Here is a 72089-nt window from a genome sequence, read left to right on the forward strand (position 1 = left end):
GACCCCAGCAACCCCAGACCCTCTGGAAGAGAAGGCAAGTGGCATACTTCACCACATCAATTTTGGTTTTCTAAACAGCTGCTGGGGCCTCCCCATATCTGCTCCCTGCTGTTTCCAGATCTCATAATCCACCATCATGGCCGTCTTTGGGCAACACCAAATGATGACTTATGGTCCTCAACCACTTAAAATTATTTTCCAACTGGTCTGAAAGTGACTTCATATTCCAATGACTCATTTGCTATACCAATGCATTCATACATCCTGCTTCCCGATGTACGCTGTCACCTCCCTAAGGACAGATAGAAGGCATCTGCCTCTTTCAAAAGAGAAAGAGTGGGTAAAGGGTCCTGAGACAGCAATAAGTGACAACTGTTTGGCCAGCCCATCAGAACCTCAAGAATGAGCCCTACACTCCTCCACCCCAACACATCCCTGAACTGGAGGAGAGTGTGGTCTCCATTCTCTGCCTCCCCTCAGACATTCATTACATGGTGAGCACCAACCTGTCCATGAAGATCTTCTGATGAGGTATGTAATATAACATGACAGAACCCCCAGAGTCCCCTTCCTGAAGATGTCAGAGGTAATCATGGGGCCCACAGACAGGAAAGCCACCACTCATGTGTAAATCTCTACCTGCTCAGGAGATTTATGGAGACGGATGGCTACATGGATGTGGGAGGGGCAGGAACCAGGAGCAGAAGGGATGACTTATGACTGCTGTCGATACAGGTGGGCCCTTGTTGCTGGAAATGGCTTTCTTGTAGCCTCTGTTGGTTGAAGCCTCAACAAATGTAGAAAGATGAACTGGGGGACTCCATCAGGGGATGAGGTTTTCTGAGGTGGAGATCATTAGCAAGAATAATTCCTCTCCCTGCATAGCATTTATCATGTGTGCCCTAGGCGGGGGCTGGCAAATCTAGTAATTCCAGAGAAGAGCAATGGGCAGGGTTGAGTCAGGAAGGGAATGACATTGGGCAAATCCAGAGCTATTATCGCCTGCTCTGCTGCCCCCAGAGCCTTCTCAGAAAAGTTGGCCTGTTCAATTAGAGTAATGACATGGTGGGCGATGGTATTTCCAAACAGTGAAACCAGCTCGGCTGTGATCCCTCTGGTTGCTGGCGTGAAGCATGTCAGGCAGCCTCTGCACAGGGACCCTATCAGCATGACACACATTTCGGGAAGTGCTATAATTCAGCACTGACACTTCAATCATGGTGCCCATTTCTGAGTGGTCTTTCCCAAGGAGAGAGACAAGGTATTAGCCTCCAATGGTCCACCAAACTGCAGCTGCAATGAGTATCTCCCCCGCTCCCCACCACCCATCCTCCCTCCTGCTTCTGTGGGTTTCTGTGTGTGACTGTTCTAGCCAAGAAACACACCAGCTGAGAGCAGACCCTGAGGTCAGACAGCCCTGAATCCTGGCTCCACCACACAAGCTCTGCGTAATCCTGGGCAAGTTAGTCATTCCCTTTCCCACTTAAAAATTGTAATGACAATCCAAGTCTTGTGGGTATCAAACCTTAAAGAAACAATGTACCTAAAGAGATTGGGGTCATGCCCAGCACTCTGGAAACACCCCTAAGTGCTAGCTGTCAGAGCTGTGCAGTTTCTTCCCATCTCTCTCCTTTTCTATTACTCTGTTCTCTTTGGTTTGGGCCAATGTCCCCACATACCCATGACCTAACCTGTCTCTATCTGCCTCTGCTTCAGGCTGCCTCAACTTTTAGTTCCCTCTTTCTTCTCTGGGTTCTCTGGGCCCTCTTTGTCTGGGTTTTCCTTTCTTCCTCTTGGTCCTTGCCTAGCCAATATTTCCTGGCCACCTAACCCCTTTTTCTGTTCCTTCGACTTGGAGCATTATAGTATCGAAGGGCTTTCAAATCTAATGCAGAAAAAAATAAACTCTCCTGAATGGTGATCTCCCCAGCCTCAGTAAAGCTCAAGCTGTGAAATCTGGAATTTACTACTGTAATTATCCTGCCGGAAGCTGTGCCAACTTGGCTGGGCTGGCAAAGCGACGTGCCGGTGGGGAGCCAATCGCCACCTTCCCATTGAGCATGGAGAAGCTGCCCAGCCTCTACTGGATGCTAAAAATAGGCATCTGGAGGCCAGGGCAGCTCTGAGCAGGAGGTGAGCTAAAAATATCTTCTGAAAATACAGCCTTTCTATGCCTGAGGGACTGCAGGCTGTCAGGGGCAGGGGCTGGGGCGCAGAAACCCCCGGGGTCCACAGCTGCATGGCCCCAGCTGAGCAGGGGGAGGATGGGAGGAAGACACCCAGGCAGGCAGTTGCCGGCAGGGATGCCAGTAACTTGGGAGATACACCGCAGGCCACCAGGCCAATCACAGAAGCTGACCCCTTCACTCTTTGTTTAGCTCTCAGATTCACCCAACTCCCAGCAGGGATAAGTTTTCTGTGCCTTGATCCTGCCCTCATCGTCCAGCTATCCCAAACTCCTGTCCTCTCCAAGAGTCTTAGCTGAACACCAGCTCTGGGTCATCCCAGCACTCCTACAAAGTCCGCATGATTGCTTTCCTCAAATTACAGATGAGGAAATGAGGCTCACGGAAGCACAGTAACATGCCCAGGGGTGTTCAGCTAGTCAATGGCAGAGCCTGGCTTTGAATCTTTCTCCCTGACTACAGCGCCTCTGTTCTGTCATCTATATCTGTCCTCAACTTGGGGATTTTGCCCTGCAGGGGACACTTGACAATGTCTTGGAACAGTTTTGTTACAGTCGCTGGAAGAGTTGCTACTGGCATCTAGTGGGTAGAGGGATGCTGCCAGACATCCTACAATGTGCAGGGCTGCCTCCACAATAGAGCTATCCAGTCCAAAATGTCAAGCGGGCGGAGCTGGGGGACTGCTCCACTTCATGCTGCAGCAATGATTTGATCCAAGAGGGTGTCAACCTTGGTTGCACCAGAATAACTTGGGGGAGCTTGTTAAAATCAGATCCTTGAACCCCAGCCCTAGACATTCACATTCACCGGGTCCATGGGAGCTTCCTCTGCCTCCACTCCAGGAGATTCCCATTTAGGTAGACAGGCACCACACTGAGAAACACTTTCCAAGAGAAAAACTGCAAAGGGGCGGATGCCAGGTCCATGTCAGCTCTGAACAGACTGATGGTACAAGGTAAGAACTTGGAAAACATCTCCAAATAAGAGAACATACACAAATGCATGCACCTGTACACACACACACACACACACACACACACACACAGAAACTAAGGAGTCACGTAGCCTCAAAAGGTACAACTCTCGTGGTGCATAGCATCAATTTTGAGGTCTCCCTCACCTGCATATCAAAAACTGCTGACCCTGGTCAGTGGTCAGTGGAAGTGTGAATCAATGTGCCTTGCCCCCAAATCTTCTTTTGATAGAAGCCTATATGTTGCACAGATGGGATGGTTTGGATTAGAGGCGGAAATAAAAATGAGTAAAACCACAGGTGTATTGTCAAGATGAATATGCACGCAGCCTGGAATTGGAATGGGACCAGGTAGCATCACGCCTGGATGGGGAGGCAGAGTAATCCGAATTGACTCAAGACAAAGGGAAAACAAATGGAAAGTGACAGGCACAGAGGGGAGCGGCAAGAGCTAATGGGCCGAGTAACCAAGAATTCCATCCAGCCCGTCACCCAGCCTGCCCACTTGGCTCTTTCTTCCCCATCATCCAGGAAATACCCCCGGGACTAAGCTCCTGAGCATCTGGATAGATGATACACCCTGCACCATGTCAACAACAGCTCCCCTATTGTTATCAATTTGGTTCAACAGATGTTCACCGCAGACAGAGAAGACAAATGAGATATCACTGTAGAAGAGAAAACCACGAGTTCTGAGCACCTTCACTCCACGGCAAGGCTTATTATAGGAATCCCAATTAGAGCCAGGTCTGGACCAGGAATAAAGATGCTTCCTTGTCTCCTTCCCTCCTTTCCTTCCTGACTTCATCATCATTCCTTCCTGCCTGCCCCCTAAGAACATTCACAATTTGTGGCCCTAGTGGGAAGTGTCCACCATCTAGACTTCTAGGGAATTCCTGAACAATGGCTTATGAAGGGTTTTCAGGCTGAGATTCGAGCTGGTGCAACTTCTCTTTTTCTCTGCTGCTCAGAAGACAGGGGCTGAAGGTACAGCAGGACTGCATTTATTGCAAAGTGTTATTGGATAGAGGTAGGTCATCCTCAAAATCAAGAAGAAAATGAGTTTATACCCACAAGAAGATATTCTTAACTGTTAGGTTGACAAATCAGGAAATCTTGATGGACCCAGGATTGATGTGAGAGCAGGATGTCACCAAAGAACACTGTATGGATCTTGCTTGTTATAGATTCCCACTGCATGCCTGTCTAGAATAGGTGCTCAATAAATATTTGTTGAATAAGTGAACAGACCCTCCCTGTACTGATGGAGATAAAGAACAACAGATTCTTCTAGTATATTTATCATGTTCTCCTTATTCTCATATTGACTATTCTATGCATCTTGAATCTGTAGAGAGATACTCGGACTCAAACATAAGAACACCCAACCCCAGCCAGCAATATGCATGGAATTCTATTTATAGGGCAATATGCAACCCTCGTTAGTAACTGTTGCCTCCGGTGAATTGGTAGACTTAATATACCTTCCTTTAGTCTCCAATCTCCATGATTTCAGGTGATAAGGCCAGGCAGGGATCCAACCCAAGCTGGGTCATTCATGCATGTAACTAATTTTTATTGAACTCTGAGTTATACAGACCACTTTGCAATGAGTATATAGCAAAGAAGAAATAATGGATATGATCACTTTCCATCTAACTACATTCGACATTCAGAGAATGACATTAATTGAATTGTAATAAAATGATAAAATTCAACTGTGATAATTGAGTGCTCTGGAAGACAGTTATGGGGCAGGATGCTGAGAGTGCTTGAGGTAGTTGACCTAAGAAAGTTGGGGATTCCAGAAATTCTTCCCCTGAAGAAGTGGTATTCACCTGAGAGCAGAAGGATGAGTGGGATTTGAAAATGGTGGGGTTGGGAGGGTGTAGTCTTCTAGTTTTCTAGAGGCACAATTTTGCAGGGAGCTTGCTATTTTTCAGAAATTGAGAACAAGGCCAACGAGAGGTGAGGAGGGAGGAAAGCCACTCCAAGTCACCAGCACTCGAGGTTTGCAGCACACCTTCATGATCTCCAGCCCTGAGGTTTTTACCTGCTGATTTTTCTTTCTGGAATGACCTTGGCTAAAGCTATTGTGACAGAAATAGGAAGAGCAAAGAGAGACCAAAAGGTGGAGTTGGGTGGAAGGGCAGCCAGAAAAGGCAGAATGTCAAGGATTTAGGATTCTATTGTATATTCAAGGGGGGGAATCTATTTAGGGATTTTAGGCAATGGAGTGGCTTGATTAAGTTTGCAGTTTCTTTTTTAAAACTTCTTCTGGCCCAATATAGAGAACAGCCAGAATATTGAATAAAAGGTCAAAAGAGCTCTGAGGAGACTAGTTAAGAAGCTAGGATAAACTAGTCAGGAGATGATGGTTGCTTTAACTAGGAAGGTATTAGGGAAGATAGGCAAGGACTAATTCAAGAGATATTTAGGAAATTCTAAAAATGTATGAATTTGACGATGAAATAGACGCAGGGAACAAAGGAGGGAGGTGTCAAGGGCAATGACAGAGAGCTCACTCCTGGAGGACAGTGAGGCGTGGCTCAGGGAGGACCAGCTAGGGTGGGAGCAGGGGTGGAGGCCAACGGAAAGAACCTGAGCTCAGTTTTGCTCATATGAAGTTGGAAGTGTCTGTGAGACCAGAACTGGAGAAACCAAAGAGGCCACTGGATTTATGGATCTTGAGCTCCATAAATAGGGCTGGAATGGTTTGTAAATTTGGGAATCATCTGTGTGGTCCCTGAAGCCAGGGGAATGGATGAATTCACCCAGGGAGATAGGACATAACCAGGACAGAAGAGAGTGATGATGGTGGATGAATCTTCAAAGGACGGAAGGAGAGGTGACAGAGACCAGAGGGAGACCAGGAACCTAGTGTCAATCGGATTCCACCACAGGTTTGAAGCTGAGACCCAAGGATTAATGTTAGTTGGTTTTAGGCACCAGCACTGAAGGAGTGGCATACACACCGTGCTTAAAAGGGTGGTCTGCAGGTAGCAATGAGGGTGGCACAGCAGACGTAGAGAGAGGAGGCAACTCACCACACAGGTCAGACAGATGGAGACAGGGGTCTCCGAGGCTGGGCTTCCAGCTCCCCAATGTCTTACACTCCATGACCAGGGAGACACTTGTGTATCCTTCTTATAAGCATTATTTTCTCCTGAACTACTTTAAGAGGGTTCCTCGTGAAGCCAAAAGGGAGCAAGCCATGTGTTGGAGGCTGGCAGTTGACTGACTTGATCGGGGCTGGCACAGAAGAACAAAGCCCCAGGGGGTGAGAAGATAGACCTGGTAGTGGGCACCATGTGTATGGCACTTCACAAGCATTCTCTGAGTTAAACACCACAACCCACAAAGACAAGAATTATTGCCCACCTGACTTAGATGAGAATCCAGAGGCTTGGAGACTTGCCCAAAGTCTCAGTGCAAGTGCACAAGAGATGAGATTAGTGGATAATCCTCCCAATGTCACGGGCAGGAGAAGAGTTACACTGGGGAGAGAGGAGAGTGGATGCTTTATGATACATGGAGAAGGGTCTGAAGGAGAGAGCATGAGGATGAGCATGGATTATTTTCCTTAATAATTAGTGGAATAAAAATGGCATCTGGGAAGGATGATTTGAATTGATATGAGAAGCCTGGATTAGAGAGGGAAACTGAATCTCAGGAAGCTTATTTCAATATCTAGTCCTAATTAGGTAGTTAAAAAAAAAGTCTCCTGTGCCTACTCTAGTGGTCAGGGGTGGATAAGGCAGAGAATCTCTCCATAGACTCAGATTGAAATGAAACTTCAAAAGAGAACCAAAAAAAAAAAAAAAAAAAAACACCTCTGTGCGGCACAAGCTGATTTGCTTGAACATGTGTTAATTCTCAGGGGTCTTCCATCTCCTCATACCTAAATCTTGCAAACTTTTCTAAGTTTCTCACTCACCCATGGGTGGAGTATGATGGGAAAGGAAGGAGACTAGTTTGGGAGAGAGAAAGAGACTGAGGTGACCAGGAAACCCACAAAGGTCCCCTAAGACAGGACTGGGCTCAAGGAAGGTGGAAAATAGGGACAGTGACATGGGACACCTGTGCTAGTGTCCCTTGAACTAGGTATTAGATTCTGGGTTCACAACGGACACCTGAGTTAATAACAGGAAAATTGAGCCTGGACTATGGGATGATTTGGAAGTGCAAGAAGATTCAAGGGATGAGCACTGTCAAGTACTGAAGGTTCTCCAATGGAGGGGCTTGCTGGGAATGGAAGAATAAGGCGGGGCACGCAGGGCTGCTCTGAGAATGTGGAAACTGTGCAGGAAATAAGAACTGGAAAGAGGAGACGTCCTAGGACCAGACACAGTGTGAGGAGATAGGAAGCTCAGGTCCCCGGGGAGCCCTCCGGTTGATCCCCGACACACACTGCTTTTCTGAGCTGACTTTGGCAGGGGCATCTCCTTTCCAAAAAGATCATCTCCCCGGTGAGTGTGAGGAAGGGAGCTCAGAGAGGGTCTGCACCCGCTGCAGCGGGTGATGAATGGGCAACAATCAGGCCAATGGCTTTCAAACGGTTTCCGTCAGATAGAAAAACCCTGTCATCTCATTCCCAATTTTATTTCGTTCTGTTTCACCTCATCTTTCACTTAATGGGAGCTGTCAAGGAGATTCTTTGATATTTTTTTTCCCTTCCTTCCCTAGCAGCTTATGCAGTCTGACAGCCTGAGAGACATGGGTTTTTGGAAGAACCACAGAAAATAAATTGCGAAAGCCTTTGGTGTGGGGGTTTATGTTTCTGTGCGCGCTTCTGTGGGGGAAGCTTGTCTGTGCCTGCCTGTGATCTGAACGTGAGCACACATGCCTGGAGTGCATGTGTGTGTGTTGAACAAGAAGCTGCATGTATGGGTTGGAGTTCTGACTCTGATATTTAGTTAGTATCCTTGTGTGACCTGAGCCCCAATAGTGTCACCTATGAAGTGGATATAGCAATACTGTCCCTCTATACTCCGAGGGTCCTCACAAGCCTCATGACCCAAGGAACATGAATATACCCCCTTGTGATCAATGCACACTACTGATAGGTAAGTACAACTAGTGTCTGTGTCTGAGAGGGGCTCCTCCTGATACCGTCTGAGTGCCATGGGTCTATTTAGATGTTGCCACATTTTACATCCTAGACACTTGTTACCTCGCTAGACCCTTGATCCATTTGGTCTGCTCAGAACCACCATGCCAGCTCCTGATCTTGGCCTAGCTCCACTGACTGCCTCCTCTGCAGCTGCTCACAGGATGCTAATCATTGTCAGAGGAAATCAGCAACATACTTTCATGGACCATCCCTAGACTTAGCCATTCATTCAACAAATATTTATTAAGCATTTATCATGGATGAGTGTGTTAGTCAGCTTTTTTTTGTCACTGTGACAAATTACCTGAGAAAAACAACAGAAAGGAGAAAAGATTTATTTTGGCTCATGGTTTCAGAGGTTTCAATCCAAGGTCATCCAGCTCCATTGTTTGAGACTGAGGCAAGGAGGAAATTATGGCAGGGACAGTGTGGTGGAGAAAATCTGCACAGTTCATGGTGGTTGGGAGAGAGAGGAAGGGACTCAGGACAAGACATAGTTCTCAAGTTTTGGCCCTCATTGACCCATTCCCTTTTACTAGGCTCCACCTCCTACAATTTCCCACCATTTCCCAATAGTCCATGCAGCTATGAATCCACCAACAGATTGATCAACTGCTGAGATCAGAATCTTCATGATCCAATCACTTCCTAAAACCCCACCTCTGAACACTGCTGAATTGGGGACCATTCTTCAACACATAAGCCTTTTGGAAACACTCCATGTCCAAATCATAATAGTGAGACTGTGGTCATGTCTGCACAAGGAACTTTCAGATAAGTTCCAAGATTAGGGTATAATATAAGGAGCCTTAAGGTAGATCCTAGCCCAAGCTCCATGACAGTGCACAGGCGGGGACCCTCGCCCAGTCCAGGGAGGGGTTAACAGTAAGGCTTCCCAGAAGACATGATTCTTGCTTGACGTGGTTCTTGAAGGATGAGAGGAAGGTGGCCATATGAAGAGAACACATGTGAGGTGATTCTCAGGGTTTACCACTACTTGGCAAAGCCTCTTTTTAGAATTCTCCAAATTGTTTTCCAATTTCTCTTCCAATTTTTTTTTCTATATTCCTCATTTCTCATAGCCTCCAGAGCTTCTTCTTCTAAGATGCCAGCCCATGACCCACAGGTAAATCATCCCAAAGCATCAGTCGAATCAGGCCACTCACTGCTCAAACACTCCCATTATGTACAGAACAAAAGTCCCAACTCCTTCACCAGGAATCTAAACCCTGCACAAGCAAGATTTCAACTTCTTATCCCGTGGTGCCCCGAACATCAGTCATCAGAGTCGCTTGTCAGTCTGGAACATAGTGTGTTGTTTCCATTTCTCCATCTTTACGACTAGTACTTCTTCAAGCCTGGAAAGTCCTACCTGCCTCCAAATCCCATTTCCCCTATGGAGTCCTGTGCACACTCCGAGGCCTAGATAAGATTCCACTACCTCAGAATGCCTTCTAGAATCCTGTACCCCACCTATAAAAGAGAGCCTGCCCTATTGCAGCAGGTGACCATGGAAACTCAATGATGGATCCCACCACACACAGACAAAAGGGACTCCTTTCATATCAGGGACCAGAGAAGTCAAGGAATTTTTAGAAATAGAATTAATGGAAGGGTGGGCATAAGAGACTGAGGTGCTTGGAAAAGCCATTACACATTTCCACATAGGTTGCTATGGGCATTGATTCATGACAGAATAATTGCACAAGTTTATGACTATTTCCTCTCAAAATTTCAGACTTCTAAAATGACTGAAAAATATAAATCCACCTAGACAAGAAAAAGAAACATAGAAGGAGAGACGATAGCAAAAAAAAAAAAAAAAAAAAAAAAAAAAAAAAAAAATCCATATAATTTTATAACCTGGAAAGCAAAGAACAGAGTTGATATAGTGAGAAGAGAAACCTAAATCCCCATATTAAGGAAGCTAATGAGAGGCTGATTCCCACCTGCATCAAATGCCTCTCATGTATCTCTTCAGATCCTCTGAGTCATGCCTTTCACCACTTGTTCTTCACCATCAGTACTGCCATGGCCAGCTGTGCACAGGACCCAAGAAAACTCACTCAGGTACAAGCCAATAGCACCTCATCTGTCTACACTGCTGGTAATGCTATGGAACTTGCTCAGTGCTCAACATAAACAACATGAAACTGCAGAAAACTTAACTTAATGGGGGTGAACCTTTGACCAAGGGCCTAGTATGTAAGTTACTACTATTTCCTATACTTACAGAGACTGTACCAAAGTACAGTCATTCACAATTTAAAGTCAATACTGCAAGATTGAGTAATCAGTGGCTTTTGAACCAAGTGGTAGCCATTTTTGTGTTAACGCTCTCCATCTCTACCTTATTCCCACTTTTCCTTATTCCTGTGACCCCAAGAGCATTTTGCCTAATATCATACAGCACATAGGTAATATTTTCTGAAGAAATCAGACTGAGACACCATAAAATCACATACACACAAACACACACACACACATTCAAGAATAGTGGCCTCTAGAGACCCCTGAAGGTGGGTGTGAGGGATAGAGTAGACAAGAATACGTAAAAATCTACCTCAGTCCAGCACCTAGATCCACTCCCAGTCTGAGATGCCTTGCAATTAATTACACCTCCACCATTTATGAGTGAAGTTAACTTATTGGAAAAATTTAAGACTCTGAATTTGAAGATACCAGGCACAACCAAGAACAGGATTAATCATTTGAAAATATGGAGATTAACTGAGAGACTGAGTACTAGAAGAGAGAGCCCAAATAAGCAAATTATTTTAGTCACCTTTTTTGCAGCTGTGACTAAAAGTCCCAACCAGAACAATTGTAGAGATGGAAAAGTTTATTGGAGGGCTCATGGTTTCAGAGGTCTTAGTGCATCCAAGGCCAGCTCCATTCCTCGGGGCTGGAGGGGAGGCAGAACATCATGAAGGAAGAACTTGGGGGAGGAAAGCAGCTCACATGATGATCAGGAAGATCAGGAAAGAGATTCCACAAACACAAATACACACCCCAAAGCTATACCCCAATTCCCACCTCTTTCAGCCACATCCCACCACTTCAGTTACCACTCAGTTAATCCCTGTCAGTGGATTAATTCGCTGATTAGGTTAAGGCTGCCATCCAGTCGTTTCTCCTCCGAACCTTCTTGCATTGTCGCACACGTGAGCTTTCAGAGGACACCACATCAAAACCATAACAAAAATTTCTACAGAGACAATGTAGAAAACAGAAGAAAAAACATTTTTAACTGATTTCCCAAAAGAGAAATCATTGCATCATGGAACAAAAGCAGAGTGATATGAAAAATTGGATGAGCACAAAAAAAGAATTTTTACTAATTAAAAATATAATAGAACTATAAGTTTTAACAGACTTGAAGGAAAAAAAAATGAAGAAATTTTTCAGATAGTAAAACAAGAAGACAAAGGAATGAAAAGGGATTTTTCCCCCAAATACAGACCAATCTACAATTTCAATGCCCAACTAACAGAAAGTCCAAAGAAAAAAATGAAAGAACACAATATACCTACTGCAGAGAATTTTAAAAGAACCATATCAAGATATATGATTGTAAAGTTTCATAGCAAGGGTAACGAGAAGAACCTTAGAGAATACAAAGACATTAAAAATCAGATATAAAAATGACATTAGACTTATCAACAGAAATATTAGAACTAGGAGACAATAACTAATACATTTAAAATTCTGAATGAAAAAAACAGTTATTTCAAATCTAGAATTCAATACCCAGCCAAACTTTCTCTTACTCTGACATTTATAACAAGACCTAACAAAATTGATCTACCATGAACTTTTCATAGGAAGCTCCAACAAAGTGGGAAAAAAATGTATACATTTAAATATACATATGTATACATACATATATTATATTAGTCAGGGTTCTCTAGAGGAACAGAATCAACCGGAAGTATAATTATGAAAAGGAGATTTATCAGGTTGGCCTACAAAACCAGAACCGGGAGAGTCCACAATGGCCATCTGCAGGCTGGAGAGCTGGAAGAACTAGTAGCTGCACAGTCCAAGAGGTGGACAAGAGGGATCAATGGTTCTACCCTAGTCTGAGACCAAGGGCTTCTTGAAACTCCCTGGAGAATCACTGGCAGAGTCCATTTTGGAAGAGTGAAGAAGCAAGAGTCCAATATTCTCAGACAAATCGACCTTGCATCTACTTCGGCTTCCTTGTTCTTCCAACTTTTATTCCACTCAAGCCATCACCTTATTGGACAGTGCTGCCCCACCTAGGGAGGGTCTTCACTTAAGCTGGCTATCCCACATGCCAATCATTCCTAGACATACCCTTATTTACACAACTGGAAGCTTCTTAATCATCTGCATCTCTTAAACCAATCAAGTTGATAATTCAAATTAACCTTTATATATATACACAAATATATATATATGCTATATATACACAAATATATATATGAAAAAGATATCTAATCCAGGAAACAGCTAACAAAGTTGAAGACATGATTTCTCATGTTGATAATGAAAGCGACCACAAAAGTCAAAGCTGTGTTTTGGACTCTAGAGAGCAAACAGTCCAAGGAACATAAACAGCTTAAGGGCTCTTGGGTGTCCTTGGACTAGGAATGACTTACTAGAACAGATGGATTATCTCATTTGTGCAACTTTAAGAGAAGTTTGATAGCTTTGTTGAGGAATCTGAAGATGAATTATTTATAAATTACATATTAAGCAAACAATCAAAATGAACAAAGACTAATCCCAAGGACAACAAAAAGTCAAGAACAGAAATAGAATCACTCCACTATGTAGCTTATTGTTAACATTTACAAAGCAACAATAACAGACACACTATTGAATAAAAAATAAAAGTAAGTAACTATTAAGAATGTGAGGAAAATGGAAACATTTGTGGTAGAGGAGAGATGAGGGAGGGGAGGGTTAGAAAAGCCCCCAATTATCTCCTGCATTAGGAAGACAACAGATAATATCTGAACTTTGAAATACAGCAATATTTACACATATATATCATTTATAAATAAGGAAAAAAATGGCCAAAATAAACAGCAGGAAACATAGGAAGCAATAGTTTTGGGAAATAAGGCATAGATAGAGTCAGGATGGAAAGGAGAGCCACGTGCTCTTTTCTGTTATTAATCTTGTAATACCATTTGACTTTTGAAACTATGTGCATTGTTATTCTAATTAAAAGTTTTGTGTTCGTGTGTGTGTGTGTGTGTGTGTGTGTGTGTGTGTGTGTTTAGGGGTGGACAAGAATTATAACTGTGTTAAATTGAAATGTTTTCATTGTCTTGGAATTTGGGCTGAAGAAAATGATGGCTAAGTGCCCACACTATCTAAAGAGAGTGCATGGAAACATCTCATCTGTGAGGTTTACTAAGAAACAAGGAAATCCAACCTCATTCTGTCACCCACCTCAGTCCCAACTCTAAGGGAGTTCCAAGAGGACTCACTGCGAATTGTTGGCTCAGTAAGAAAGTCCTGATCACTGCCCCTCTGCTCAGTCTTACAAACACTTTAGAAGATGCAGATTGTCTGCAAAGAGGAGAAGGAACTCTGCTCCACAGGAATGGAGTTCCCGGAGGACCTGACCTGCATCCTGGAGCTAGAGAGGCACAGGGGCTGGAGAGTGGCATCTGAACCTCACCTGGTAAAGTTGTAAAGCCAGAGCTGGCAGAGCTGCCTGAGTGTCTTCAGTCTGGTGGGGCTTTCCCTGGGACAAGTGGGTGTCCCAGGAGAACTGGAGGGGGACCTACGTGCCTTGAAGGAATGAGGTGTCCTCAGCAGAGGGGTTGGGAGGCGACCTTGGAGAAGGAGCTTAGGGAAAGTCATCAGAGGTCATATAGAGACCACAGTGTTGGAGAATGGGAGGGAAACCTTGAAAGAACCGCAGAAGCACGTTGTAGGGAAAGAGCCAGTATTTGGGGACCCAAAGGACATACACATCCCCTGCTGCCGTCCAGCACCAGTGGAGCTAGACGTGCCCTTCCCTCTCATTTCTCCTCCCGCTCCAGCCCTGCAGGAGGCCAGTAGCCAGGATAGGATAGAAAAAGGAACTTAAAGAAATTAGCAACCACCCTCACCCCACAGCAGGTTACCGAGCATAGGTAGGCTCCGAGTTGAAAAAAAAAGAGAAAAGCTTAAATTGGATGTGAAATGAAAGTATTGATTTAGATCCACCTGGCCTTTTTAATACCTGTAAGTAAAACTTCTAATATCTGAAAGTGACTGGAAAAGCTACAGAATCTGGCCAGGGGCAGGCCAGGGTGACCCAACAGGGCCGGTTTAAAGGACAAGTGCACATTTGCTGATCTATTTTTTTAAAGTTACCTTATTTCTTTAAAAGAAGGGCACCAGCACACATTGATATCTACCATATGACAGGAATATACTTAGATTATCTCATTTATTCCCTTCAACAATCTTTCAAGGTAGTGATTACTTTTTTTGTTTCACAAATCAGGGATTAAAACTCTCGGGGATTGAGTGGTTCTCAACTCACAGAGCTCTCAAGTGCTGGGTCAAGAATCAGAAGCGGAACATTCCAGGCAAATGACCTAGCTATTGATGTTAAATAGATGGGGTTTAAGACCCAATGTGGCCAGTAACTGATGCCATCTCTCTTGGACAAATTAATGACTCTCCCTTAGTCTCAGTTTCCTCATCCCTATTATAGGAAAATAATAATATAGTCAGCAGGCTTGTTGGGGGGATTTTTATTTTTATTCTTTTTATTTTTTACCTAGGAATTGAACCCAGGGGCACTTAGCCACTGAGCCACATCCCCAATCCATTTTTTTAAATGTTTTATTTTGAGACAGGGTCTCACTAAGTTGCTTAAGGCCTCACCAAGTTGCCGAGGCTGGCCTTGAACTAGTGATCCCCCTGTCTCATCTCCTGAGTCACTAGGATTACAAGTGTGCACCACCATGCCCAGCTCATTATGAGGATTAAGTGAGATATTTATACAAAGAGTGCATACAGACATATTGCCTGGCATAGAGCAAGCACTCAATGAACAGTATCTACTATTATCATTAAGCTGCTCCACAGTCTGAATGAGAAGTGATGAAATGAGGCAATAATTCAGAAATGACTGGGAGAGTACATATATTCAATAATTGGCTCAACCTGAAGCTGCATTTTTTTCTCTCCTGTGATAATATATATTCTTAAATGGAACATGTTTCATTCTGCATTGTATTATTATAAATATTTCATAGGAACAGAATCATAAAATTGGAAAGGACCTTGGAAGTCACTTATTTAAGTATTTTCTTCTTTAATAGACTCTAATCTCCTTGGAAATGGGGATTGTATCCTGTACTTTATTAATAATTAACTAATTAATTCAACAACTGTGTATAGGACTAAGGATGTAGCTCAGTGGTAGAGTGCTTGCCTAACATGCATGCAGCCTTGAGTTCAATTCCCAGTACCTCCAAATAAATAAAACTACAAAAGGAAAAGAAAGAAGTGTGTATGTAGGATCTATGGGTAAAGTGTTGCTTGAGGTATTTAAAGAGAGAGAGAGATGGGGCTGGGGGTATCGCTCAGTGGTAGAGCACTTGCCTAGCATGCACAAGGCCCTGCATTCAGACAACAGTACTCCAAAAAAGAAAAAGAGAAGAGAGAGAGAAACATGCTTAGAAGTTAGATCCTGCTCTCAGGAACTTATATCCTAAGCAAAACCGAGGCCAGCATCAGGAACAAGGAGCAGATGAAGTCCTAGGGGTTTCTGCACATGTTGGCCTATGTGGCACCTCTCACGGTGCCTACAGAGGAAATGACTGTTGAACCAGGAGTGAATGAATGTGCTTATGACTAGGAGAGTGTGCGCCCAGACAGAAGGGAGACTAAGTGACCTGAGCGCACATTTGTGGGCATTAAACTTGGATGGTGTTGTGGGGAGTGAGTTCTTGGTGCATCAAGCTCTCTGCCTTGGTTATTTGTTCAGTCTCTCTCCTCCAGCCTACCCCGGGCCCATACTTCCCTCTTCACTGGAGAAGTTTATTGGACTTACTGTGGCCTCATGGTGACTGGATGTGGTCATTTTTCTAATTCCAGACAGCTATGGGGACTGGCTAGGGTCTTCCCAGTTGTAGCAGAAGAGAGAAAAGATAGAGTCAGGAGAGACGAGGAGAAGGTGACTTATTGTGACCACAGTATATTAGCTTTCTTTCCTCTGGGGCTCTTCTTCCGATGGTTTTGCCTCTAGATATGAAATAGAGCACATGTGGTTCATCATCTTTTCTCTTTTTTCTTCTCATTCTAGGATCTCCAGGATGCACAAGTGTACACACACACACACACACACACGTACACACACACACACAGGCATCCACATGCACATCATGTTCTGACAGATGCACTCCATGTGCTCCCACAGTTAAGTAATCCACAGCCTCAGACACAGCCCGCTTCACCTGGCCACTCTGCCTCATGATGGTACATCAAGGGAACATTAGCCTTCCGTCTGCAGCACATCCCCCAAACCACCACCAGACAGGGTTGTCAGTGCTGAGAACTCTATATTGGCAACATCCATTGATTAAGATGCAAACATCCCAAGGAAGGATCCTGCATTGAGCCTTTTCAAGGTGATTGGGAGCTACAGACCGTTTCTGAGTGGAGAATGGGAGAAACAAAATGTCAAGCGGAGAGAGGGGAACTAATTCCAAGGCAGGACAGAGGATTCGTTCCAGGGCAGTTAGAGTTCCCCCCGACCATTTGATTTAATTTCATACTATTCCAAATGTATTGCCCATCGACTGTGTTCTAGGCATTGCTTTGAGTGCCATGGAGAAATAAATGAATATGACTCATATCCAGAGCAGCTTACAGCTTATTAACTGTTACCTAGTAAACAAACAAGTAATAAGTAAACAAACAAATTGTTCATGCTCCAATGGAGGTAAAGGTCATGGTGGTGCATGGTGGAAGGGCAGCTGAACCTCATTGAGAGGTAGAGGTGACGGAGAGTTGCTTGGAGACAGATCTTTAAGGTTGGAACTCAGGATGCATGGGCCCTGCCAGTGTTTTAAAAAGAAATGGCTGTATGGAGCTGAGACTGGACGGGAATGCTCAGAGTCTGGGCAATTTCTGTTCACTAGAGATGCACCAACAGTCCATGTTCAGTGCTTCTCTAAAGATGCAGGGTAGTGCCACAGAAAGCACAGAGACCTGGTTTCAAGTGCTCTGAGTTTCTGTGACAGCCTCAACATTCTCCAGCCAAATGGCTCTGGGAGAGGCACTCTGCCTTGCTCAGCTTCTGTTTTGTCAAGGTGCCATACGCCCTGTCTGCCTCCTGGGGTTGACATGAAGCCCCGATGAGATAAGCTGGGTGCACACACTCTGTCGGCTGTGTTACTGGAGAAGTGAGTGAGTCATTGTTTTTCTCTGTTTTGGCAGATCCCTTCCTGCCTCCCTGGGTGCCAGGATGAGCTCGACAAAGGGCTTGCTTTCCTGACACACCAGCTCCAAGCTTCCAGACAGATCCCTTGGGGCTGCCACAAGGGCTCCGAGCATCTGTTCCCAGCTGCAGGCTCCAGCCTCAGGAAGCAAGTTTCCATGGGGAGAAGAGTAAAGCGGAGACGCAATGGGAAACAAGTCGCTTGGGGATTTGAGGTAATGAACAAATCAGTCATGCAGTATTAATAACCACCCAATAAGAAGTCTGCCAATAATCTGGCTCACAGTCCTCTCCCTATAAGCACCAGGGACATGTCTAAGCAACACTTGTAATACTAAATATTCAACATTTTTATAAAACTGATCGTACTTGTGCACTTCCATAACCACCTGTACCCTTCTTGCTAACTGCATTGGTTCTAAAAAACCCACGGACAAGTAAAAAGTAAACAGAATTCCAAAGATGGAAGGTCAAGAGCTAGGATGGGCAAGTTCCCTTGATTTTGTTACTCAACCCATAACTGTCAGTGTTCCTGGATGTCTTCAAGGGTAACTGACTCAGACACATGACAGCCTTTCATGAAGAAATCAGAGGTTTAACTCCTCGAGGGGCTGACTTTCTGCAAGAATGAGAGGAATAGGTGAGCTTTGGAGAATGATTGGATGAAGCAACCTGATTCTAGAGACCCGAGTTCAAATCTAAAGACTGCCACTGACCTTTGGATAGGAAGCTCTGTGATGTTCAGTATCCTTATTCATAAAGTCGTCAGTGTTGAATTTCCCTTTTGGAAGCTGTTATGAGGACGAAATGAAATAATGGAGTTGAAATCGATTTGTGAATTGTTAATTGGTTAATATCAATAATATATGATCCCACAGCTGCCCCTGTGTTATAGTCATTTCTTTTCTTTTTGATCCTACTCTATTACCCCAAGTACCAAATTATAGAACCCTACTGAAGCCTGCCCTTCGTGGACAGCACCTTTTGTTATAAGTATAGTTCAACTGCCTAATTTTCATGAGTTATTAGAAGAAAAGTAGCCATTGTACTACTTTTCACTAAAGTGTGAATAAATGTTTATATTCAAAAGATGTCTACCCCTTCCCACCAGGACCTGTTACTCCAAAAGCATTAATCTCAAATGGAAAATCAAATCCAATTCTAATAGGCCAGAAGAGACAGATTATAGGTAAATGGGAACTGTCTCATGTTCTTCAGCCCAGTCATATCACTCTCTATTATATAAAGCCTGTAGTTCTTAAAATGGTATTCAGAGCTTTTATTAAGAGCCCTTTACAATTGGACCCCAACATTTCTTTCCAACTTTATCTTGCATTACCTCCATGGATTTTTTTTCTTCTTGTCAAATAGAATTTCTTGTTCTTTTTCATTATATACCCCAGTCTTTCTGATCTCTACACCTCCAAATATGCTATTCTATCTGTCTGTAATGTCTAAACCTTCATCTTTGCAGCTCAAAACCCACCCCCATGGAGGCTGGGGATGAGGCTCAAGCAGTAATGTGCTCGCCTGGCATGCACAGGGCGCTGGGTTCCATCCTTAGCACCACATAAAATAAAATAAAGATGTTGTTTCCACTGAAAACTGAAAAATAAATATTAAAAAATTCTCTCTCTCCTCTCCTCTCCTCTCCTCTCCTCTTCTCTTCTCTCTCTCTCTCTCTCTCTCTCTCTTAAAAAAAGCCCATTACCTGCACAAAACATTCCAAGACTCTCCTTCTTCCAGTGTTTCTTGTTCAGCTTTCATTTCTTATCCTGAGCGAGGGTTATTCATTTGCATATCTTAGTTCAAGAAGAACCCCATTCCCAAAATATATCCCCCCATTGATATCTGAAAATTCACCCTTGGGCTATCAGTTAATCATCTTAAGAGATCCTATTATTTGGTTTTATATCAAAACCAAATAGGGGGGATATTCAGAAATATCCCCGAGGAAGGCTGCCATTTCACTGAGGATATTTCAAATGCCTAGTAGATAATATAGACAAAGAATGTTCTAGTAGTTAAGGGCAGGGAGAGATCATCAAGGTTGGAATGAACTTTTCTTTGGGATGAATATTGCCTTTCTGGAAATCCTCTTTGAACATACATGTGTTCCTGAGATTGGGTGGTCAATATGCTCTCGACACTCTGGCATGAATTAGTATATCAGATGATTTTTCTGGTCACAAAGTAGGGAAGAAACATGTGGACACCAGTATATATAAACACTGGGTGTTTAGGGTACATAGAGCAGGGCCTAGACTGCAGTGAGATGAGCAAGATACTAGGTTCAAGACTTAAGGAGGCACTCATTCTCAGAAGGCATTCATCCGAAAGCAAGTGCCTCCTTAAATTTCTCACTCTGGAGGCTTGCTTGCCTCACCCTAGTCCTTACCTGGGATAGAAGATTCAGAAGAGACCAAAAAGCAAAGAATAATGAGAAAGAAGCCAGGGACAAAGGTCTTGCTTTTCATGGCAATGCCTGGAACCAACCTTAGTTATGATCCTCATTGCCCCCATCAACTTTCCCCTTTGTTATGTTTTATTTACTTAAAACCTTGCAGAGAAAATAACTATGTTGCTCTAACTTTTCCTAGTGTGATCCTGAGCCTGCAAGATGAAATTATCTGAAATCTCTTCCAGTTTGAATGGTGCCCAAAAAGGAGCTCCACTTTCCTATTTAACTCAGCATAGCTTCCATGTTGGATGGTAATTACCTTCCCAACCCCTGCTCCCGCCTCATGCCCTATATTTGCCAGACTAATGCTATTTTGGGTACTCATCATGGTAAATAATGCAGGGGAATAGCATGGAAGCTCTAGAAGCAACTTTGGAAGGGAGCAGTTTTCAATGTCTCAAACAGCTTTGTACTAGGATGAAGAGAGATCTTTTGGCATCTGTTCAAAGTGAAATGAAACAAGTTTATTTTAAATTTTTTTTTCCAGCACCACCCATGCTATGATTGAAACCTCAACTTCTTTAAATGATATCCAGTTTCTACAACACACTGATTACAAATGTCTCTGAGACATAAGAGAAAAACAAATGAGATGAATGGAGAGAATTTTAGCTATGTCCCCTGCCAACAAACGGACTCTACCTATCCTAATTCTTTCTAAAATTTTACCTTTAAAACATATAATCTGAAAGGATCTAGAGGACCTTGAATCTGGGTCATTTTTTAAAACTCAGAGAAGGAACTGGGAGGTGAAGCCCTGGCTGGTCTTAAATACTAAAATTTCAGTGAGTTCATCCAGGAACTCTCAAAGAGTGGAAATGCTACTAAGATGTTTCACTCAATGCAACAATATTCATATTCTTCTAGAGTGAGACCACTCTGCTGGATTGTGCCCAGGAAGCATCATTATTAATACACAGAGGCAAACAGTTTACACAGTGGGTTTAATTTTCTCCAACTCTTTACAATTTACAAAACACAGCTACACATATCTTTTTTTTTTCCTTTTGGCCTGTCCAACTGGAGAGCCAACCAAACATGGAGAAACATGGATTTCTATTTCTTGAATCACAGAAATGGGAGATGATGTGTTGAAGCTCCCCATCCTCACTCTCCAAGATATCTTAGGAAAATTTCTATATCTTTTGGTTTCATGACTTCTACTCCGTATGACTGCATCTCCCTGTCCACCCTTAATCAAAGGAAATATTTGGTGGAGGAAAATTAGAAGTGAATAAAAATGTGGTGATGTCATCAAACAGCTGTAATATGATGGTGTCAGTTTAAACAATACCACCAATTAGTTCTTGCAATCTATGATGGCAAAAACCCTCTGAATTGTGTCACTACGCAAATAACACTGAGACTATTTGACATGGCATGACACTTCATATCAGTGTGATGCCCTTTTGCAGGTATGATGTGTCTGTTCAGTCTCCAAGGGGTCCCAGAAACCCAGAAGTCCAAGGCTGATAGCTACAAATCATGGTGTCATGGGTAGTAGCCCCCTATTGATTCAATGGATATGCCTGCGTGTTTTTAATAAAATTTTAAGGCAGTAATTTAACTCTAGCTATACATTAGAATCACTCAAAAACCTTTTAAAACACACCAAATACTGGACATCATTCCCTCAGATTCTGATTTTGTGTGTGGGGGGGGCTATCCTCAATATTTTATAAAGCCCTGGGTGACTAATGTGTCACCAGCATTGAGAACCATTGTTCAATACAGAGAAGTTCTCAAGCTCTAGCATGTACCAAAATCACCTGGAGTGTGTGTTAAAACAGATTTGGGGGCCTTTCTTTATGATTTATGATTCAGCTGGTTTGGGGCAGGAAATGAGGATTTGCATTTATAAGGAGTTCCTGGATGATGTGAATGCTGCTTATCCAGGGACCACACTTTGAGGATCACTTCTCTGAAGTGATTTCACTTATAAGCGTTTTACTTACATATCAAAATCAATTCAGCTAAACCCCTTCAATTTATAAGCAACAGCACTCGCTATCAGACAGTTCTACTTATATAGGTCTAATTGTGTGCCTGACTCAGCGTGAAGCAACAATAAAACTCAATTTCAGGTGTTCCCTTTCTTTCTCTCATTCCCTCCCCTTTGCTTTTCCCCTTCTGCATTGATAGAATCTGGAGAGAAGCTTTTAAAAAAATTTGAGACTTTTTCTAACATTTTTCCTGGGGTTCCTCAATGTCTATCCAGCAGTTAGGGTTGCTGCATGCTGGGTCAGTCCTTGGCGGAGATGGACGGTCTCTGACTTCAGTACCTCGGAGAGCGGCATCTATGCGCAACACTGTGATGGAACAAGGACAATGGAACTGCTGTAATCATTCCCAGTGAAAAGGAGGAAAAACACACAGCAGTCCCTGGTCTGTAACAAATTCATGAATCCCACTGGGCCAAACATTGTGAAAATCCTTTGATAATTGTATAAGTCCCTAAAAAAACTTAAAAGATTTCTGATTTGTTTACTTCTAGTCTGTTGCATGTGCCAATAACTACATGAAAAGTTTTCAATTCTGCTCTACCGACTTGTTTTTGTGCCCAGACTTGTGTGTGTGTGTGTGTGTGTGTGTATGTGTGTGTGGGTGGGTGTGTGTGTCTGTCTGTCTCTCATGTCTTCCCTCCCTCTTGTCCTCCTCTCTTTCCTTTCTTAATGACAAATTTTTGTATCTATCAGATTGTAAATGACTATCAGCCTATCATTAAGAATAGTGCCTTGCACCTGGTAAGTACTCAATAAATATTTAGGGGGAAATATCTCCAGTTTATCTTGAAATGCACCAAAAATTTAAGTGGTAACAAAAATCTCTTGGAAATTATGTTAAAATATTGAGTCTACCTCCAGAATTATTTTTGGTTGGTTGGGTGGTTTTTTGGGTTTTTTTTTTTTGTACCAAGGGCACCCAACTCAAGGGCACCCAAACACTGAGCCACATCTCCAGCCCTATTTTGTATTTTATTTAGAGACAGGGTCTCACTGAGTTGCCTAGTACCTTGCCATTGCTGAGACTGGCTTTGAACTTGCAATCCTCCTGTCTCACAGCCTCCTAAGACGCTGGGATTACAGGTGTGCACCACCATACCTGGCCACCTCAACAATTTCTGATACAGTTGGTCTGTGGTCTGGGGTGGGAACTGAGATGGCTTGATGGATGGATAAAAGGATGTTGACATTGATATTATGTGAGAGGTCAAGTACAGTAAAGTGCCAATGATAGAACCTGGATGGCAGACATCTGGGGTTCATAGCAGAATTCATTCAACTTTTATGGATATTTTTAATTTCCACAATAAAATGTTGAAAATTTACAATACTAGTATTAGTGCCTGGTGTCTGAGTGAGTCCCTTACTTTAAGGAGCACACAAAAACTTATAGCTCAGACCTGTTTTATCTCTCTTTCTTCCTTCAAAAATGAAGAAAAATTCTTTTAACTTTTGTTTATTGTGGAAGGTTTTTATTTCATCTTCAATAAAAATCTGAAGCTTAATTTTACTGGATACAAGATTCTTGGTTGGCACGCATTTTCCTTCAGAGCTTGATATATGTTATTCCAGGATCTTCTAGCTTTCAGGGTCTGTGTTGAAAAATCTGCTGTTATCCTAATTAGTTTTCTCTTATATGTAATCTGATTCCTCTCTCTTATGGCTTTTTAAATTCTCTCCTTATTTTATATGTTGGGCATTTTTATTATAATGTGCCTTGGTGTGTATCTGTTGTGATTTTGTACATTTGGCATCCTGTAGGCTTCTTGAATTTGGATTCCCAATTCATTCTTCATGTTTGGAAAGTTTTCTGCTATTATTTCATTGAATTAGATTGTTCATTCCTTTGGTTTAGACCTCTATGCCTTCCTCTATCTCAATAACTCTTAAATTTGGTCTCTTTATGCTATCCCATCTTTCTTAAATGTTCTGCTCATGGGTTCTTACCATTATCACTGTGTGGACATCATTATCCAAAGTACATGTATGAAGACACAAATTGGTGTCATCAAACTTTATATACAACCAGAGATAGGAAAAAATTGGGCTGTATACATGTAATAAGAATTGTAATGTATTCCGCTGTCATTTCTTAAAAAAAAAAAAAAAAAAAAAAAAAATTTTAAAGGAAAAATAAATAAATAAATAAGAAAAAAATCATGTAGACTTTGAGTCTTGAAATCTCCAGAAATTAACTAATCAGTCCAGCACGCTGGGAGTAGCTCTTCTGTAGCAGCTTGACTAGCTGAAGCTGGGAGTAGGTGTGTGGCTCCTTCATAGTGGAGAGGTACTCCAGCAACTTGCCCCTTCAGGAGCCAAAATTTAGATAGTTTTCTAAAGGCAGGTGGCAGAGAAAGATTGTAAGCCAGGAAGTAGCCATTCTTTCCCAGGAAAAGCCTCAGAATGGAGAGAAAGAAAACACATGATTATCCTCAGCCACCAAAAGGCAACCTGAGCCCACAGTCCCTGCTTCTGGCTTTCCCAGGGCAAGGATTGAACCTCCTTCCTCGGTGCACCTTGCAGATCTAAGATAGGTTCTCTGTTTGTATTGGGGTCATATTATAAACTGCTCAAATTTAAGAACCACTCAAAATTTTGCTGCACTTCTGGATAAACTGGAACCACCGTGGGACAAAGCCTGTGCCACATCAGGAATGGAAAAAAATTCTCACACTGGAAATGCCCTCTGAGTTGTTACCAAGCAATAACATTTGATTCCTGCAAATGATTGCAAATATCTGTTCCATTCTTCCCCTATGAGAGAGATATATGACTTTGGGGAACAACAAAAGGAGTAAGACTAGATACAAGCAAGACACTTCCTAATACTTATGTATATACATATCAGCCAAGGAATCTGTGGCATCTTCTTTTATAAAAATCCTCATGCAACAGATGCACATGGACATGCTCTTTTTGAAGCCCACTGTATTTTTTCAGTCCATTAGAAGATGGTGAAAGTGGAAGAATGACAGTGAGGAGGCCTCCTAAGGGCTGGGCCACCTGAGCTTTGGATCAGTCACTGGAGGAAGGTCTTTGTCTTCTCCAGCAACCAGAGGCAGCTCAGACTTCAGAAAAAGCAGCAGAGCCAGTGCCCATGCAACTCAAGAAAGCCCAAGTGGATTTTTGTCATATTTTTCCCTGGTGGCTTTTTAATTATCTTAATGAAACCCTCCCACTTATGGGCACAAAGAAGAAAGTAGGAGATGAGGAACCAGGAGATAGAAAAAAATAACATAAGACCAAACAGCCCTGATGATCCGGCACCATGTGCCATGCCATGGGATTGAGGGAGGGCTGGCTTTGGAGAAACATCTTTTCCACTATCCATAAAGCATCACAGGGGCAGCTGAGGAAGGAGGCCTTGGCCACCGGAGTCTGCATCAGAGCCCCCACCACCGGCAAAGCAAACCCAGAGCTTGTCCCTTAGGGACTGCCATGGTAACTATAACTGGTGCCCAGCATACAGTCCAGCATCACGTGGGAGCTCAGTCGATTTTCGATTCTTATATATATGAATGTTTAACAGCTTCCACTTGTTCACTCCCCTCTCACATCATTTGCCCCATCAGGAGGGTAAGGAGACAACAGGGGCATCAGTCTGTGAGTGCTTAACACTCTCCTCACGGAGCTGTCACTCTGGCACCAACGTGCTCTCCCTACAGAGCAGGCCCCACATAGATTTTCCTCCTTTGAATTCTCCGGGAAGATATATTGATCCAGTCTAAGTGACATCAATAGACCCAGGTAACTGAATAAAGCTTCTGGAGTTTTCCTTAAAATATGTATGATGTAGTCTCAAGACACCGCCTGGTAGCTTCTCTACCTGCCCCTCCCCTGCTCTGGATCCACTGTGACTGTTAAACATCGCCCGCATCTCAGCTCTACCCTCCCTTCCTAGCCCAGGCATGTCTCCTCCAGTTGCAGGGGGACATCAAAGATGAAGGTGACAAAAAATGGAGGAAACCATGCAATTCCACCCCGTGTTCCAAAACAGGCCTTGTCAACTCCCTGATGCATAGGGTTTTGGGGTTTTGGCCCCTTCAGCTCTATTTCTCACTGTGAAGCTACACAGATGCTTATCTCCTCCATAGGCTGGTGGGTGTGCTCTGCCTTCACCTTCCAAGAGGCCCCTGCCCTCTGTGTCTTCTTGGGAAATGACATCACAGTTTGCTCCTGAGCAGGGACTCGTGATGACAAGAGGTGTCTTGGCCCTCCCTGATCTCCACCCAGCCCCCACTGGGACATATGTTCACATGGACCTCTTTGCCACCTACAAGAATGTGACCCAAAGCAGTGTTTCATACCACAGATCCCTCCCCATCATACAGAAACAATAATGCAGTATCTGCCTCATGGGAACAATGTTAAGGATTAACTGAGATAAAATACACTGAGCGAGAAAAAAAATACATGGAGTGTTTAGCCTACTGCTTCGTATACAGCATATGTAGTGAAAATAACTGTTTCTCCCTCCTGAATGCTTATTATGCGTAAGACAATGCTTACATTAATCACCCTAATCCTCATGACCACCCTATGAGATAAATGCAATTATCAGAGACATTTGCAGACATGAAAGCTAAGATGTAGAGAGGCTAAGCAACTTGACCCAAACCCACAGCTGGTAAGTGACAGAGCTGGGATTTGAACCTAGGTCCATTGATCCTAGGACTTGTATTCTTAACTACTGTACCCATGTTTTATTCAGTGCATGTCACTTCCCTTCTCACTTCCCTTTGTACCCACCTCTTGTCAGCTACCTTCTTACTGTGGAATTGTGTGTCGGGACAAAAGTCTTGACAGCAGGTGTCAACAAACGCTTTCTATAAAGAAGAAAATAATATCTTCAGCTTTGCAAGTCACACAGCCTCTGCAATGACTAGTCACCTCTGCCAGTGTGGAAGGGAGCATAGGCAATACACACACAAATGCACACAGCTGTGATTCAAGAAAACTTCATTGACAAAATCATGGCTAGATTTTAGCTGGCTGTTGGCAAACAGTAGGTGCTCAGTAAATACTTGTGACTTGACAAGTACCACAAGAGATAAGGTCTTTCTCCTAACAAAGTTACAGCATCTACAGCATACAATTTTGTTACCAAAGGTAAGGCAGGCCTGCAATTTCCTCCTTGGCTGAGTGGGCCACATACTACTGGAAGGGTCTCTCCACAACACCCCTGAGATAAACTGAGTCCCCCATACTGCGATCAGGAATCCAGCTGTCTGGCCTTTTTCCAAAGGAGGAAAACCACCTTGGGTGGAACATTTCCCTTTAAAAGAAAGGCCAGTGAGATTAAAGGATGGTCAGGAGGAGCCTGGGGGACAGCCAGTCTGGTAGCAGTGTGGGAGCTCCTCATCTCCTCTGCAGCTGTCGCCTGACACTGCTGGAGCCTCAGCATGTAAGAGACAGAAAGAATATATTTTGAGCTGATTTGTTTTCATTTGCATTTATTGGTGTGTGATTATGAAATGTCTAAAATGCTCACATGATCTCCAACATAGGTTATAGGGAGAAAACCGGTCTTGGAACTGAAAGGAGGCCAAAATTAAGCAGCCAAGGCCAAGAACCATGCCATCGACAGTCCCAAATGCTTTAGGGAGGGTAGGAGGCAAGACAGGACTCGGGTTCTGAAGACCACCCAACATCTAACCAACTGAGACAATGCATTTTGTGAGGCTCCTTGTTTGTCCATCTCTATTCTTCTCATTCTCTTTCCTGCCTCTTTCTGGATACATCCTCTGCTGCCCCATATTCCAGAAGGGCTCTTTCCAGGGCCATTCCCACCTCATGGATTTTGCAAGCACCCACCCCCTTCATATGGGATACCTCCCCCACCCCACCCTTCACATGGCAGATGGCTTCACATCAACCAGATCTCAGCTCGAATATCATTTCCAGAGTGGCTGCCTCTGGCCACTCAGGCTAAATAATTCCAGAGGTAGTCAATAAACATTTGTTGAATGAATGAATGAGTCACCTCCATCTTTATAGATAAGGAAACTGAGACTCACTGTGACTATAAATTACTTGCCCATGGTCAAAGAGCTAATAAAAGTCACACACTGAGGTTTTCTGAAATCAGAATACCAGAATGCTTATATTTCTCCTGGATTACAGGTCTACCATGGCACTGGAATTCCTTATTCAATATCTACCTTGGTATTCTGTTAGCTCCATGAGAACAGAGTCTGCATGGTTCGGGGTCATTTTGTGTAGCTCTGCTGTCTAGTAGGGGGTAGGAGTACATCCACCTTGATTGTGCTAATAACGGACTACTGCATGCTAGTCTAGTTGCCCTCTAGCTGGGCTCCACACACCTTTACCCATAGGCTAACTGACAGTGAACTCTGGACCTAGACACAAAAGACGTAAGCCTCCTCTTACTCTACCCCTCTTTCTTTAAGTAGTAAAACAACCTTTTCCTGAAATTTCCTCTGGGATGCAGAATGACAGGGATGCTAGGGGAATTTCTTTGAACACCTGGAGCAAGAACAGAGAAACTGAATATCTAACATGAGCGGGTTTTGTGCCAAGTTATAAATCTCAGCTAATTACAGCACAGTACTGTTCCTTTGGGGTCTTTCATGAGGCGTGAATTGCCTTCACTCAGGAATCACAGTCTCTGCTGCTTCCCCACCCCCAGCCCTCCATTTGAGGGTGAGCTTTGGTCTGAGTCAGAGAAGTCAGGGGCTGTTGGCTTATGTCAGGATAGAGTATTTCATGACTGGAAGCAGAAACAGCAATAAAGACAGAAGTTATGAGTCTACAGCTAGCAGGGAAATAGAGTAGGAGGCTTCTAACACATCATATTCATCTCTAGAAATTTCATAAGACTTGATCCACTCTCATGTCATATACTAATACACTATTTTTCCTTCAGGTTAGATTTCCCTTCATTTTCGTCAACTACTTTTTTGCAATATCAAGTATACTTGTTCTCTTGGGCTCTCTCTCCCTCTTCCCATCTGCTTTCTCCTCTGCCTTCTGTCCAGTCCTTCCCAGTTTTAGGAAGGAAATGTAACAGAGTTAAGTACACAAGCTTTGCAGTCACACCAATCTGGGTTCAAATTCTTGCTCTGCCAGTTGCTAGCTATTTATGTGTAAACAAGTTACTTAAACCTCCTTGAGTCACTTTTCTTTTCCATAAAATGGGTGTTGGGAGGATTAAATAGTATATTTTACCTGAAGGACTTAGCAGAAGTCCTGAGCATGACTAATAACAAGAGTTCAATAAATGGTGGTCACAACAGTAGTCTCACTTCTCCCACCCTGCTCCATCTGCCTTTCCCCTTCAGGTTGAAAACACACACACACACACACACACACACACACATGCAGAATCTGGCATAATAAAACACTCACCATTTCTGGTATGTCAGATTGCTCAAGATACATAATTGGGCAGTCCCTGGTGTTTCAGATTGTATCTCTCTTTTTATTCTCCCTCATCTTTCTACCCTTGAGACATGTGAGTTTCTCCATCTTTCCTGAAAATACTTGCTGAGACACTGGTCACCAGCATTACCTTGCCCCATCTGGATTCTACGCAGAACACTCGGCTAAAAGAGTCAAGATATCTGCCACTTAGCATCTCTCTCACTTTGCCCACCATGTTTAATTCACGTGTGTTGCAGTCCACTTATAGGGACTCGATGAGCCGTGAAGATGAAGATACGAACCGTACAGATGGTACATTATTGAATTAAGATGCTAAATATGGGGCCTACGTGATGCCAAGGAAGGAAAAGTGAAAGCCTTCATGGTTTATAATGATGGAAGGCAGAGTGGGTCAAGTCAGTAGCAAATTGAAAAGATATATGACTTCAAGGAAAGGGCCATTTGTCACACTAGAGTCATCTTCAATTTCTCCCTTCCCCTCACCCTCTACATTCAATCCATCACGAGACCCATCAGTTCTACCTCCAAATAAATCTCAACTGTCCCCTTCTCTTTATCCCCACTGCCACCCGCCAAGGTCAAGCCCCCATCTTCTTTCTCTGTGACTATTACCACAGACTTGTCACTTTGGTTCCACTTTGTCCTTCTTTAATTCAATCTTTCTAAAATATTAACCAAATTATGTTACTCTTCTGCTTTTAAAATTTTCCCATTGGCTTCTCATTGATCTCATAATAAAATCCAGGCTTGTTATCACATCTTTGGAGCTCTTCAAGGACATCCGCATCTCAATCACCTGCCCCCTTGCTTACTCTGCTCTGGCCACTCTTATCTCCTTTCTGTTGCTTCAGCAGGCTAAGCTCATTCCCACCTTAATGCTCTTGTACTTATTGTTCCCTATGCCTGAGTTTTGCATTCTCATCCTCTAGGTCTTGGAATAAAGCAGCCTTCTTGGCCTCCTCTCAACATAGTCTGACCCACTTGCTCTTAGCTCATCATCCTGGGTTATTTTCCCAACAACTTTGATTACTTTTATATTTTTTTTCTATCTTCTCCATGAGGTCAGAGACCATTTCTTCTTATTCATGGTGTATACTTGCACTCTGACAGTGCAAATCATAGAGTGCTTGATCAAAAGACATTTGTCAAATGACTAAATGAATAGATTTGTCACAGGAAGTTACATTTTAGGATATGATCTTTCATTGGCCATTTATTTATACACTCAACTCACTTCTCATACTCCTTCACTTTATTGGCTCTAGGCTGTAAATCCACAGCAACCAAGAATGTAATATGAAGAATGTAATATGAACATACAGGTGTTTGTGCCTTAACAAAACAAAATAATAAAACTTTAACATTAGTGGAAATAAACCATTTATTCATTCAGTAAATATCCACTGAGTGTGTGGATAGCAGTATGCACACACTGATAAGGCATGCACAACACACTGATATTTAGCATAGCTTCCGATTGGAGCTTAGAATCTGGGAGAGACAAATATCAAACATATAAATATATAATTGTACCTGAGTTAAGTGCTCTGAAAGACAGGAAAAGTGTCAGGTAAGAGAGATAATGGTCAAGAAGATAAAAAATTTAAGATGCAACCTGAAGGATGGTAAGTGAAAAGTGAAAGGGAGATGGTCCAAGGGAAAGTGGCCATCTGGATGTCCCGAATCTTAAGCAGCAATGAAAAACTTTGGTAGTTATGTCTCCATGGATAAGGGAGAGTGAAGGGGCCCTTGCTTCAGAGACCATGCGTAGAACTCTTCACCATTCTGTCCTCCTTATCGCTATAAGGGAAATAGAATTACTTAAAAATCAATTCCTTTTCTGGAAATATAGGTTTTGCACCCCACATCTGGGCACTCTGAGCTCAGAAGGAACCCAGACAGGTTCCTTCTTTGTCCCAACAACTTTGTTCTTATGTCTTTATTATGCATCATCTTAAATGACTGGAGCTGATCTGAAAATCATCAGTGCATCAATCTCTCCCTAGGTGGCATGGATCTGTCTCTCCATCTCCAGAGAGAGAAATTTACCCCTGATTCCTCTGAGTGGCTGACAGACAGCATATTAGAACAACACTTAGGCATTTATGGCATAATTTTCTATGCATACTTATTTCAGAAAAACATCTAAATTATTTAATAGTTCATAACTTCTGCCAACTCTTTATATAAAAAGTCTGGGCATGCAAACCAGGTGAGGAAGAAAGAATAGATAAAGATCAGTGCCCTGCTTGAGCCCCACAGCATTAATTCTGCTTCTGAGCAAAATCTTCAGGAAGCATCTGCTCTGTGCCAGGAGGATTCCCAATTAGTCATGCTCACAGTGGGACACCCAGGACCTCCCTCTCTTGAACTTTGAGGAATCTTAGGGGGAACAATAGGCAAAACACTGGACTGGGATTGTATTAGAAATTCCATGTAATTCTGTACACAAGATTGTAATTCAGCTCGTGGCCAGTAGAATTTGCCATGTGACTATGGGCAAGTCTCTATACCTTTCTGAAGTCAAGATCCTCCCTTTCTCTGGTATAGCGAAGTCATCAAACTAGATCGAATTTTTCTTAATACATAGTTTTTGAAGCCCCTTTCTTCAAAAGTAATTTATATGGAGACCAATACAGGTCAAGTGGAGCCCACATGTACTTTACCCCTTGAGTGGGTCCTCAGAAGGTGCTACTTGGAATGTCTCATGTTCCTTGAAACACTCTTGAAATACCACTAAATTAGAAGTTTGCACAGTCATTGTTTCTAAAGGATCCAGATCCAGGATCCAGTTGCCCCATGCTATAGACTGAGTTGTAGCCTCTAAATTCTTATGTTGTAGCCCTAATCTCCAATATGACTATATTTGGAGATAGTTTAAAAAGAGATCACAAGGGTGAGGTCCTAATCCAATAGGATTGATGGCCTTATAACAAGAGGAAGGGAGACAGATTTCTCTTTCCATCTGCACATATTGAGGAAAGGCCATGAGACAACAGAGTGAGAAGGTAGTTACCTAAACCCAGCAAGAGAGCCCTCACCAGGAATCAAATCAATCAGCACCTTGGTCTTGGACACCCCAGCCTCCATAACCATGAGAGATAAATTTACCAGTGTACGTATGGTGTTAGGCTATGTCAACCTGAACTAATACACTCCAGCCAGAGAGCCAGTGATCTATCAGTATAAGGATGAGAATGGCCATCAGAATTTGGAGGTGACTCCTTTATTGTTCCTAAGTCGGTATTCCAGTCTGAAGGCAAAGGGATATCCACTTCCTTTACAAGGGTCTCCCCATCTACTCTGGAACACAGAGATACCTTCCCTTGCCCTGCATTTTTTCACACTCCCATGTTTTATTTGATCATCTAATTGACTAAGGAAAGTCTACCTAACTTAAAATCATAGAGGTAGCCAGGGTTTTCCAATGCTCCCTCCTAATTCTCAGTTTACTCCTCTGTCAAACAATATTTGCATTCCCTTAATAAGTATCAAATAGAGATCAAAATGTCACTTGCCTCAGCCTAGACTCTCCTGGTTCCCCTACTGGCACCCTGGGCTGTGGGCCACTCATGGATTCCTCTACACTCTGTGTTCTTCTGTTCCTACAAACTATTCTTTCATCTGGAATGCATCTTCTTCTGCCTCTGGCTGTCTAAACCCTGCCCAACCTTCCAGGTCCAGCTCAAATGCAATCTTTCCCATAAAAACTTTCCTGGAATCTCTGGTTATATTATTCTGACCTCTTCATACTTCCAATGCAAATGGCGATGCCAATTATCAATGTGCAGTGATAATTCACATAGCACCTATTTACTTGCTCTAGCTACCTGATAACTTCTTAAATCTCCTTCTAGATAATAAATGTCTTGAGGACAAGAGCCATGCCTTATACACATCTTCTAATCTTATATATTGCCTGGCATGGTGCCTTATAATTAGAGGGCACATAATAAATTATGGTTAAAAGAATGAACGGATGAGTGGGTAAGTGAATTTGAGAATAACTGTATCCAATTAGGTCAGAAAAGAATTAAGTATAGATAGAGTTATTAATATGTCTATGCATAAAGAAAGGAAGAATGAGCCTGGAATTTGTGATGAATCTGGGGGTAGATGTCAGAGATGAAAGGTGGAGTGACTCACAATTCATTCAAGGGCTGAATAAATTTGCTTTCACTACCAATATGCTGGGAACAATTTGTTGCTGGCGAGTGAAACAGACAAGGGTCTTGCCTTCTTGGAACTTGCCGTGTAGCAGTGAAACAGAAATCAAGTAGACACCTGAGTATTATGTTAAATATCAATTATAACAAGTAGCTTGATATATAAAGGAAAAGAAGAAGTCACTCGAAGGCAGAATGAGAAAGACATGATTTAGATTGAGGGGTCAGAAAAGGGCTCTCTAAAGAGACGGTTAAAAAGGTTAAGACCTGAAGGACGAGTAGGCATCAACAGGGCTCAGAGGCAGACAAGGTGCCGAGACTGGAAATTGATGTCCACGAGAAACTGCAAGGCCAGTAGGTCCCTAATATAGACGCAGAGTGATTGGTAGGAGAGCAAGACAGAGGGTAGGTGAGGGTTTGCTAGCGCTGGGCCCTCCAGGTGAGGCAGTCTTGGTTAATTTTTAGCACAATGGAAAGCCCTGAAGGATGTCAGCAGTGAGTGGACAGTCTCTTCCCTTCACTTTGGCTGCCACGTGGAGGGGAGATTGGAGAGGAACAAGACTGGCTTCAAAGATATAATTAGGAGACTCCTGAAAGTAAGAGTCAGAAGTGGTTTAGATTAAAGGGGAATAGTAAATATGGAGAGAATTAGAAATACTGGGGAAACATTTTGGAGGTATAATATTTTAGGTGCACTTATTGCTACTGATTTTATTGCATGTATTTTCATATTTATTGCCAACAATAAATATAAGTTCCATGAGGGCTATTCTTAGGCCTTATTAACTTTCCAGGGCCTAAAATAGTACTTTTCACATCACAGGTGCTGAGTAAATATTTGTTGAATTAAATTACAAGGAAAGGTAGAGAATGAGTTCCAGAGTGTGGGCTTCAGCACTAGGTAAGACTGAGGTAACATTTATTGAGATCAGAAAAATGAGGAGGTGTTTTGGAGGATAAGATCAAAAATTCATCTTTTGACATGTTAAGTTTTATAGATGTCTGTGAGATATATAAATGGATGGATATCCTGGTCCCAAGATATAAATTTAGGTGATATCTACAGCATTTCAAATCACAGGATCATCTAGGCAGGATTTCTTGAACTGGACACTACAATGGCTGATGGTCTGTGCATAACACTCAGGGGTCCATAAATTTGAAAAGGAAAAAATATTATATCTTCATTTTTACTAACATCTAAGTGAAATGTAGCATTTCTTTCAATTATGAATGCAGACAATAAACTACAGCTACATATGCAGTACTTGTGGATTTGTCAGTAATAGAAATTACAGATGTTTTCACATCACATTACCACTGTCACAGATATCTTGCAAGATCATTTGTGCTCATCACTACTTCAACATTATGAAAATCATTAGACTTACCATTAGATCTTGCTGTTTAACACACTGAAAAAGCTCTAGCATAAATCTGACTTCTTATGTTTGCCACTTTTCAAAATAAAATTTCCTTCGCGGTTCTGTACATTTTACTTAATGAAAAGCATTATTGTGGGCTGGGGTTGTGGCTCAGTGGTAGAGCGCTTGCGTAGTATGTGTGACGCACTGGGTTCGATTCTCAGCACCACATACAAATAAATAAAATAAAGGCCCATCAACAACTAAAAAATACTTTTCAAAAAGCATTATTGTGAGAAAGGGAGCCCAGGAATCACCAGACAGCCAGAGGGTTCTTGTCTCAAAAATAGGTGAAGCACCCTGGGAGGAGCTGGAGACTGTGTCTGGGGAAGAGGGAGGTACTAGGAAAGCAAGAATGTCTAGAGGGAAAGGGGACAGAGGACAAATGGCCAAGGGATGAGGGATGCTGACTAGAGAAACTAGGCAGACCAAGGATAAACCATTAAGACCATGAGAAGCAGGACATTATGGAAAGCTTACAAATTTGAAAGCAGAGGAAAAGAATGACCAGTTACAGTAGATGAGAAGGTGGCTTCAAACCCGGGGACAACTAGAAAGAAAGACAAGTCTGGATATGGAGGCCTGGGAACATGAGGTAGGCTGTGGCCCATGAACAGCTTAGCCTCATCTTCCAGAGAGCAGCCAGGGACCTCTGGGAGTGAGGCCACCAGACAGGCATGTCATGGAAGAGATGACCTGGCTGCGAGATCAGAGGTCCAAGCCCTGCTTTAGACCAGCTCTGTGAGTTGGGTCCAATCTACTTCCTTCCGCAGATGGGTCTGTTTTCTTATCCTATGACAGAGGGGGTTGGACTAGAAGATGTCTATCTAAAGGTCCCTCCAATGCAGACAGTATAGGATCTTGTCCCTCTTCCTGCTGGCTGGAAGTGGAACCTCCTGTATGAATCCACCTTCTCAGGGCCTCTCTTCTGTTTACTCCTGGTCCTCTGTCTGGACTTCTCTTACAACACCTTGTTGCACTTACCCATTTTTAACTCTGTTGTTTCCACCTCCATCTCCACCCCTAGACTATGAGCTCCCGAGACTTGTTCCAGGGACTTTGCCTTACAGATTCTCTTCTTAATCTTTACTTTCTGGGTCAATAAATGTTTACTGGGTGAAAGAATGAATGATAAAACAATGTTGTGAATGAACTACTGACACAACAATTATATGCCAAGTTAAGAATGATTATTTGACTGTGGCAAAAGCAATTGAAGCACAAATATATGGTCACAAAAACTGGGTTATGGAGAATGGGTGATGAGTACTGAATTTTGTTAAGAGACCATGTTCTTGTACTTTACCTACTTGTTTACCTCCGTATCCTGGAGGAAAATAATTTTTCATAGTGAATTCACTCTGATCTCACTATAGAGAGTGAGGTCCCCACCACCACTCCAATCTCTTTCTTCTTTTTCAAGATCAAAGAGGTAAATAAGTGATCATCTGGTCTCAATGCTCAGATTTCAGGCCATCAGGGGTCCCTCTCTTTTCTGCCTCGTATCTCAGGAGAAGTGACTGAGCCACTGCCTAGGCAAGCTTTGAAGACCAGCTGCACAGCCATCTTCCATGAGCTTAGAAGATGCATCCTCCAATCAACTTTACCAAAAACTCCCAGGAGTATGGTATCAAGACAATGTTTGGGTATTCCAGGATCCACTTAGTCTTTAATAGAGAAATTCCCATTCTTTTGGATGTTTGAGGAAAAAAACACTTTTGAGTCAGAGTATACCAGTCTTGTGTAGGGGTTACAGAGGAAATGAGAATGTCTTGGAAATTGCTTAAGTATGAGGAACAAAAGTTATTTCAAGTAACTTCCAAAGAGATGCAGAGAAATTCAAGGAACCAAAGTGTGTCAGGGAAAGCAGAAAATAGATGGCACAGAGATAAGAAGTTAGTGAAAGGTTAAGGAAGTAGAGATGGCAACTGTGGATGGCTCTTTGAGAAAGTTCAGCAATAAAATAGAGATATGAGTCAGTAACCCAAGGGAGTATTGCAGAAGTAAAGGTTCTTGGAATATAAATTGAGGGAGTCAGAGGAGGAGCAATGAGGGAACGAAAGATGAGATAATTGATGCACAGTAGATGCTCACTAAATACTTGTAAATTAATTGAAACCACCTGGGCCGAGGAGAAATAAAGTTAAACATGGCTCCAGGGACACTGAGCACATTTTTATCTCTGTCCTACATGGTAGGTGACTACTCTCTGACTCCTCAAGCACTGCAGGATAAGACTCAGGCATTACCATCCGAGAAAATCAACAGCTCTCGCAGCCTACAGCCAAGGGAGCAGGGAGACATTGCTACAATTCTCAAAGCCGCAGCGAGTTCTGGTACCAGGTACCCATGGTTCCTGCATATTATGAGGCCAAACAGATTTGAAGAGAACAGAAAATAAGCAGGAATATCTGAGACTGTATTTCCAAATGGATATCATGAATCATCATTAGCCAACTACAGTCCTAACTAAAGTTGGCTTTTCTTGCTTCTGGATGAAGACAACAGGAGATCTAGAGAAGGTTCTAGTAGTTCAAACTACTGACACTGGCCAGCACATAGATATTAAAGAGGTAAAGTGCATAAAGGAGATTTCTTCAAGATACTTTGTGTGGAGCAGAGAGCTGTTCACTCTAGATAATGCCAATAAAATGGCATTTATTTCAAGGACCCAGAAGAATCTCACAGGAAAAAATATTTTAAAATTACAGCATTTTAATTAAATATTTTAAAAATTACAGCAAGCCCAACAGGAATTGGGGAATTGATATACTCCCTTTCTCTCTCTTCCTCCCTCTAGTTTCTGACTCAAACTGTATATGTCCATCATATTTTTCTCTCCCCAGACTATGTGCTCATGATCCCGCTTGTACATGATTCCTCATGGATGCCCTGAAATGGTGACCTCACCACCCAATTGATGGACTCTTGAAGCAAAGCTCCCCCAGACTAACGGCTGTGTCTGTATTCCTGGCCCACATTCTTTGAAAAGAGCTATATTTATCAGTTTAGCTAGGACCAGGTGTCCATGTTAATAAAACCAAATGATATAGCGGTAGAGACACATGATAATTAGAGCCATCTCTTCCGGGCTACGGATGAGCAGGTTTTCTAAGAACAAGGTGGTATGGGAAGAAAATAATTGACATTTTTTGGCTCAGAGGTTCTGGTTCAGAGGTGTGGCTCAGAGTGCCACACTCTGGGCTAAAACTGACTTACCAAGTGCTGGGGGAAAACTCGATTCTAGTCTTCCAACTTCTTTAGGGAAAATCTTTTGCTCAAATTGCAAGTGAGGGGAGAAAATGCTTTGAGATCCATCTTGTAGAATGGAGCATCTCCCTGTTGCTTTGTGCCCTTGCCACACTCCCTTCCCATATCTCACGCCACCCAGAAAGTGAACTAGCCCACACACTCTGTGACTGCACAGGAACCATTAAGGAAACCATTTGCTTTGGGAGAAGCAAAACTCCTTTGGGAAATGCAGATGGCCTCAGTCTGTCTATTTCTATAATAGATTACAGTAAATTTGCCCTCCTGCTTCCAGACACAGCTCAAATGCAACCTCCTTGGCAATGCTTTCTGCCCCTCTCCAGGGAGAGCTGGTCACAACTCTGTGCTTTCATTGATTTCTTTTCACACCTTCATTGGGCTCCATAGTCGTCATCTGTCATAAATCTGCCTCTTCCAGATGGTTAATCCCAGGAGAAGGTTCTCATCATTTATTCGTGTATCCCCAGCCCACAGTATGGCACATGCTGAGCATTTAATTAATGTTCAATGAAACTGTAAATATACCAGCAATTGCACTCTAGATGCACCCAACAGTCTTTCTCGGACAGAAGCTCGCAGAGATGGGTTCAAGTGTGATTTGGGTTGGTCCTCAATGACTAAGAACATCCCCAAAGGTCTTAAAGTTAGGAAGAGGAAAGAATGAGAGAGGTATGGTTGGAAGCAGAACAAACTATCTTCAAATTTCTAAAGGCCTTTCACGTAGAATTAAGATAAAATTTCCACAGGGAAAACAGAATCAGAGGCAAAAACCCTAGGGAAATAGATTCCAGCTCAATGTAAGAATATTCTAAGAGGCAGTGATGGCCAAAGATGGATTAGGCTAGCTGCAGAGGTGGTAAGCAACTTATCACAGGGATGCTAAAGAACAATACAATCCCGAGATGGCTCATTGGACTAGATATTTGATTTAGCTTCATTTTGAATTATACAATCAATGTCTATTGTTTAAAAAACTGTGAGTGAAAAAAAATGCTCTTAAATTCCACAACCCAGAGATAATCAGCATTAACATGTAGATATGGACTGTACCCTTATAGTATCTTTCTATGTATTTAAACACTGAAGATCTCTACTCATTTATAAATATAAAATATATTACCCATAATTTATTATACAGTAGATCTGTCTCAAATCCTACATTTCCTTAAAATGTCTATTTATTACCATTTACATTTACATAAAGCCTTCTGAGAGCTGTTTATTCACTAGAGGTATAGTAGTAAGTATGCAATTATGTTTATATATTAATTACTGATGAACCACTGACAGGCACAGAAAAAAGAGAGCCCTGAATTAGAACTTGAGAGATCTGGCTCTAGTCTCAGGTAAGAGACTGTACAATCTTTCTCAGTCTTAGTTTATCCATCCATAAAATGAAGGATTTCAGTAAACGAGCACAATACTCCAATAGTTACTTTACAGAGTGATAAAAATGGAATCTGTTTTCTAGACTCTTGAGGACACATAAATGAACAGTTGAGTAACAAACTAAGATCATCAAAGATGCAAGTGCCAAGCATAATAGCAGAAGTAGTGTGTACTGCAGGAGCTGGGAGTGCACACTGGCTTTAACAGTACCAGTTTTAGGCACCTTGCACGTCACAAGGAAGCCCTTCTAGACAGGATGCTTAGTGTATCCTTCAGGAGTGAGATCCTCATGAACCCCAGATGCCAGGAGTGTTGGCTGTAGATACTTCACAGCTCTTGCCTAAGGTTACACCATCTTCCTAAAGGCAGCCTGTATCCAATAACCAATCAACATGGGGCTTATCTCCCTTGTGTAAATTTGAGACAACTCTCAAGGGCCATTTCAGTTGCAGAGATCCCAACAGGAGTGGGTAGGATCTCTCTTATTGTGCCACAGTTCACATTTTCCCCCTATTTAACCCTGTTTCTCTCCAGTGTTATTCCTGGGTACATGTCCCAATAAAGCTGCTGTATGAAATATCCATCTAAAGGTATGTTTCCAGGGAAGGTGACCTATGAAAACTTTCTTTTATTTATCCTAATTTAAAAAAAAACACAATGAACCCAAAGATCCAAGAAATTCAATAAGTCCTAAACAGAAGAAATATGAACGAAACCACAATGAAGAACATCACAATTATCAAAATTTTGGAAAATAGTGATAGAGATAAAATTGTGAAATAAATCAGAGGGAGTAATTAAATCAAAGGGTAGGAGGAACTTCATTACATCCAAAGGAGCAAAAAATAAAAATTATAAAAGACTTCCCAGAAGAACTGATGTAAGTCAGAAGATGGAAGAGGTATATCTTTAAAGAACTAAAAGAAAAAAACCTATCACCCTAGAATTCTACACAGAGTTAAAACATCCTACAACAACAACAACCCCCAAAAAGACAAAATGAAGGCTTTTCAGATATATGAAATCTGAGATAATTCATCACCAACAGAGCAGCATTATAAAACACGTTTAAAATCTTCAGATGGAAAACAATGCAAGATGCAAATTAGGATCTGCACAATTGGACAGAGCACCCAAAACATAAACATGAGCTTGAATATAAAAGATGTGTTTTTTCTTATTTTAAAAACTTTTTAAAAGACAATTGACTGTTTAAAGAAAAATATTAACAACGGGGTTTGGGTGTTTATATGTCAAAGTAACAATAAAAACACAGAAGCCAGGAGGGGAAAATAACTATGACGCAGTTTACTATCATACAGTTCTTACACAGTATGTGTAATGGTATAATATTCTTGAAGGTATACTGTGTTAAAAGTATATACTATAGGGCTGGGGTTGTGGCTCAGCAGTAGAGCACTCTCCTCGCACGTGCTAGGCCCTGGGTTCCATCCTCAGCACCACTTAAAAAAATAAATTAAATAAAGGAATTGTGTCCGACTACAACTAAAAAAAAAAAGTGTGTACTCTAAACCCTAGAGCAACCATTAAGAAACAAAAGCAAAAGCAAAACAGATGAAAAGTTGAAAAAAGATAAAATGAAATCATATAGAATATAATAAAAAAGAAGACAGCAGAAGTAAAAGGAAGAGACAAGAACAAAGGAGTCAAATGGAAAACAAATATCATGGTGGCAAATTTAACCCAACCATACTCAGAATCACATTAACTGTGAACACAGTAAACATGCCAATAAAAATTAAACTGTCAAATTAAAATATTCAGTGTTAAGAAGGAAAAAATAGGCCCCCTCCCCCCGCGCCGGCAAGGTAGATGGAACTGTGACCACCCACAGAACAGGCCCAGCGGCCTACTGAGGAGCAGAGCCGCCCCCCACCCCCCGCGCCTGCCAGGTAGGCGGAACTGTGACCACCAACGGAAAAGGCCCAGTGGCCCGCGGAGGGGCAGAGCTGCCAAACACACCGGCAAGGTAGGCGGGCCTGCGACTCACCGGCAGAACAGGCGCAGCGGCTTGCTGAGAGGCAGAGCCGCCCCCTCCCCCCGTGCCGGCAAGGTAGACGGAACTGTGACCACCCACAGAACAGGCCCAGCGGCCTGCTGAGGGGCAGAGCCGCCCCCTACCCCACCCACCCCCCGCACCTGCCAGATAGGCAGAACTGTGACCACTGTCAGAAAAGGCCCAGTGGCCCGCGGAGGGGCAGAGCTGCCAACCACTCCTGAAAGGTAGGGGGGCCTGCGACCCACCGGCAGAACAGCCCCAGAGGCCTGCAGAGGGGCAGTACTGCTGCCTGTGCCTGCAAAGTAGGCAGAACTGCGACCACCGACAGAACAAGCCTAGCGGCCCGCAGAGGGACAGAGCCGCTGCCTGCGCCTGCAAGGTAGGCGGACCTGCTACCGACTGGCAGAACAGGCCCAGCGGCCAGCCGGCGTGGTAGGCATATTGCCCCAATTGGAGGAGGGGCAGAGCCGCCGCCCGCGCCTGCGAGGGAGACTTTGCAACTATACAAGACCAATATAAATATATAGGGGGAAAATTCAATAGCACAAAGTTTCACCAAGCAGAAAGAAACGCGAACAGTATGAAGAGACAAGGAAAGAAAGGACCACAAGCAATGCAGTTCAACTCAATGTTAGAAGAGGTAATAGCTGCAGCAGATGGAATGTCAGATAAAGAATTCAGGATATACATGCTTCAGATGATCTGGAGTCTCAAGGAAGACATCAGACAGCAAAATCAGACAATGAAAGATCACTTCAACAATGAATTACATAAACAAATCCAAGAACCAAAAGATCAACTATACAGGGAGATAGAGGTTATAAAAAACAAACAAACAGAAATCCTAGAAATGCAGGAAGCAATAAACCAACTTAAAAACTCAATTGAGAATACTACCAGCAGAGTAGAACACTTAGAAGATAGAACATCAGACAATGAAGATAAAGTATTTCAACTTGAAAAGAACATAGACAGCTCAGCAAGACTGTTAAGAAACCATGAGCAGAACATCCAAGAAATATGGGATAACATCAAGAGACCAAATTTAAGAGTCATTGGGATACAGGAAGGGACAGAGTTTCAAACCAAAGGAATGAGCAATCTATTCAATGAAATAATACGAGAAAACTTCCCAGACTTGAAGAATGAGACAGAATCCCAAATCCTAGAAGCCTACAGGACGCCGAATGTGCAAAATCATAAGAGATCCACACCTAGACACATTATAATGAAGATGCCCAACATACAGAATAAGGAGAGAATTTTAAAAGCTACAAGAGAAAGGAAGCAGATTACATTTAGGGGTAAGCCAATCAGGATAACAGCTGATCTTTCAACACAGACTCTGAAAGCTAGAAGATCCTGGAATAACATATTTCAAACACTGAAAGAAAATGGGTTCCAACCAAGAATTGTGTATCCAGCGAAATTAAGCTTCAGGATGGAAGATGAAATTAAAACCTTCCACGATAAACAAAAGTTAAAGGAATTTGCAGCTAGAAAACCATCTCTTCAAAACATCCTCGGCAAAACATTACAGGAAGAGGAAATGGAAAATAACAATGAAAACCAACAGTGGGAGGTAGGACAGTAAAGGGGGGAAAATAATCAAAGAGGAAAACAAACCATGTTTAGTAACATAAATAAACAAATATGGCTGGAAGAACAACCCATATCTCAATAAAAACCCTAAATGTTAATGGCTTAAACTCACCAATTAAGAGACACAGGCTAGTAGAATGGATCACAAAACAAGACCCAACAATATGCTGCCTACAGGAGATGAATTTGATAGGAAAAGACATACATAGACTGAAGGTGAAAGGTTGGGAAAAATCATATCACTCATATGGACTTCGGAAACAAGCAGGTGTGTCCATACTCATATCAAATAAAATAGATTTCAAGCCCAAGTTAATCAAAAGGGATAAAGAGGGACACTACATACTGCTCAAGGGAACCATACACCAACAAGACATAACAATCATAAATATATATGCCCCTCACAATGGTGCAGCTATGTTCATCAAACAAACTCTTCTCAAGTTCAAGAGTCTAATAGACCACCATACAATAATCATGGGAGACTTCAACACACCTCTCTCACCAATGGACAGATCTTCCAAACAAAAGTTGAATAAGGAAACTACAGAACTCAATAACACAATTAATAACCTAGACTTAATTGACATATATAGAATATACTATCCAACATCAAGCAGTTACACTTTTTTCTCAGCAGCACATGGATCCTTCTCAAAAATAGATCACATATTATGTCACAGGGCAACTCTTAGACAATATAAAGGAGTAGAGATAATACCATGCATCTTATCTGATCATAATGGAATGAAACTGAAAATCAACGATAAAAGAAGGAAGGAAAAAGCATACATCACTTGGAGAATGAACAATAGGTTACTGAATGATCAATGGGTTATAGAAGACATCAAGGAGGAAATTAAAAAATTCTTAGAGATAAGTGAAAACACAGACACAACATATCGGAATCTATGGGACACATTGAAAGCAGTTCTAAGAGGAAAATTCATTGTGTGGAGTAAAAAAAGAAAAAACCAACAAATAAATGATCTCATACTTCATCTCAAAAACCTAGAAAAAGAAGAGCAAAACAACAGCAAAAGAAGTAGAAGGCAAGAAATAATGAAAATCAGAGCTGAAATTAATGAAATCGAAACAAAAGAAACAATTGAAAAAATTGACAAAATTAAAAGTTGGTTCTTTGAAAAAATAAACAAAATCAACAGACCCTTAGCCATGCTAGCAAAAAGAAGAAGAGAGAGAACTCAAATAACTAGCATACGGGATGAAAAAGACAATATCACAACAGACACTTCAGAAATACAGAAGATAATCAAAAATTATTTTGAATCCTTATACTCCAATAAATTAGAAGATAGTGAAGGCATAGATAAATTTCTTAAGTCATATGATCTGCCCAGATTGAGTCAGGAAGATATAGACAACCTAAACAGACCAATATCAATTGAGGAAATAGAAGAAACCATAAAAAGACTACCAACTAAGAAAAGCCCAGGACCGGATGGGTATACAGCAGAGTTTTACAAAACCTTTAAAGAGGAACTAATACCAATACTTTTCAAGCTACTTCAGGAAATAGAAAAAGAGGGAGAACTTCCAAATTCATTCTATGAGGCCAACATCACCCTGATACCTAAACCAGACAAAGACACTTCAAAGAAAGAAAACTACAGACCAATATCTCTAATGAACCTAGATGCAAAAATCCTCAATAAAATTCTGGCGAATCGGATACAAAAACATATCAAAAAAATTGTGCACCATGATCAAGTAGGATTCATCCCTGGGATGCAAGGCTGGTTCAATATACGGAAATCAATAAATGTTATTCACCACATCAATAGACTTAAAAATAAGAACCATATGATCATCTCGATAGATGCGGAAAAAGCATTCGACAAAGTACAGCATCCCTTTATGTTCAAAACTCTAGAAAAACTAGGGATAACAGGAACATACCTCAATATTGTAAAAGCAATCTATGCTAAGCCTCAGGCTAGCATCATTCTGAATGGAGAAAAATTGAAGGCATTCCCTCTAAAATCTGGAACAAGACAGGGATGCCCTCTTTCACCACTTCTGTTCAACATAGTTCTCGAAACACTGGCCAGAGCAATTAGACGAAAGAAATTAAAGGCATAAAAATAGGAAAAGAAGAACTTAAATTATCACTATTTGCTGATGACATGATTCTATACCTAGCAGACCCAAAAGGGTCTACAAAGAAACTATTAGAGCCAATAAATGAATTCAGCAAAGTGGCAGGATATAAAATCAACACACATAAATCAAAGGCATTCCTGTATATAAGCAACAAATCCTCTGAAATGGAAATGAGGACAACCACTCCATTCACAATATCTTCAAAAAAAATAAAATACTTGGGAATCAACCTAACAAAAGAGGTGAAAGACTTATACAATGAAAACTACAGAACCCTAAAGAGAGAAATAGAAGAAGATCTTAGAAGATGGAAAAATATACCCTGTTCATGGATAGGCAGAACTAACATCATCAAAATGGTGATATTACCAAAAGTTCTCTATAGGTTTAATGCAATGCCAATCAAAATCCCAACGCACTTCTTGTAGAAATAGAGAAAGCAATCATGAAATTCATATGGAAAAATAAAAGACCCAGAATAGCAAAAACAATGCTAAGCAGGAAGTGTGAATCAGGTGGTATAGCGATACCAGACTTCAAACTATACTACAGAGCAATAGTAACAAAAACAGCATGGTACTGGTACCAAAACAGGCAGGTGGACCAATGGTACAGAATAGAGGACACAGAAACCAATCCACAAAACTACAACTATCTTATATTTGATAAACGGGCTAAAAGCATGCAATGGAGGAAGGATAGCATCTTCAACAAATGGTGCTGGGAAAACTGGAAATACATATGCAACAAAATGAAACTGAATCCCTTTCTCTCGCCATGCACAAAAGTGAATTCAAAATGGATCAAGGAGCTTGATATCAAATCAGAGACACGCCGTCTGATAGAAGAAAAAGTTGGCTACGATCTACATACTGTGGGGTAGGGCTCCAAATTCCTCAATAGGACACCCATAGCACAAAAGTTAATAACTAGAATCAACAAATGGGACTTACTCAAACTAAAAAGTTTTTTCTCAGCAAAAGAAACAATAAGAGAGGTAAATAGAGAGCCTACATCCTGGGAACAAATCTTTACTCCTCACACTTCAGATAGAGCCCTAATATCCAGAGTATACAAAGAACTCAAAAAATTAGACAATAAAATAACAAACAACCCAATCAACAAATGGGCCAAGGACCTGAACAGACACTTCTTAGAGGAGGACATACAATCAATCAACAAGTACATGAAAAAATGCTCACCATCTCTAGCAGTCAGAGAAATGCAAATCAAAACCACCCTAAGATACCATCTCACTCCAGTAAGATTGGCAGCCATTAGGAAGTCAAACAACAACAAGTGCTGGCGAGGATGTGGGGAAAAGGGTACACTTGTACATTGCTGGTGGGACTGCAAATTGGTGCAGCCAATTTGGAAAGCAGTATGGAGATTTCTTGGAAAGCTGGGAATGGAGCCACCATTTGACCCAGCTATTCCCCTTCTCGGTCTATTCCCTAAAGACCTAAAAAGAGCATGCTACAGGGACACTACTGCTACATCGATGTTCATAGCAGCACAATTCACAATAGCAAGACTGTGGAACCAACCTAGATGCCCTTCAATAGACGAATGGATTAAAAAAATGTGGCATTTATACACAATGGAGTATTACTCTGCATTCAAAAATGACAAAATCATAGTTTTGCAGGGAAATGGATGGCATTAGAGCAGATTATGCTAAGTGAAGCTAGCCTATCCCTAAAAAACAAATGCCAAATGTCTTCTTTGATATAAGGAGAGTAACTAAGAACAGAGTAGGGTTGAAGAGCATGAGAAGAAGATTAACATTAAACAGGGATGAGAGGTGGGAGGGAAAGGGAGAGAGAAGGGAAATTGCATGGAAATGGAAGGAGACCCTCAGGGTTATACAAAAGTACATACAAGAGGAAGTGAGGGGAAAGGGAAAAATAATACAAGTGGGACAAATGAATGACAGTAGAGGGGGCAGAGAGAGAAGAGGGGAGGGGAGGGGAGGGGAGGGGGGATAGTAGAGGATAGGAAAGGCAGCAGAACACAACAGACACTAGTATGGCAATATGTAAATCAATGGATGTGTAACTGATGTGATTCTGCAATCTGTATATGGGGTAAAAATGGGAGCGCATAACCCACTTGAATCAAAGGGTGAAATATGATATATCAAGAACTATGTAATGTTTTGAATAACCAACAATAAAGAATTTTTTAAAAAAAACTTGAAAAAAATAAATAAAGAGTATTTTACCTACTTCAAAAAAAAAAGAGGGAAAAAATAGAATTCTGTGTCCTGCAAACAAAAATGGATGGAATTTATTATCAGTAGACATGCCTTGCATGGAATGTTAAAAGAAGGTGTATGCAGGGGTACATGCCTGTAATGCTAATGACTCAGGAGACTGAGGCAGGAGGATTGCAAGTTTGAGGTCAGCCTTGGCAACTTAGTGAGACCCTATCTTTAAAAAAGAAAAATAAAAGAAATGTTAAGAAAAGTAGAGAGGGGCTGGGGATGTGGCTCAAGCGGTAGCGCGCTCACCTGGCATGCATGAGGCCCCGGGTTCTATCCTCAGCACCACATACCAAAAAAGATGTTGTGTCTGCTGAAAACTAGAAAATAAATATTAAAAAATTCTCTCTCTCTTAAAAAAAAAAAGGAGAGAGAGAGTGAGAGGAAAGATCAGAAATTTGGACCTACATTCTTGAAGAATGTTGGAGAAAGAATGTTAAGGTAAAGTAAAACCTTTATTTTCTTGCTCCTATTTGAACTAATAGTTAACCTTTAGTTCAAAATAATTCAAGTAACAATGGATTGGGTGATTATCACTTATGGATAAGTAAGATGAGTAATAACGATGATATAAGGGTCAGAAGGGAAAATTTGGAAAATCCCTGTTGTAAGGTACTGACACTCTCCATGAAGCAGTGCAGTGTTACTTCAAAGTGTGCTCAGAGTTGTATCTTGCACACTCTAGAGCAATCACTGAAAAACATTTTTAAAAGAGAAGTATAAATGATACACTTAGAAAAGAAAGAAAATGGAATCATATAAAAGGTTCAATGAAAATCAGAGAAGGCAGGAAAGGCATAGAAAACTTTTTTTTTTTAAATGAGGGCAATGAATAGAAAACAGTTACAAATTTGGTAGATTTGAATCCAAATATATCAGTATATATCAATCATCATTTTTAATAGAATATCCTAAACATAAATTTAAAGGCAGAAACATCAGAATGAATATTTAAAGAAAAAACAGAACCTAACTATAAGTTGTCTATCAAAAACCCTTTTAATGGGAAGACACACATAGATTAAAATGAAAGGAGTGAAGACTGCGGAAAGGAGAAGGAAATTAGTGTTTAGAGAGTACAGAGTTTTGGTTCTACAATATGGAAAAGCTTTAGAGATCTGTTGCACAAAAATGTAATACACTTAACATTACTGCCCTGTGTATTTAAATGTGGTTAAAAATGGTAAATTTAATGTTATGGTCTTTCCCACAGTTAAAAAATGTAAAGGAATGAAGAAAGATATAGCATGCTAACACTAATTAAAAGAAAATGGGAGTATCTCTATTAATTTCAGACAAAGCAGATTTCAGAACAAGGAAAATCATCAGGGATAAAGAAGCCAATTAATCAAAATGACATAACAATAATAAATATTTATGCACCCAATAACAGAACTCTAAAAATGCGTGAAGCAGAAACAAAACTGCAGAAAGAAATCGACAAATCCACAATTCTGGTCAGAGATATTATACAGCTCTCTAAATAATTAATAAAACCAATAAACAGAAAATAAAGATACTGAAGGCATGATTAACCAAATTGGCCTCTTAAAGTATACTCCATCCAACAACAGAAAACACATTCTTTTCAAGTATATACACTAAATATTTACCAAGATAGATGATATTCTAGGCCATAAAACAAATCTCAATATATTTAAAAGGATCAGATTATCCAGGGAATAATGTTCTCTGAGCACAATGGAATTAAAATGGACATCAAGAGCAGAAAAACAAACAGAAAAGACCCAAATATTTGGAAATTAACTAACACTCTTTTAAATGATCCACAGACCAAAGAATAAATCACAAAAGAAATTAGAATATGTTTTGATTGAAAAAAAAAAACAAAGACATATCAAAATTTATTTAAGCTAAGGCAAAGCCTACAAAAGATAATTTATAGCAATGAAAATTTATTTTGGAAAAATAGAAACGTTTAAAACCAATTACCTAATTTACCCCTTAAGAAACATAAAAAATAAAAGCAAGGCCAAAGCAAAAGGAAGTAAATTGTAAAGATAAGAGTAGAAATCAATGAAATAGAAAACAGAAAAATAACCGAGAAAAATCAATAACACCAAAACGGTTTCTTTAAAAATATCAATCGAAGTGTAATCTTCTAGAACAACTGATCAGGGGGAAAAGGGGGGGGGGGAGAGGAAGAGGGAGAAAAATTGCCAAGACCAGCACACAAGAGAGTGGGGTACCACCTCAGATCTCACCAGCATTAAAAAGGGACTCAGCAAAGACTATAAAAATTTTATGCCAACAAATAATAAAACTTAGACCAAATAGACAAATTCCTTCAAAGACACAAACTATCAAAACCAAAACTCACTCAAGAGGAAATGCCTTGAATAGTCCTTTATCTATGAAAGAAATTTGAGTTTTCCCTTTCCAGAAAGAAAACTCTAGGTTTAACTTTATGGAGAAGTCTACCCAAAATAAATACATAGCATCAATTCTGTTTAACCTTTTCCCACAAAATAAAATCTGAGTAGTGCTCATTCTTTTACTCCAGCAATACTCTGATTTCAAAACCAGGTGACCCTCCTAAGAAAACTGAACTGCAAATTAATTTCTACCACAAACGTAGACCCCCAAACACCTTAACCAAATTTAAGCAAATTGAATCCAGCAAAATATGAAAAGGCTCATATGTTATGACCAAGTGGTATTTACCCTCAGAATGCAAGTTCAGTTTGGCATTCAAAAATCAATCGGTGGAGTCTCCATATTAACAACTGAAAGAAGAATCACATAATCATCTCAGCAGTCACAGAAAAAATCGTTTGCCAAAATCAAAAGCATCCATTAATGATCAAAACTTCCAGCAAACTTAGAACTTTTTCAACCTAGTAAAACCTCTAGCTAGCATGATTATAAATTGTCAAAAATTGAGCCTCTCTCTCTTGAGTGGAAGGACGAAGCAAGGATGTTCATCCTTCCTGCTTCGGTTGATCATTGTCCTGGAGGTAGTAGCCAAGCACAGTGAGGCTAAGTAAGTCAACAGCATCCAGACTGCAAAGAAGAAAATTTGCTTTCTCCAAGTTCATGAACCTATCACCCTGGTGTGGCAGAATCTGGAAAAGCTGCACTCCCATATGCTGAGCACGGACTGGGCCAACGCAGCCCGATCCTTTTTCCACCTTCCCCTTTCTTAACACTAGAGGGAGACTGCCTGGGGTTGGACAGCCAGGGACTGCCATTATGATGTCATAGTGCTGGGATGATGGTCAAGTCTCCTCCTGCCCTCCCTCTCTCTGTCTCTTAGGGTCTCTCTGTCTCCTTAGAGACTTAAGGAGCTCAGTGCTGAGCTTCAGCTTGAGGGTACTTACCCATTTCTTTCTCCTTTTGATATTCTCTCTCATTTCCAAGAGCCCAGTCAGTCTCAGAAAATGCCTGCATGTGAGTATCCCCTCATCCTCAAAAAGCAGAGAACAGTTAAATGGATTAGGCCAAACCGGTAAGGCTAGCTCGATACAATATTTACCTAATCCATTTAACTCAAATATGAAACATATTTGAGTGTGAACTTGGGATGAAAAAGGCTCAGGGGCTCAACTTCTCTTGACTCCAGGTGCCCAGCTGCCCTCATAAGGAGTTGGCCGAGCCGAGGTAACACTGAGCACCTGTCTCATCTCACCCTCTCAACACTGTTTCCAGGAACACTTCAGAGATGCCAGTGGCTGTCAGAGAAAGCCAAAGAAACCTAGGTCCCTGTCATCTCTTGCTCAGTCTTCTCTGTGTCAATGTTGTAATCACCCCACAGAGGCAGAATGGACCACCCCTGCCCACCCAGGATTTGGTCCCAGATGTCAAATTGAGGCTGCCATCCAGCCACATGCCCAAGAGGGTGTGAAAAGTTTTATTGCTCATATAATGAGGCTCTCTGGAAAGAGAAAGGTAGGTTCTCCCAAGTAGGGCCAAAATGATTTAAAAGAGATGGAAGAGACCACTGGATTGGGGTTTTAAGATGATCATGGGGCACGGATGGGTGAGACTAGGACTCATGTGGTTTGAACTTCCCACAAATGCAGGGGTCACCAGGCTTTCTTATTTACTTGATGAGCAGAAAAGTTAAAAATGGAGTTAAGGCTGGCCACAGTGGCACATGCCTGTAATCCCAGTGACTTGGGAGCCTGAGGCAGGTGAATTGTAAATTCAAGGCCAGCCTTGGTGATTTAGCAAGACACTCAGCAACATAGTGAGATCCTGTCTTAAAAAAAAAATTAAAACTATAGAGTCAAAATCTTTGTTATAATAACATCATTGGCAAGTCCTTCAAAGAGCTCCCCTCTCCCTCCAGCTCTCCCCCTCAGGGCAAAAAGCAGTTCCTAAGCCCCCCCCGCTCCAGCAACTTCTGTCTGTGGAAGAGAGGCTGTTGGAGGGGGGGTAGCACTCCCACACAAGGAACAGGGTGTTTGTGGGAGTGACAGGACCTAAGGAGTTTGCAGAGAATATTTAAATTGCTAAACGAGATAGCATATTTACTACCACGTTTATCCCTGAGCATTTGCAGTAAAAATCAAAGTGAAGCCATTACATGATTCCCCTAGTGGCATGTACTTGGAAGTGCTCCTTTTTCCGCCAAAATTGATTTGGGTTTGTGTATAATTCTTCCTTTCAAATAGCAATTGAAAATCTGAATGGTGGGGATTAAGCAGAGGCACAGATAGAAGCTTAAAGAGAGGGCAGGAAAAAAAATCTGTTCAACTATGCCTGGGAGATGACGGTGACAGTCCCATCTCGCGCCACTCTGCTACTGCAGGCATTATTGGCAGCATGGTATTGAGGAACGTACCTTGGCTCTGAAGCCAGCTGACTCTAAATTTTTAACTCCAGCTCAGTCACTTAACATATGACCTTAGGAGATTTATTTTCTTATAACCTCACTTTTACCATCTATAAATTAGAGATAACAATACCTACCACAGTAAGATGGTTGCAAGGGATGAATTTGAAAACTGTTTCCAGTGTAATGGAATGTGTGCCACACATATAATAGGAATTCAATAAATATAAGGGCACCCCAACCACCATCCTCACCATCAGGATCACTGCCAATATCAAAGAATTACAAGTTTTAACAAATGTCTGCGTTTCTTATCTCCCCATTATTCTGTCGGTGGTTCATAAATTTCTCTGCAAAATGACCAGTGAAACATCATCTGCTCTTCCACAGAGGACCTGCACACTGCCACTGTGGCCATTGCCATGTTGATAATGATCCCTGAGAAGTTCCAGCACAAACATTGATGGGTGGTAAGAAAATGGCCTTCACCATCTCTGCCATTAAGGATGTGGGGCAAAGATATGCTCATGTGGTGTAGAGGAAAGCAGACTGTGACCTCATCAAGTGGACTAGAGCACTCACCAAGGATGAGGTTGAATGTGTGGTCACCATTATGCAGGATCCCTGACGTACCCAGACTGGTTCTTGACCAGAGAGAAGGACGTAAAGGATGGACCTTGGTTCTGGCCAATGCAGACAACAAGCTCCAGGAGTACCTGGAATGACTGAAAAAGATTTGGGGCCTTCAGGTCCCAGGCCAGCCCACCAAGACCACTAGGCACTGTGGCTATACCATGGTTTTGGTCCAAGAAGAAATGAATCTGGAGGCCTTTTCTGTTAGTAAATAGTTTATGTACACACAAAAAAAAATCATCTTGTCTACATTTAAAACTTGAGAGCTCACGACTTCTTTAGCATATTCTGTCTTCCAGTCTCTAACAGATAGCCCTCCCTTAAACTGAACTACAATCTGGCTTGCAAGAGCACAGCATCTCCCAAACAGCTGTTTAATAGAAAAGAATTCTGGAAGATTTTAACCATGAAGTAGAAAATAAAATGAAGCCTTTGATTTCCATTCCTGCAAATATTTCAGGCCAGATATCTCAAAAAAAAAAAAAAAAAAAACCACCCAGTTACAAAGAACCCAAGAGAGCTCTGTGAAGTATTTTGAAATACATTCTTAATGCATAATGCATAGCAGAGGTGGCGTGACAATAAAGAAAATCCTCATAAACCAAAAAAATACCAACCCAGAGAGGTGAGGGGTGAGCAACCACTTGCTCTGAGGACACCTGCTCCTCACTGGCAACCTAGAGTTTCCTTCTCAATGGGTTTTCCTAGAGAAAAAAAGTGGAGGTAAGGGGACTGGGGGTCTACAAAACTGAGAAATGAGAAACAATGCTGAGATCTCTTCATAATTCTAAGACCTTAAACACACCTCAGTGAAAGGGTGAACTGGGGAGAACAGGCCCACAAAGGGAGACAGAAGGAAGTTTGCCTGTCTTGTGTGCAATTCATAGATCTAAAACATTTTTTTTTAATCCAATAATTTTAAAAGGCCTCAAACTGATCACAATCCCAAACTGGGTAGAGAAATACAAATTCTCTGTAGAGTAATACACCTTAAACCCAGGCTCACTAGTCCAAAGAGTACCGACACTGATAAATGCATGAAGCCACCAAAGCCAGGGTCTAAAGGGACAGAGGTGGAAGTGCCCAGCAATCACACATAACTAAGCATAGTGACTGTTCCCACCAGTCAGACAAAACATCACAATTCACAGGCAAGGTCTTGCTTCAGTCACGGGGAATCATTAGCCTCAGAATGAACACCTCTCTCTTCCCACCTAACAAATCATATAAGCAAAGCTCAGAAAGTAGATCCAAAGTGAAAAAAGATGGCGGCGAATGGAGTGCATCACCCCCATGTACCGCGTCACTGTGCGGGAGAATGACGAGTTAGAATGGCTAAAAGCTATCTTGTTAGGAATTTCTAGCAAAATTGGGGTGCTCCAAAACCTAGAGGAAGGATTTCCATCGCCCGAGGATCAGTTACTGGGGCTCAAACGCGAGCGATTTGTCCGCACGGAGGGTCAAGCTGCTTATTCAGCAAATCGCCCTGCTGCTAGAGAATGCGGCGCGCCGGGAAACGACGAGCTAGCAATGCAAAGATACAGCGCTGCAGATTCTGCGGGCTCCTGCGGCTGTGCCCTCACTGTGTTCAGTGCTGAATTCTGGGTTTGAGACGGGGGAAGGAAGCGGTCCAGTTCGGTTCTCCACACCGGTCAGACCACCGAGGAAGCCAGCGGCCACCATCTTGGAGAGCTGACGTCACCATCGCCTGTTTTCGACTGATTGCAGCTCATTCAGCTATAGAACAGGTCTGTGACATTTAGTCTATCTCCCATACAGCTGGGAAATCACATAAAATCTCTCCCCGGCTTCCCGTGGGCGGGATTAACAGAGTGAGAGTGAGTAGAGGCGTAGGGAAAAGGCAAGGGCACCCGACCCCCAACTCCACCCTCCCATCAGCAGCGGAAACAAAACCCGTTTCGCCAGCTCTAGGAGGAGGGGCTAGCGGAAGGAGTCAAAACAATAAGGTGCCGGTTCCCAAAAGCCGCGGCCCCACGTCCTGGAAACTGCAGGCACAGAGTGCAGTTTGAACTGCCAAGAGGTATCACACGGGGATAGACCTGGCTGACAGGAGAAGCCAGGGGACTAGAAACCAGGAATTAACCTAAGCTAACAGGTTTTGAGAGACACCAGTGGGGGGAGGAGGAAGCGGCCTCACACGGATTGTTTCCTACAGCTGGAGGGCAAAATCTTGGCCCCGAAGGCTCAGCACCGCCTACTGGAAGCAAAGAAAATAGAAGCCTAACAGTGTCCCTTTTTTTTTAATTATTATTATTTTTTTTAATTTTAATTTTTTTCTTTTCTACAGTTATACTATTTTTTTAATGTAATTTCTATTTTACTGCATTTTATTATTATTTTTTTATTATCATTTCCATTTCTTTTCTATTCTTTTCTCTTTCTTTCCTCTCCCCCTCTCTCTCTTTCTTGGTTTGCTTCCTTACCTTTTCCCCATCTTTTCTCTTAAGCATGACCACCCAGATTACATACAACTTACTAAATGCAAATAGATGAATTCTACGAATCTGTCCATAGTCCGCCTAAGCCCTTAACTACCCCCAAGTACTCCTGTCTATTCTCTTGTTAATATCTGCCTCCATCTGAGCAACCCCCCAAAGAAGCTAACATATACTAACCTCATACCATCAAAGCGCCCGTCCTCAACATAAAATCCTAAGTTCAAACCTCAATTCTATACATGCCATCAAATTCTGTAGGCCTCTAATGAAACTAATGAATTTACCTTAAATCACAATTAAATCCAACATCTCTAAACATTGTCTCCCAACACAAAGGAGAGATATTGGAACTATAAAAACCAAAACAAATTTAAAGAAGAAAACAGAAACACAACAGTCAAACAGAGTTGGAAAGCAACGTGAGCACCATGAAAAAACAAGGGAAAAAAGGATTACAAACAATGCAGGACAACTTAAATTCACAGGAGAACCTAGAGGCTTCAGAAAAATGGTCAGAGAAAGAACTCAAGGCATACCTAACTCAGATGGAACGGAATCTTAGAGAAGACATGAGACAGCAAGTCCAAGCAATGAAAGTATATTTTGAAAATGAATTAAACAGGCAAATTCAAATGGCAAAGAACGAGCTATACCAGGAGATAGAGATTTAAAAAAAAAAATCAAACAGTAATCCTAGAAATGCAGGAAACCATAAACCAAATTAAAAACTCAAACAAGAATATTACAAATAGACTAGATCAAATAGAAGTCAGAACATCAGATAATGAATACAAAGTGTATCAACTTGAAAAGAATATAGTCAACACAGAAAGGATGCTTAAAACTCACAAGCAATCTATCCAAGAGATATGGGATGTCATAAAAAAAGCAAACTTGAGAGTCATTGGGATAGAAGAAGGTATAGAGGTTCAAACCAAAGGAATGAACAACCTATTGAATGAAATAATCCTAGAAAAATTCCCAGATATGAAAGATGGAATGGATTGCCAAATCCTGGAAGCCTACAGGACCCCAAACATACAAAACCAAAATAGACCAACTCCAAGACACATAATTATGAAGATATCCAACATACAGAACAAGGAGAGAATATTAAAAGCTACGAGAGAAAGGAGGCAGATTACATTCAGGGGTAAACCAATTAGGTTAACGGCTGATTTTTCATCACAGACGTTGAAAGCAAGAAGATCCTGGAACAACGTATTTCAAACGCTGAAAAATAATGGATTCCAACCAAGAATACTGTATCCAGCAAAATTAAGCTTCAGATTTGACAATGAAATTAAAATATTTCATGATAAACAAAAGTTAAAAGAATTCGCAGCCAGAAAACCAGCTCTGCAAGGCATTCTGAGCAAAACACTACAAGAAGAGGAATTGAAAAACAGCACCCAAAACTAATATTGGGAGGTAACACAGTAAAGGGAAGAACAAAAAATATAACCAAAAAGGGAAAAACGAGCCAAACTAAAATAAATAAATAAATAAACATGACTGGAAGCACAAACCATATTTCAATAGTAACCTTAAATGATAATGGCTTAAATTCACCAATCAAGAGACATAGGCTAGTAACCTGGATTAAAAAAACAGCTCCAACAATATGCTGCCTTCAGGAGACTCATATGACAGGAAAAGACATACACAGGCTGAAAGTGAAAGGCTGGGAAAAATCATACCACTCACATGGTCCTCGGAAGCAAGCAGGAGTGGCCATACTCATATCGAATAAAATCAACTTCAAACCTAAGTTAATGAAAAGGGATAAAGAAGGACACTATATACTGTTAAAAGGAACCATCCACCAACAAGACGTAATAATTATCAATATGTATGCACCAAACAATGGTGCTACAATGTTCATAAAACAAACTCTCCTCAAGTTCAAGAGTCAAATAGACCACAACACAATAATTATTGGTGACTTCAACACACTGCTCTCTCCATTGGACAGACCCACCAGACAAAAGCTGAATAAAGAAACTATAGAGCTCAATAACACAATTAATAACCTAGACTTAACTGACATATATAGAATATATCAATCATCATTAAGTGGATACACGATCTTTCTTCTCAGCAGCACATGGATCCTTCTCAAAGATAGACCATATATTATGCCATAGGGCAACTCTTAGTAAATATAAAGGGGTGGAGATAATACCATGCATCTTATCTGATCATAATGGAATGAAACTGAAAAGCAATGATAAAAGAAGGAAGGAAAAATCCTGCATCACCTGGAAAATGAACAATATGTTACTGAATGATCAATGGGTTACAGAAGACATAAAGGAGGAAATCAAAAAATTCTTAGAGATAAATGAAAATACAGACACAACATATCAGAATCTATGGGACACAATGAAAGCAGTTTTAAGAGGGAAATTCATTTCCTGGAGTTCATTCCTCAAAAAAAGAAAAAAAACAGCAAATAAATGAACTCAAACTTCATCTCAAAACCCTAGAAAAGGAAGAGCAAAACAACAGCAAATGTAGTACAAGGCAAGAAATAATTAAAATCAGAGTGGAAATCAATGAAATTGAAACAAAAAAAAACATTGAAAAAATTAATAAAACTAAAAGTTGGTTCTTCGAAAAAAATAAATAAGATCGACAGACCCTTAGCCATGCTAATGAAGAGAAGAAGAGAGAGAACTCAAATTTCTAACATACGGGATGAAAAAGGCAATATCACAACGGATACTACAGAAATACAGAAGATAATTAGAAATTATTTTGAAACCCTATATTCCAATAAAATAGAAGATAGTGAAAATATCGATAAATTTCTTAAGTCATATAATTTGCCTAGATTGAGTCATCATTAAACAGACCAATAACAAAGGAGGAAATAGAAGAAGCCAACAAAAGACTACCAATCAAGAAAAGCCCTGGGCCGGATGGATATACAGCGGAGTTTTACAAAACCTTCAAAGAAGAATTAATACCAATACTTTTCAAGTTATTTCAAGAAATAGAAAAAGAAGGAGATCTTCCAAATTCATTCTATGAGGCCAACATCACCCTGATCCCGAAACCAGACAAAGACACTTCAAAGAAAGAAAACTACAGACCAATATCTCTAATGAACATAGATGCAAAAATCCTCAATAAAATCCTGGTGACTCAATTACAAAAGCATATCAAAAAAATAGTGCACCATGATCAAGTAGGATTCATCCCTGGGATGCAAGGCTGGTTCAATATACGGAAATCAATAAATGTTATTCACCACATCAATAGACTTAAAAATAAGAACCACATGATCATCTCGATAGATGCAGAAAAAGCATTCGACAAAGTACAACATCCCTTTATGTTCAAAATACTAGAAAAACTAGGGATAACAGGATCTTACCTCAACATCGTAAAAGCTATATATGCTAAGCCTCAGGCTAGCATCATTCTGAATGGAGAAAAACTGAAGGCATTCCCTCTAAAATCTGGAACAAGACAGGGATGCCCTCTCTCACCACTTCTATTCAATATAGTTCTCGAAACACTGGCCAGAGCAATTAGACAGACGAAAGAAATTAAAGGCATAAAAATAGAAAAAGAAGAACTTAAATTATCACTATTTGCAGATGATATGATATTATATCTAACAGACCCAAAAGGGTCTACAAAGAAACTACTAGAGTTAATAAATGAATTCAGCAAAGTGGCAGGATACAAAATCAACACATATAAATCAAAGGCATTCCTGTATATCAGCAACAAATCTTCTGAAATGGAAATGAGGACAACCACCCCATTCACAATATCCTCAAAAAAAATAAAATACTTGGGAATCAACCTAACAAAACAGGTGAAAGATTTATACAATGAAAACTACAGAAGCCTAAAGAGAAAAATAGAAGAAGACCTTAGAAGATGGAAAAACATACCCTGTTCATGGATAGGAAGAACTAACATCATCAAAATGGCAATATTACCCAAAGTTCTCTATAGGTTCAATGCAATGCCAATCAAAATCCCAACAGCATTTCTTGTAGAAATAGATAAAGCAATTATGAAATTCATATGGAAAAACAAAAGACCCAGAATAGAAAAGCAATTCTAAGCAGGAAGTGTGAGTCAGGCGGTATAGCGATACCAGATTTTGAACTATACTACAGAGCAATAGTAACAAAAACAGCATGGTACTGGTACCAAAACAGGCAGGTCGACCAATGGTACAGAATAGAGGACACAGAGACCAATCCACAAAATTACAACTTTCTTATATTTGATAAAGGGGCTAAAAGCATGCAATGGAGAAAGGATAGCATCTTCAACAAATGGTGCTGGGAAAACTGGAAATACATATGCAACAAAATGAAACTGAATCCCTTTCTCTCGCCATGCACAAAAGTTAACTCAAAATGGATCAAAGAGCTTGATATCAAATCAGAGACTCTGCGCCTGATAGAAGAAAAAGTTGGCTCTGATCTACATATTGTGGGGTCAGGCTCCAAATTCCTTAATAGGACACCCATAGCGCAAGAGTTAATAACTAGAATCAACAAATGGGACTTACTCAAACTAAAAAGTTTTTTCTCAGCAAGAGAAACAATAAGAGAGGTAAATAGGGAACCTACATCCTGGGAACAAATTTTTACTCCTCACACTTCAGATACAGCCCTAATATCCAGAGTATACAAAGAACTCAAAAAATTAAACAATAAGACAACAAATAACCCAATCAACAAATGTTCCAAAGACCTGAACAGACACTTCTCAGAGGAGGACATACAATAAATCAACAAGTACACGAAAAAAAGCTCACCATCTCTAGCAGTCAGAGAAATGCAAATCAAAACCACCCTAAGATACCATCTCACTCCAGTAAGATTGGCAGCCATTTTGAAATCAAACAACAAGTGCTGGCGAGGATGTGGGGAAAAGGGTACTCTTGTACATTGCTGGTGGGACTGCAAATTTGTGCGGCCAATTTGGAAAGCTGTATGGAGATTCCTGGGAAAGCTGGGAATGGAACCACCATTTGACCCAGATATTGCCCTTCATGGACTATTCCCTGAAGACCTTAAAAGAGCGCACTACAGGGATACTGCCACATCGATGTTCATAGCAGCACAATTCACAATAGCTAGACTGTGGAACCAACCCAGATGCCCTTCAATAGATGAATGGATAAAAAAAATGTGGCATTTGTACACAATGGAGTATTACGCAGCACTAAAAAATGACAAAATCATGGAATTTGCAGGGAAATGGATGGCATTAGAGCAGATTATGCTAAGTGAAGCTAGCCAATCCCTAAAAAACAAATGCCAAATGTCTTCTTTGATATAAAGAGAGCAACTAAGAACAGAGCAGGTAGGAAGAGCAGGAGGAAAAGACTAACATTAAACAGAGACATGAGGTGGGAGGGAAAGCGAGAGAAAAGGGAAATTGCATGGAAATGGAAGGAGACCCTCATTGTTACACAAAATTACATATAAGTGGTTGTGAGGGGAATGGGGAAAAAAAACAAGGAGAGAAATGAATTGTAGTAGATGGGGTAGAGAGAGAAGATGGGAGGGGAGGGGAGGGGGGATAGTAGAGGATAGGAAAGGTAGCAGAATACAACAGTCACTAATATGGCATCATGTAAAAATGTGGAGGTGTAACCGATGTGATTCTGCAATCTGTAATTGGGGTAAAAATTGGAGTTCATAACCCACTTGAATCTAATGTATGAAATATGATATGTCAAGAGCTTTGTAATGTTTTGAACAACCAATAAAAAAAAAAAGAAAGTAGATCCAAGAACAAAGCTCAGTAATACTTAAAGGGACACAGAAATAACTGGCACAAAAAAATATATACAAAGTGTTGAGAGCCACAGCTGAAGGGGCCCCAGCAAACTTTCAGACTGCCAGCTGATGATTGGCTCACAGCGGCCCCAGCAACATCTAGCTGATTGGCTCCTCTGTGGCGAGGCTCATTGGTCTGTTTCCCCACCCTTACAGACCACGGAGCTGCTCATTGGGGGACTTTTTTTGGCTCCGCCCATGCGACCCAGCCAATCGGCCTCAAGGGCAGGAGGAGTGGGGGAGGTGGAGAGGCTTGTGGGAAGCCCGTGGTGGCAGTTGGGCTCTGAGGGTTTTTCCTGAGGAGCTGTTTTGTTTGGCGTGTGTTCTAAAAATAAAGTTCGTTTCTTTTGACAAGTGGCTCCTGAATTGTGCCCAGCCAGACTGCGGCAACAATGTATGAAATCCAATCAAAAATAACTAGGCATACAAAGAAACAGGGAAAAATGATTTACTGAGGAGAAAAATTAATAAACCAAAAACCAACCCAAAGTTGACACAGATATTAGAATTGGCAAATAAGAGCATTAAAATAAACAATATAATTATATTCCATAGGTTCAAAAAGTTATGCAGAGACATGGAAGATAAAAGAAATTTCCGATTGAATGTCTAGAGACAAAAAATACACATTAAATGAAAATACACCAGAGTAACAGCAGATTAGAAATAGAATAAGAAAACATTAGCCAACTTGAAGACATTTTAATAATACAAAAATGAAAAGCAATGAGAAAAAATTTTAATTTAAATATCTTGATCATGGTGGTTTCATGGGTGTATATACGTCAAAATTTATTGAATTGGGGGCTGAAGTTGTAGCTCACTGGTGGTGTGCTTGTCTCGCACTTACGAGGTATCAGGTTCGATCCACAGCACCACATAAAAATAAATAAAGGTATTGTGTCCATCTACAAATTTTTTTTAAATTGTATACTTTAAATATGAACAATTTATTATATGTCAGTTACTTCTCAAGAAACATGTTCTTAGAACAACTAGTGCAACCATATTAATATCAATCAAATTTTAATATATAAAATTAAATTTAAAATAAAGATACCCTGAAATTCAGTTTATCATCAAGAACATAATACTAAATTTGTATGTATAAAGTGACTTCAAAATACAGAAAGCAAATATTGACAGAACTACAGAAGAAGATAAATCATCATGGGAGATTTTAGTGTTCCTCTTTTCATAATTTATAGAACAAATAAACAAGCTCAGCAAATCTATAAAATATTTTCATAATACAATTAATAAACAGCTTAGACATGCATAGAATACTGTATTTGACAACTGCATAATACAGATTGTTTTCAAGCACCCATGGAAGAGTCATAAAAAATACAAGAAAACATACTTTTTTTTAATGTAAGAAATGTTTGCAGACCATAATACAATTAAGCTAGATTGACAAACCAGTAACAACAGTGAAAAATATTTACCAAACTTAGAAATTAAGCACTACACTTCTAAATAGCCTATAGGTGAAAGAGGAAAATCATTTGGAAATTTAGAAAATATTTTAGTCTCCATGATAGTGAAATGTATATATATATATAAAATAAATTTATGAGATGCAGATAAAAAAGTTTAGAAAATAAGAAATCCTGACAAATAATGAATTAAATATCTATCCCAAGAAAATTTTAAAGCCTTTAAAAAAACTAACCCAAAGAATGAAAAAAAAAACAAGAAAATAAAATAAGAACATAAAATAGAATAAAATAAAGCCAGTCAAATTTGTTTTTCTGGGGGGACAAATGCTAATAAACTTCTCAAAGAAAAGATGATAGAGAAAGAAGTCACAAATAAAAAGGGAAATTTTATTGTAAGAGTTTATTGTAAATCTTGCAGACATAAAAAAGAGATGAGTAACTTTTTGACAATAAATTTGAAAATTTAGATAAAATGGATAAATGTATAGAAAAATAAAATTTTACCAAAGAAATTCAAAGAGAAATAGAACATTCATGTTGTCTTGGAACTGAATTTGTAGTCCAGAGTCTTCCCACAGAGAAAACGCCAGTCTCAAATAGCTTCACTGATAAGTTCAACTAGCTATTCAAGAAAGAAATAATTTCAACCTTACACATACCTTTTCAAAGATTAAAAAACAGAGAAAATCATCCCCAGCTATATTTTATAGGTTAACTGAACTTGTTTTTCTATAAAATTATGGCAAGAGGAGCATTAAAATCTCCCATGATGATTTATCTTCTTCTGTAGTTGTGTCAATATTTGCTTTCTGTATTTTGCTATTTTATACATACAAATTTAGTATTATATTCTTGGTAAATTGAACTTCAGTGAATTTTTATGTTTAAATTTTATTTTTTATATTAAAATTTATCAGTTGATATTAATGTGACAGAGTTGAGGAAAACTCATTGTACAAAATAGCATAATATTCATAACAAAACCCAACAAGGCAAATATTATAAAGAAAAGTCATAGGCCGATCTTGAACATGGATGCAAAAACTCCTAAATAAGAATTAGGGGCTCGGGTTGTGGCTCAAGGGTAGAGCGCTTGCCTAGGACAGGTGAGGCCCTGGGTTCAAGCCTCGGCACCACATAAAAACAAATAAACCACAAATAAATAAAGGTTAAATTCTTAGGGAAAAAAAAAAGAATTAGTAAACTGAATCCAACAACTCACAGGAATTCTCACTTTGCACAATTCAGAAATGCAGACATTTCAGTTACCACAGTTTAAATAATACCAGTCTCCCAAAAGCATGGTTCAAATTTTCTACTAACTGTGAGGAATTATATTTAGTATAAACGACACTATAGATCTTCAGTTCACAAATCACTACGCAAACAACAGGTCATCATGATTGGTGAATGATCATGGAACTTCTTGAAAAGTCTGTGTTAGTGATTGGTCACTGTATGTCTGTTATTTAGTCACAGACAGCAAAGCATGCAGTTGTGTCACCTCTTTGTCTCTCAGGAATGAGTTCACGTGATGGAATATAAAAATGGACAGTTGATAAAGGAGATAGACCAGCCAAGATGCAAGAGCTGCAAAGAAATGAAAAGTGACACTGCTCAAAGTGAAATCCAAAGAGAATGTAAAAGAAGTTATAGAAGAAACAGTTGACAGTGGAAGTTGACACTCCTGCCATCAAAAATCTCTGCATATCCAGCAGGGGAAGGCAAACTAGCACATAGATGAGGAAGGAGGATCTGAAAAAAAGTGAGGAAAGAGCCCAGAGGAAGCTACACCAGCAGAAAACCTCACATTAAAGGAGCTCCCAGGGATATTTCACAACCTTGAAAGCCTGAAAGATGAATCTTGGAAGTTGACCCAAACCTGGAATGGTGTGTGACAGTTCTCTAAGACATAAAATCAATGCTTTCTCCATAGTTATACAATCAGAAGATGGTAAGCACTGTCCAAACTACTTTTTGTAATTTTTACAAAAAAAAATTTAAACATTTTAATTCTCAATGTTTCTAATGTTTTAAATTGCAGTGTACTAAATGAGGATCCGTGAAGTTTCTTTTTCATTTCTCTGTTTGTAACAGACAGTGGGAGAATTTTTAATGTTTTGACATATATATTTATAGATCACAGAAAAACATGTTTTTCATTTCATGGACTAAGATTGCTTTGCATGATTTCAGCTTCCACAATCGTCTTCACAATCCCACACCACCACAAAAGTGAGGATTCCTTGTAGGTATTTTTTTTAACAGTCATAAACAAGTTGGGTTTGTTTCAAGAATGCAAGTCTCATTTGATTGAAAAATCAGTTCATTCACTATACCAACAGATTAATGAATAAAAATAATAAGATCATCTCAGAGATTCAAGAATAACTATCTTTGAGAAAATACAACATATTATATAAGTATAAATACTTATAGCAAACTGTGAAGATAAACTGGACATGTAGAGTTTACCTGTAATCCCAGCTACTTGGGAAGTTAGGGCAGGGGGCACAAGTTCAAGGCCAGCCTGGGCAACTCAGTGAGACCTTGTCTCAAAATAATAATAATAATAATAATAATAATAATAATAGACACACCTGGGCTCAATCCTCAGTACTGGGGGAGGGGACCAAATAAAAATGAAGAATACAAAGGAATTTCCATAATCTGATGTTTTTTAAATGAACTAAAAACAAAAAAGAAGATAAATAAGCACCTAGTAGAAATAAATACCAAATATATCATCATTACACTAAATATAAATGGATAAGCAAAAACAGACCCATTCTTTTAGAGAATGTAGTTAGATTTTTTTAAAACAGGGACACAACTGGAACATAAAGACATAAAAGAATAAGGTAAAGTGAGTTGCTATATAATATTTAAAGATCTAAATAACCAAAAAGATATAATAAAAATCTAATTTTATGTGCACTTAAAACATAGCTCAAAATATATAAAGTAAACATGGCAAGATCTCTCTAAACAGGAATTTTCTAATCTACTACCATAATGGGAAATTTTAACATCATTGTTTCAATAATTGGTAAAGTAGCCAAAAAAATCAAGCAATGTAATTTGCAAGCTTGTTCTAATAGCTATGGAATATTGACTCAACATTTGAACAACATAGTCTTTTAATATAGTTGTGAAATTCTACTAGAAATTTATCATGTTCATGACTATAAAGCAAGCTTCAAATTTTTCAGAAAAAGGTACATGCAGACAGTGTTCTCTCAGCACAACACTATTAAGTTATACATCAATGCAAAAGACAGATTTTTAAATCTCCAAATCAATTTTAAAACTCATGATAGTCTTGCCAAAAATATCAGACCTAAATCTGTTCAAGCTTCTCTACTCATCTATTGATTTCCTGGAAATCTAAGGAAGGGGAAATACTCAGATACAGTTATCCAAACCCAGACTGTGATCATCTCTATGGGACAACTCACATTTTTTAAACACAAATCTTGGAGGGAAAGGGAACAGAGGAGAAAATATAAATGCAGGAAGAAATGTAAAGGTGTTTCAGTGAGCAGCAATGTGCCGATTCCATTAGAATCCTGATCCATACAAACTGTTGCAAGGGTGAGAAGACAAAGTTAGCTATTCAAATACTGGCTGGCTATTAATGATATTGAGAAGCTATTATTAAATTATATTATGTATGGGATTTTGCTTTTCAATATAAAGAGGGCATTCGTGGGAAGCATTTAAATGAAGTGAGATTGTGAGTTGATAAGACCGGACTAATGGGAGCATGGGAATCCATTAAATTATTCTATTTTTTTTGTGTTTAAAATTCTCAGTAATAAAATGTTTAAAAGAAACTAAGATCCAGCATGAGAATGAACATTCCCGGCCAGTCTCCCTCCTCCCCATATGTGCCAGTTATTTACTCGTCTCCCTCCGCCCACACTTGCCCTTTCCTGTGGTGTTCTATGCTGTCGGGGCTGAAAGTCTGCAAAATACATTTCTCAGTTTCCCTTGCCAGCTGGCTTTCTTTTAGATCCCACTAACGGGAATCCAAAGTGACTGTTGGAAGATCAGATGTGGACAAGAGAAGTTTCCTGCATTTGATTCCCACACTGCGGTAGATGCTGGGTGATGCCGGGGATTCCAAACCCTGTAGCCAGGACCAAGGCATCATCTGTCCTGTGGCTCCAACCCTGATCAGGATGGCACCTCTTCAAAGCCTTTGATGAACACCAGACACTTGCATGTTTCTACTCATTTATATCATTAGAAATACATGTCATAATAGATTCCAAGGAGGACGGTATATAACCTTAAACAAGGCAGAATTTATAAATATAGGTACGTTTAACTGAGATTCTGTATTTAACACATTAGCTTTAGAACTAGTTAAGAATAACTCTGTTTGCTTGATTGACTGCGATGTTGTCAACAATGGTCTATGATAAATGAAATCAATATGCTAATATTCTGTGGCATAAAATAGAGAAATTGAATTGGAACTCTGTGGGGAGGGGCACAGAATTCAGTAGTGCTGTCTTGGCACGTTCTGTAGCATCACCTATGTAAACAGTGGTGACATAACTAGACAGGTTCTGTGGATGAGTCCTACTGTGGTTTCTCCTGGCCCTCCTTGATTCTGGCTCTTTCCCTGAGCCTGGTTCTCTGGCTTCCCGTAGTCACTGTTTTTATTTTATTTCACCCTGAAATTTATTTTCATTGAAGTCATCTCGAGTTGCCTTCCACAAAAAAAAACCCATGGATTATACACTTAGTCATTTCATATTTTGGCTATAAAGGCTATCATATTAAATTCAAGTTCAATTATAGCCTCTGTCTCTCAGGCCAGGAGGCAAAGAAGATTGAGTGGTGGGTGCAGCAAATCAGGGAATTTGGGTTATTATTTCATACCCACAAGATTGTTAAAAAAAAAAAATTGAAAACAAGTGCTGGTTAGTATGTGGACAGTATTAGGAGTAATAATTGGTTCAGCCCTTTGGAAAACAGTTTCTAATAAAGCAGTCGATGTACACAATTCCTATGACCTAGCAATATCTATTTTGAGAAATAAATCATAAAGAAACTCTTATATGAATAAGCAGGAGAAAGGTATGAGAATATTTGCAATAGCTTTGTCTATGTTAACAAAAACAAAAAATTGGAAGAACCCCAATGTTCAATGGAAAACTGAATAAATGGCTTGTGACATGTTCATACAATGGCATAACAGAGATAAAAATTAATTAATTATAGAACTATTATCAACATAGAACTAATATCTACATAGATGGACCTCATCTATATTTTTAATGGGGGGAAAAATGCAATTCACAAAAGATAACAATTCCAAATTGTTAGAATATTTTTAAAAGGTGAAACTAAACAATGTTTTGTTTGAGGGCACACAGATAAATGCCAAAATTCAGGTTGGTGTTACCTCTGGAGAGAGGAGAGAAATGTGAACCAGATGGGCCACACAGGGGAACTTCACCGGTACTGGAAACATGCTGTCAGGTTATTCTTTTCCAATATTTTAAACCACTTATATGTATTGTATATACTGTCTTTATGAAATAATCATGATCATAAACTAATCAATCTTATGACTCGGCTGACTGCCACTTGAATTACTCATGAAGTTGAAAAAAGTAATTTTTAGAAATGTCTTCAGAGCTGGGTGCAGTTGTGCAAGCCTGTAATCTCAGTGGCTCTGAAGGCTGAGGCAGGAGGATAGCAAGTTCAAAGCCAGCCTCAGCAATTTAGCAAGGCCCTAAGCAACTTAGTAAGATCTTGTCTCAAATTAAAAATGGCTGGGGACGTGGCTCAGTGGTTTAAGTGCCCCTGGGTTCAATGCACAATACCAGAAACCAAAAGCAAACAACAACAAAAGTCTTCTGCCTAAATAGTCTTGTTTACCTGCTGAACAGGCTTGGTTTCATTTGGTTTATAATTGCAGGACTCAGTGTCTTTAATATAGTAATGTGAATCATGAATCTCAAGAGAGGTATTTCAGATTCTATAATTGCAAAACTTAAAAAAAAATTAATGGAGACATAACAATTGTACATAGTTATGAGGTACAGTGTGATATTCCAGTACATGTCTACAATGTGTAATGATCAGATCGAGGTAATTGGCATACTCATCACTTCAAACATTCGTCATTTCTTTATGCTAGAAACATTCAAACTCCTTTCTACTAAATGTTTTGAAATATACAATTAATTGTTATCAACCATAATTGTCATAGTACTGAACTCTACAACATCTGTAGCTCCTATTCAACTCTAACACTGTTCCAAACGTTTTTAATCACGCAACATTTAGATTTGGAATACCCCAAATACAAATATGGTTTTAGAGAAATATTTTTCTACTGACGTTCCACACCTCCCACCCCAAGCCAGAGCAATTCATTTCCACATTCTTGGTCCTGGACCATGGCTGAGTGTCTAACTGCTGCTTCTGCATCTGGCTGCTGAGACTCCTTTCGCTGCTGGCTTCTGGGATCCTAGCGATATCTTAAGACCTGCTCACTTGGAAAGGCCACACTTTAGTGTGAGGCAGGGTTTTTTAACTGTCCTTTGTCCCCATACCCTTTTGGCACTGTGTTCTATCTCGGGCACTGGCTGGCCTCCCTGTACTTGCAGAGGGATTATACCAGTTCAGGAGACAGATGTGGTTCCAGATCACTTCCCCTCCCAATCTCCTCCTCCCTGAACGTAGATCATATTGGATGTGACCTGACAGAAAATCATGAGGCTTAAAAATCACTTTCTTGGGGATGGGCAGGATCAACAGAGAAGAAAACCTTAGGCAGACAGGCACCAGGAAAGTACTGTGGCCTCGGCCCATGAGGTCACCATTGAGTACATACATGGCCATTTCTGAGGCCAGATTATAGCCTGAGATAATAGCTAAAATAGCTGGGTTTCACTGAAGAGGAAAACCAGCCTTCATGGTTGATTAGTCAATGGGATTCAAGCAAGCCAGGCGGCCCAGACAGACGGGCCACGGAAGGAAAAGCTCCCAGAAACCTCTGGGGTGCACAAAGGAGGAAACTGCAGGGCTAAATGCCAGGTGGTGAAAGCCGAAAAATGTTGTCGTAGAGGTTCTTGAAAGGAAGGACTTGAGTTCTGTGCTATCCTCCCTGAGGGAGGGGCCAAGGGAATGCTATTGTGACTCTTTTTGTCCCCTCCATTCCTCTCCTTCTCTCCACTACTTGTGTGACCTGGAGAAGCAGGGGTTACGAGTCATAACTGAAATTCAAATTGCCATGTTGTGAGTTACTAAGCAGTATTTGAATCTTTAAGACAAAACTCAGATGCATAAATTAGGGTTCTTGTAAGCAGCTCTGGCTAGCACTAAAAAAAAAAAAAAAAAAAGGAATATTTCTTAAGAATATCAGATAGCTCACAGAAGCAACAAAAAGCTGGAGAATCAAGTTCAGAATCATGCCCAACACCCAGGACAGCCAGCAGGAGCAATCCGGGTCAGTCCTCAGGACCTATTCAGGTAGGACAGCATCTCCACTGCCATATGCCACTGCAGCCTAGGGACACCCTGAAACAACATGGCTGAGAGCCAAATCTCAAAGGCTCTGCACCACCATAAATAATGCCTGAGCTGTTTCTGGATGTTAGCAAGGCTCCTTCAGGATTCAAAGTGTGAGGCAGTAGAGCCTGATTGACTGGACCCAGATCACAGGCCTACTCCCTCATGGCCTGGGCTGGGAGAGACTCTCCCCTTCGGTCACACTGTGAGAGAAGAGAGGTCTGCACACGGGGGGTGTCCCATAGCTAGAATGGGGGCATTGCTTGCTGAGCCCAAAGAGCCAATAAATGTGTCCACTGTGTCATGATAATATCGCTTGGTGCCATAAACCAATAACATCTGTGAATAACCATGACTAGGATGAGTTTGAAATGGCTGAAAATAAATGAAGAAATTGTGTGAAGGTGAAGCTCACCAGCTGTGAGCAGATAGAAGGATTTCAACCGAAATTCAAGAAGCTGTAACTCCAGAAACTACAGCACAAGGGCCAGAGAATAGATCCAGCCCAAGAGCCCAGACCAGCAGGAAAGAGCAGGGAGTTTCTGGGCCAGGGTCTCCGCAGGAACAGGAGCCCCTCCCCCAGGCCCACAGAGGGCTGGTGCAGTAGGGGGCTCGAGTCAAAGCCTGAGCTGAACAGAGCTTCCAGCGAACCCACTATAAAAACTACAACTGGAGGTGGACAGCTGTCACCTCTGAGTGATGGGATTCACAGGAAGCATTTATCTCCGTCTAGAATATTCATTTCTTAAATATTCCACAGTAAGCCTGTGTGACTTTCATAATCAGAAAAGGAAGGATGAAAGAAATAAGACAAACTCCAGTGGGAGCTGCCCCTTTCCTTTTTGCTTCCTGTCAGAGTAAATAAATCATCTTAAGATAACAATTAGGAACTAAATGTGCAAGAGGGAATATGTGTCTGGTGTGTGTGCCAAAGAGAGAAATCAGCAAACTGTAAATCTATAAGACACCAGCCCTCGACCCCCATGGTTTAGTTTGGGTTGGGTTGGTTGTCAGTCTAATTGCTCCTAACTTGGACTCTCACTTTGAAAAACAAAAAACAAAAACTAATATATATATATATATATATATATATATATATATATATATATTGGGGGGGGGGCAGGGTAGGGATCTCTGTGTTTGGGTTCCACCTCAGCCTCTTCCCCCACAGCACTCATATTTTCTTGAGAGCCACTCTGTGTCTCCAGTAGCCCATTCAGCCCTCAAAGAAAGTGCAGGGACTATTTTATTGCCGTCAGGAATGGCTCCTTGGAGATAGTGAGCACACCCACAGCAGATGCCCTCACACAGAGGACTGAGCACCGAGAAGACTGAGCCAGCAAGAGGGAGGAACCAGGGCAGGATACAATGTCGCCAAAGCAGTGTTGAGACCTCAGGAGTGCAGAGGAATCAATTCTAAGAAACCCACCTTAGTGCAGCAGGGCAAGGACGCGGGCAGGGCTGGAGTTGCTGCAGATCTCAGAGGTCAGAGCTGAGAGCGGGCAGGGGGCTGCCTCCAGGGGGCTGCCTCCAGGGGGAGCTGTCCCCGCCTGTCCACAGGCCACAAGTTCAGAATT

This window comes from Marmota flaviventris, chromosome 10, assembly GCF_047511675.1.
Source record: "Marmota flaviventris isolate mMarFla1 chromosome 10, mMarFla1.hap1, whole genome shotgun sequence".
Taxonomy (NCBI): domain Eukaryota; kingdom Metazoa; phylum Chordata; class Mammalia; order Rodentia; family Sciuridae; genus Marmota; species Marmota flaviventris.